The sequence below is a fragment of the Cydia splendana genome, unplaced genomic scaffold (genome assembly GCF_910591565.1).
Source record: "Cydia splendana unplaced genomic scaffold, ilCydSple1.2 scaffold_68_ctg1, whole genome shotgun sequence".
Lineage (NCBI taxonomy): Eukaryota > Metazoa > Arthropoda > Insecta > Lepidoptera > Tortricidae > Cydia > Cydia splendana.
This window is the reverse complement of record NW_026946898.1, coordinates 438529-510617: the sequence shown is the minus strand read 5'-3', so window position 1 is coordinate 510617 and position 72089 is coordinate 438529. Positions and strand designations below refer to the sequence as shown.

General features: G+C 39.0%; 1 long non-coding RNA gene across 1 annotated transcript; it reads right to left on the bottom strand.

The window, feature by feature from the left end:
* Positions 1-42613: 42613 nt before the first annotated feature.
* Positions 42614-44184, bottom strand: LOC134805833 (uncharacterized). The gene is made up of 3 exons (XR_010146403.1): positions 43821-44184; positions 43302-43504; positions 42614-42907 (listed from the first exon to the last, which is right to left on the bottom strand). It is a non-coding gene; the product is annotated as an uncharacterized LOC134805833 (long non-coding RNA).
* Between the last annotated feature and the right edge of the window lie 27905 nt (positions 44185-72089).

Here is a 72089-nt window from a genome sequence, read left to right as displayed (position 1 = left end):
TATAAACTTTTAAATCCTTGAACTTTTTGTTCTGTGTTTCAGTGATCAATAATGCAACTGGATAAATGCTGTTACTGCGTTGGATTGCGCAAAGGATTTATTGTAATCGCAGTCATATACGTTATAACAAGCGTGCCTCTTGGCTACGTTTTCGGAACATTCTTCAAATCAGGTACGTTGTAGTTGTACGTTAACGTTACTATACTCTTTCTTACACACGTACCTACTTAGGTGACATTAACAGTAACAAGTGAGTCATTGAAAAAAAACAATAAAAAGAGAAATAAATAACTTACGAACTAAGTATATCTATGAATAATACTAAATTAAAACTAAGAACCCTAAATATATCTAAAATAAAACAAGGAATATAAAAACTACTGAAAGAGGCCTCCCCGCGCTACCCCCGGCGCAAAGGTGCTCATGCTGCCCATCACACTCGCTGCGTTACCGCGTTGAATTGCGATGGACAGCCTTTGCACCAGGAAAAACCCGGAGCGCGGGTCAATGCCCCTTTCTTGCTGCCGGCGACCTACTTCCCTAAGGAAAGTTTTTGCCTCAGCGCACCAACAACCAGACGTCCCTACGGCTACTGGGACGAACAGATAATTTGTGAGTGCTGAGTACTTTTGACGTGTATGTGGGGCCGCCAGCTCAGCGGCTTTTGCCATCCGACTGGCGAGGCCTGGCGGTTCTAGCATGGAGTGGATGTTTGCCGACACTTAATGCCCTGCAGATGATATCGTTCAGGGCATGGTGTCGTAGGAACCTACCGGCGCAGCGGCAATAGCTCAGTGCGTGATGACACAAATGAGGTTGACATACATCGCAGCCCAAACGAAGAGCAACGGCCACCCGCAGTGAGTCATTGTCGAGCAGGGTGCCAAGATTTGAAGATGGGCGGGCGTGTAACCAAACACCACATTCAGGCCTCGAAGCTGTATTTAGTCTGGCTCTATATCTACACCAACAGCGTTTGTCATCAGGGAACTGAAGATCCACTTGACGCCCACGACGTCCCAACAACGTTGAAGGAAGGGTTTTTCGGGTACGGACGCACCCGAGTTGAGAGCCATCCAGGCCGACTGAGCGTCAGAGGCATAGAGTATGGTAGTCCTGTCTCCATCCAAAGATAAAATTTTAGAGACAAGTTCTACAACCCCTGCCGCCGACGCCAAGAAGGCCGGAAGACTCACGTCACGAGCGCGGTAGTTCTAAGTAGTCCTAGGCCACCATTCCGAATAGGTAACGAACGATGCCACGGAAGGTATTTTTGCCAAAGATATATTTGTATACCTAGTGGATTTATTGGCCTATAATATTGAGCCAAATAGATTTAGTAGTGTTATAGCTAATTTTCAGTCAGCTGACAAAGTCAAGGACCCCATGCCACATTTAAACTAGATTGTAAGACAGCGGAAAAACGCCTGATTATGAATATTATCCACCAGAATATTCAGGGTTTTTCCAGCAAAGAATTAGAAATAGGTTTATTTTTAGGTAATAATAATGTTGAAGTTATGTGTATTACTAAACATTGGCTGAAACATGGACAGTTTTTATTTGATTTTGTTAACTTTAAATTAGTCAGTTTTTTTGATAGAAAGTCTGCTGTTCATGGTGGTTCCCTGATAATTGTTAAAATTGCATGAAATCTAAAGAGCGTAAAGATATTGTAAATTATTCCATAGAAATAATTATAGAAATTTTCTGTGTAGAATTAGAATAATATATTATTGTTTGTGTTTACAGACCTCCAGCAGCTGACTTTAGCACATTTGAAACTACATTGGAAAGTGTGCTGAAGTTAGTATGTAAAGGCCAAAAACATGTTATAGTGTGTGGAGATTTTAATGTTAACTTGCTCGAGTCCTCTAGTAATACTGTTAGAATGCTGTGTTTGTTTAAATCATTCAATTTATTTAACTTGTTTCTTGAACCTACTCGGGTAGGTGTAACTAGTGCAACATGTCTGGATAATATATTTTGTAATTGTGAATGTATAGATAAGCAAATATTTAACTTTTCATTCTTATCATAGCGGTCAAAGGGCTGTTTTCTTAAGCGATATTCATGATACTCCACAAACAATAACATCGGAGAAAAAAATATTTTACAATATTACCAGATTGTATAGTAGTTATGATTCTAGTGTAGGAAAACAGATTTCAGCCATGTTTAATAGACTCGTATTTTGGACAATATTAGAATATTCTAGTTAAAATATTCTAGTACACTAAAACTCTGATATCGTTTTGGTAACAATCTAATAGTAACAGAGTAAAATATGCATTTAGCATACAACACTTTACAATAATTGCGATGTTTACAATATTTATTAATTCGGTTCACCATCATCTAGTTTAACACACCAATAAGAAAAGTGTGTATTACAAAATCTTTGTTTAAGGTCCACCTTATGTAATTCATTTATAGGTACTAGATTTTCTCGTACCTGTTAGCGGATTTTTAATACCTATTACTTACTCGAAATTTCTTGATTACTATGAATATTTTTACACATAACTAGATACGTTCTCTGTTGTCTAACATACTCTTTTTAATGATAACAATAAAGAGTGGTTCCAGCAACAATAAAAATTGTTGGCATTACAATATTATTGCACACTAAACAAAATATTATTTGCCTGTAACGAAAAACTGTCCAGTCCACGATATGAGCTAACTGCGGCCCCCCGCACCCCTGCGCCGCCGCCCGCAGCGCCCAGAACATTCTGACATTTTCACCGAAGTCCGGACAGAGTTCATTTCAAGTGTCGCCAATAATAAATGAATCAGGTTGCATTCCTGTTTAGATCACCGGTTTTAGCAAATAAAAGTGTCTGTGTGTAGTGAACAAAGGCGGACGAAGCGGATAGCGGTTTAATTGAAAATTTATACATATTTTGCTAATAGTGATAAGGTTATATTGGAGTGTTCTGTTTGTGCGTTGTGTTTGCTACCAAAATTATCTCTGTGTTATATTTGCCATACGCTCACTAAAATTGCGGCCGATAATTTATGTTATGTACTACTAAAATTAAAACGAATTTAAAAAAAAAGTTTGTTTTTACTTTACTCATAGTAATTATTTAGGATTGAGATTTTTCTGTTTATGTTTCAGGCCACCACACCTATACCACAAACATCATTATTGCGGACTAAGCCAATGTAGGTACTTACTGCCGAGTTAAACAGAATAATGTTAAACACCTTAGGTAAGTCTTCGTCGCAACAAAAGCATGTTAAAGCGAAGACTCACCTAAGATATTTAACCTAACTCTGTTTCACTCGACAGTATATTACAATTTCAGTCCGCAATAATGATTTACTGAACACAAATATAAAACCCGTTAAACTCTACAATATATATAGTAAACAGAACATACTGTTTATTTCATTCCACAACAATTATATTTAACACAAACATAAATCTGGTATTCTCCAATACTGCATATAGTAAACAGAAATTGTTGATTATTTCAGTCAGCTAAAATTATACTTAAAACTAATAAAAAATCTGGTGAACACTAATGAAATATCTGTTAAACTCTACCCTGTCCTATAATGATGGCTACATATAGGTTTTGTATACTACACAAAATTTATTTTCGACGATACTAGGTAAGTGGGTAATAGGAACTAGAAATGATGTTTTAAAGAACTAGAATTTTCTATTAATGTGTAAAAAAAGTCTAGTTGTCACATATAATACAATAAAATCAAGTTAAATTTACAATATTCTGGTAAAGAACACTAGATTTTTTTCTCCGTGCATATAGACCCATTACTAGTAGGTAGTCGTTTGGAATCATTCAAAAATGAAATTCAAAAAAAATCTCTGTATGTTACTATTTTCACATTACAACTGTAATAGTCTGTATGAAGATGTTTTTAGCGTAATTATTTATAACTTGAATCAAAATTTTAATATGAAAACTAGTAGTGGGTCAAAAACTAGAACAAAGTTTAGTGAATAGGCTACTGCAGGCATTTATAAAAGTAGAAAAAGGCTTTATGAACTTTATAATGAGAGAGAGCTGAACAAAAATACAGATTTCCTGGACTATGTAAGGAACTACTCAAAAATCTTCAAGAGAATGTGTTTAACAGCCAAGGTAAATTACACAAGTTCTAAACTGAAAGTGTCGGTCAACAAAGTGAAGACAACATGGAATATTATAAATAGGGAAGCTGGTAAATGTAAATCACGCGATTGTCAAGTCAACATTGTCTCGGGTAAACAACTGACCATGTCAAACAGCGATGTTGCCTCGGCATTCGAAGATTATTTTTCTAAGATTATTTTGCTAATGTTAAGAAATGTAATATTTACTTTGAGTTTAGTCAAGTAGATTCAGCAAATATTGTTAATACATTCAAGTCACTCAGTTTAAAGAAAACGGAAGACTTATGGGGATCATCAGTTAGAGTCATTAGTCATATCTTAGACGTAATAGCACCTTACTTAGCCGTCATTTATAATATTTCAATTTCACAAGGCGTCTTTCCAGATCTTATGAAATATAGCAAAGTCATACCTATTTTAAATCAGGTGATTCGAGTTATATGGCTAATTTCCGTCCAATATCAATACTTCCTGTACTAATAAGTAAAGTTTTTGAAAAGTTAATGTTAAATGATCTACTGGGTCACTTCACAGACATACTTTACTTACAAGCAATCAGTTTGGTTTCACAAAGGGCCGTTCCACGACCGATGCTGCTTCGGTACTCATTAAACATATTTATGATATTTAAGAAAATTCTTGTGATGCAATTGGCATAATTTTGTGATCTTTCTAAAGCATTTGATGGTGTGTTTAGAGGAACTGGGTTGAGTGAGTAAAGACACCGTTGACTGGTAATCTTAGACTAATTTATTCACCAAATCATAACATAAGCTAGTTATACCTACATCCCAACTGCTAACAAATGCCTAATCTATCGTTCTTTATCTGAATCACTGCCTTTGATACGCCACGGAGAACGCTGTCACTTTATCGGCACGATTCAGATAAGGTTCGGAATAGGGCTGCCCCCTTTAAAAACTGGTTACGCCGCTTGTTGCCTACTGTCCACCACACCCTTCTATCTAGTAGCCTAAGGCCCATCACGATCAACAGTATGACGATCGTCAACATGACCTGAAAGAGGACGAGCTGACGATTGACTCGTATTTAGAGGAACTGGGTTGAGTGAGTAAAGACACCGTTGACCGGTAATCTTAGACTAATTTATTCACTACACTACTTTAATTTGTTTATTTATTCAGATAAGGTCCGGAATAGTGTGGATCATGGAACGCTCATTTTGAAATTAGAACACTATGGTCTGTCAGAAAATGCCCTATACTTTATGTCTTCTTAGCTTAGCAATAGAACACAAACAGTTGTTGTAAACAAAACCCGGTCTAGCGGAACTGTAGTCCAATTAGGAGTGCCACAAGGTTCTATTTTGGGTCCATTCCTGTTTTTGGTTTATATAAATGATTTGCCATGTGTAGTGGAAAATCTTTATGAAATTGGTCTTTTTGCTGATGACACATCATTACTTTTTAAGGTTGAGCGGAAATCTACCGATTACAGTGTAATTAACAGCACAATCGTTGATATAATTAACTGGTTTACTATGAACAATTTGCTTCTTAATGCTAAGAAAACTAAATGCATTAGATTTTCTTTGCCGAATGATAAACCAGTCGATACTAAGATACTTTTGAATAATGAATGCTTAGAGATGGTAGACAAAGCACTGTTTCTTAGTTTAACATTGGACAAAAATCTACAATGGAGTCCTCATATAGTAACACTAGCAAACAAATTAAGTTCGGCCGCTTACGCCGTGAGGAGAATTAGACAATTGACTAATGTTGAAACAGCTCGCCTTGTTTGTTATAGTTATTTTCACAGTGTAATGTCATATGGAGTTTCCTTGTGAATGGTAACGAAACAAGGAAACGAAAGCTTGAGAAACTCACAAAACCAAGACTTAATGGACAAATAATACCGTTCTCGGAAGAGGTCAAGTATCTAGGGGTCACCTTAGACCAAAAGTTAACTTGGAACCCTCACCTGAGAAACATTATACAAAAAGCGAAAATGGCCATGTGGTCATACTGTCGCATGGCAGGAGCAAGATGGGGCTTAAGACCCAAAATTACCATGTGGTTATACACAGCGGTAGTGAGGCCAATTATCACCTACGCCTCCGCAGTCTGGTGTAACAAAACCAGCCAAAAGACAGCAATAGACACTTTAAACAACCTGCAACGCACGGCTTGTTTAACAGCAACAGGCGTTTTCTCCTAGACACCGGGAGCGGCCCTAGATGCACTGCTGGACATCATACCACTCCACTTGCAGGTGCAAAAGGAGGCCAAGCAGTGCGTCTACAGAATATGCAGGCCAAAATGGCGCTCTCAGGCGTTAGCCACTCTAAAGGCCTGGGTTTTTGCAAATAGAACCCTTAGCATGCCCACTGATGACACGCACACCGAATGTCATTTCACCAAACTGTACACAGTAGAAATACCCCCTAGAGACAAATGGATCAACGACCAAATGTACGTCGAAGAGGGTAGCCACATTTAGTATACAGATGGTTCCAAGAAAGACAATGATGTAGGATGTGGGATCTTTGGTGAGAGACCTAAGCTCAGAGCTAGCGTCAGCATGGGCACACAGGCCTCAATCTTCCAGGCAGAAGTCTTCGCCATCAACAAATGTGCGGAGATCAACCTGGATAGAAACCTAAGACACCAGCATATCTACATCAACTCAGACATCCAGCCTGCTCTGCTGGCACTAGAATTCCTTGAGTCGAACTCAAAACTAGTCCAGAACTGTAAAACAAACCTAAATGCACTGGCTAACTCCAACAAAGTCATACTTAGATGGGTACCAGGGCACTCCGATATTAACGGAAACGAAGAAGCGGACGAACTTGCTAGAAAGGGCGCAGACACAACCCTGGTCGGCCCAGAACCGTTCTGTGGAATCACAAAACGGGATGGATATTTTCTGCTCGGCAACTTAGAAAAAACGAGAGCAATCGATCGGTGGAAGTTCGCTAAAGGACAAGAACACTCGAAAGCTCTAATGAAAGGGTTCAACAGCAAAACTGCTAAGGAGCTTTTAGGACTCAAAAGGCACAAAACCGGCGCGGTGACCAGAATACTGACTGGACACTGTAAGTTGAACAAACATAATTATGTTTCAAATTGGCAAGAAATAAGATGCGACATGCAGGTTCTGCCAGGAGTCAGAGGAGACTGCAATGCACATTCTCTGCTCTTGTGGACCACTAATGTCAAAAAGAAGTACCTACCTAGGGCGACACTTAGTGCAACCCTATGAGGTAGAACATTACGGCCCAAAGAATCTGGAACTTTCTGGATGCAACGGGCATTAGTAATGAACTTTAAAGGGCCGTCACAATAGATCAATGATGGTCGATGCGACACTCAAAGGCCCATAACACCACAATAATAATAATTATTATTATTCCGCAGGGCAGCTTGTGGCGAGCTGTTGGGGAGTGACGACCCCACGGACCCGAGTGCTCCAGAGAGTCGATCAGGATCGCCGTCTCCGGCGTGTCTTCGTTGGTCGGAGTGGACCCCAAGGGAACCCGCAGGACTCTCAGCTCTGGCTTGCCTTCATTGGCCGTCCAGAGGGGAGTCGTAAGAGCTATATGCTCCAGGGGTGGAAGTGCTAAAGGGCATAACGCCGCGAGTAACTTCGGAGAAAGCGCAGCACCACCTCTCGACACCCCTGAGCGCTCACGCCGGTGTTGCGCCTGGCCGTCTTTACGATGGCGCATCAGGTGCCCATCTAACGAGTGGTGAGTCATCGCCTGCCTCGATAACTTGTGCAAGCAATGTTATGGCAGGTGTCCGGATTTCTTTGCAATAGCCCAGTCTTTTTTTCAACCAAACTTAAACTATAGACCAGTACTCTGTCCATATTCTCTACAATAGCTTCCAATGCCTGCTGAAACCGGTTTATGGGTATCTATTCATGTACCCGTGAATAGGTTCCAGCAGGCGTTCTACATGACATCAAATCTCTCCAAACGGCCTCTACGTGTTGGATCTATATCCCCACACACGCCTTACAAATGACCGGGCTTGAAAGACCCGAGAGTTTTAAAACGGAGATACAAATAATAATAATGCACCAGTTCTCGAAAATGGTCGTGCCACGCTCTATTGGGATCGATCTGTCATCACTGACAGGACTATTTTCGCCAATTGATAAGCCTGACATCGTGCTGTTAGACCGACCGCAGCGCCGGGCCGTGCTCGCCGACGTCACCATCCCCCATGATGAGAATTTCGTGAAGGCCGAGAAGTCCAGCAAGTACCTAGACTTAGCTCACGAGATTACCGCCATGTGGGATGTTGACTCGACGATCATTGTCCCGATAGTTGTGTCAGCGAACGGTCTCATAGCGAAGAGTCTCGACCAACACCTAGAGAGACTCTCGCTGGGTGTTGGATCTAGGGTCAGATGCAGAAGGCGGTAATTTTGGACACTGCGCGTATAGTACGTCGGTTCCTCACTCTGCGGCCCTGACTACTGGCAGCTTGGGCCAAGCCCCGCTGCCGGCGGCACCCTAGGTTAGGTTTTTTATAATGTGTTTACATGTATTTTTTATTGTTTTGTAAGTGTCTATATATTTTACTTTTATATTCATATTATAAATCACCTAGCCTAAGAATTCAAATAAATAAAGAAAATAATAATAACATGAGGAAACCGAATAATTTTAACAGCGTGTTCCTGATCATATTTAGAAACAATAATGTCCTATAAACTTTTTTGAAATTCGCCTAGTTTCAGAGTTATTACCAATTTAAAAAAACCGGACAAGTGCGAGTCGGACTCGCCCACCGAGGGTTCCGTACTTTTTAGTCTTTGTTGTTATAGCGGCAACAAAAATACATCATCTGTGAAAATTTCAACTGCCTAGCTATCACGGTTCATGAGATACAGCCTGGTGACAGACGGACGGACGGACGGACAGCGGAGTCTTAGTAATAGGGTCCCGTTTTTACCCTTTGGTTACGGAACCCTAAAAACATATTTTTATTGTTACATAGTGCAAAACACCTTTTTAATGGCGATGTTGCTACAATGGGACGTAGTCTAAATGTGACGTACCGTGGAATGGGGTTACTTTGATCAATTTCAAAATTAATATTTATTTATCTCCCCGAATATGGAATCTAAAAATAAATTAAAAATGACAATATCGGTTTTTGCTCCTCTATCGATTTCACCAATAATATTTTTTTTTAATACTAATGTGTCCTTTGAAAAAAAATTCTAAAGTGGTGATCAACTTTAAACTTTATTTGGGGTTACTTTGATACCCCCCTTTTTTTCGACGGAATTCGATAGTAACCCCTGTAGGGACTAAAACTTCACAACATTACAAAAAAATCCGCTCGCAGGTTTAGGATTTATAAGGATTTTATTGCCTTTGGGGTTACTTTGACAAAGAGAAAAAAGGTTAGCTTAGAAAAAATCAACTTTATTGCAAAACAGTCTCATATTTTACTTATTTAAGGTAAGAAGCATAATTGAACAATAAAAACCTATCAAAATTTATGAACAATACGATGATGTACGGATGCTTGGCGTATCGACGGCCTGCCTTCAACCACTTCTGTCACAGCCCGGTTTAAAACTTTTTCAGAGTAATTCCTATATGCTCAGGCATTATTCTAAAACAATAATACAAAAATCAGTTAAAAAAATCTTCAATTTCTAAATAATCTAAAAAAACTATATGTCGTCGATTGCCATTGATCAGTGATCAAAGTAAACCCTTATAGGCGATCAATGACACCCCATGCCACAAAAAACGGAATACTAAAATGGCCGCCATGATTATGATTTGCAACATGAATCGATGTTATAGGCCGATACATGCCTGATTCAATGGATTACATCAAATTTATGTATTTGCTATATAGAACATTGTACATTAGAAGTTATACGGGCTATCAAAAGTACCCAAAACTGATACTTGCATATTTTGATTTTTTTCCCATCGATCGACATGCTTGATCCCACGGACACAAATCACTAACTGACAGTGACGTTCAATCTTGCCAACCATAAAAAAAACAATCCACAGGGTGCGTTCAGAAAGCGTAATATTCGAGTTTGAACACCAAGTAAAGTTTTTATCAAAGTAAACCCAGGATTCAAAGTAACCCCATTCCACGGTACCACGCCAAAATGTACCTTATTGCGGCTGGCGCTTATATCGCATAGCGCCGCAATAATATTGGAGCGGTGTTAATAATAGCGTAAGCGCCAACCGCCATAAGGTACTTTTACCCGTGGGATATCACAAATATCCTTATTGATAGATGTCAAAAGGTGACAAGTAAAACTTTGCAAAAACTAGGTTTTACGAAAAAAAAACCATTTTAAGTGACAAGTTTACCAATAACATTTACTTTTTATGTACAAATACATTTACGTTTTTAGAAATTTACTTTTTTTTCTTCTTTTGACCTCAGAAATGCGTGGTTAAAACCTTTCGCATTCCTCGTGAGCACCTTTTATATGATAGTATTATTTATGTTGTTAAGAATCTAGCTAGACTCCTTCATTAAGAATTCTGATGTCCATAACTATAATACTAGAAATAAAAATAAGCTTGCCATCAGAAAGTTTCGTGTTCGTAAAGTACAAAAGTCATTCGTTGGGCAATGCATTCATTTTTATAACAAGTTACCTCAGGATGCTTTAAGATTACCCTTTCCAGCTCTTAAGAATTACTTAAAGTCATTGATGTTGAAGGCTTATTACAGAGTCGAGGACTACTTGACAGACAAACATCCATGGTCCAAACCAGAAACTGTAATAAGAACCAGTAGCAATTAAAACCATTGTATTATGTGTAGAGTTATAGGTGACTCAGCTCAGGTAAGAAAGCACATCAAATTTTATGAAGGCATCTCATAACAATTAGTCAGATTCATATAATATGTCTCCTCATTTCTTTTATTGACTTTATTTTCTTTTCCTTTTGTAAGAATTTGATGTTTTCTGAAAGAGCTACGTATTTGTATGATTTCATGTACATAAATATATGTTTTTTATTTATCAAATATCTATAAAGTTATATACATACTGAGTATAATTGCATGAATTCTATATAGTATTTTTCTTATTTACTCGTTAGGGGATGTTAATTATAAGATATAATATTGTTTTGAAAAGATGTGTCCCGCTGAGTTTGTTGCTGGTCCCATATTGGGATACCCTCCTCCAATTGAGGGGGGATTTAAATCTTCTCGAGGCAGAGGTGTAGGGTTGGAGCCGGTATAGCTTTATTTGACGTTCATAAGCGCATTGTAATATGCCTACTTGAATAAACTATTTTTTATCTTTATCTTTATTGCCCATTATTATCCCATTGGTCTGTGTTAAGGGATACGTTAAGCAGACACTCTGCCGATTCTTTTAGTGTACGGTCGAAGGAGTCGATATATTCGGGGTATAGCCAGGTTGGTACGGTGCGGAGAAAATATGTTAGTCTGGGAACGGCGAAGCAGGACCGTAGCAGAGTAAGGGACACATGAGCTGATAGGTTTTTAAGCCTTTCTTTGGCGAAATGCAGAAATTGTTCTCTTTTTTTGAAGGCTTCGGGAACGGTTTCAAGAAAAATAGGAGATCCTAGCCATCCTAGGAGCTTGAAGTTTTGGGTGGACAGCTCTAGGTTTTTGGCATAGTCCGGGAAGTATAGCACTGAAGGAAGGAAAACTATCCCGAGAGTCTGCGCTGCAAGAAACTCACATTTACTCGAGTATACCTCAAGACCCAGTTCCTTTAGAAGTGGAAGAAGCGTCAGTAGGTCTTCACGTACTTCTTCCGGCTTGCCCCCAGTATGCCGTCATCTAGGTACCAGACGTTTAGTGGGGATCGAGGTGTTGAGATTTCATTCTGGATACCTAGGCTGAAGATAAGGGGACCAAGTGGATCTCCCTGCTGAGCACCCACCTGAGAGATTATGGGTGACTCACTGAAAAAGAGTTTGGAAGAGATGAATACGCTTGGTACAGAAATACTGGAAGCAGTTATGCATTGCTCCCATACATAACCCAAAAAAAAAATTAAGCTATGAGCTTCATCACATATGTTCCTTGAGCAATTCTAAGCATTTCAAGTCTGGGAGGCAATAAGAAATGTGCGTCTAGTCGGGGAGGGCGGGGTACAAATATGGCCGCCACCCGTCATCTTTAAAAAAAATCTATTCTGCTCCTAGTGGCCACTAGGGCAAGTTTGGTATCATTTTCGTATAAACCCAAGACGTAGAATACATTGTCGATATTAGTTTTTTTCAGTTTTATAGTAATTTTACAAGAAAAACGTCAAAAAGTGAAAATTTTGGTTGGAGATTTTTGCTTTGAGAGCTTAAGATAATAACTTTTGTGTAGTAACCAAAAATATCATACAAAAACCATACATACATATAAATATCATACATAAAGCGCAATTCATGCAGATTCTAAAACTATATACGTCTAATAATATCCTAATGAAAAACGTAAAACTTTTCATTCATTCACTCACTCACTCAATCTGTCATTCGTTCATAATCATTATTCTTGATTCACTTGAATACAGAACGTTGAACAGTCAACACGTATTTTTACTTTGCCGACCCTACCTATACCTATAGGTTATGGGCCCAGGCCACGTGGTTGTTAAAATTACGTTCTAATATAAATACGTAACAATGGATCAACGAGCAAAAATAAATATTCAACCGTTTAATGGCGACCGTTATAGCACGTGGAAGTTTCGAATCAAATCACTTTTAGCTGAACTTCAAGTATCGTCCGTTATCAAAGTACCAGTTCCCGAAAACCCTGACGCCGTGTGGACGCGAAAGAATCTCATCGCTAAAGGTACAATTGTGGAATATTTGGGTGACGCATTTTTAAATTTCGCACAAGATACGGATTCCGCAAAAACCGTTATTGACAATCTCGATAAAATATATGAACGGCGAAGCTTGGCTACACAGTTGGCGTTACGTAAGCTACCGATAAGATAGTATAAGATAAGACCGATAAGATGTATTCATAACCATAACCTCACTCATGTTTTAGAACGTTTGAGCCGCGAATCTTAAACTAAATCCATTATAATGCGTATTTTTCTGTGAAGAGATAATGTATTTACGGCACAAAATAACTTCAAAGGGAGTAGAGCCCGACCCAGCGAAAGCAGATGCATTAACCAAATACCCAACACCAACGAATACAGACGAGGTCAAAAGATTCGTAGCATTTGCCAATTACTATATGTAGACGGTTTATTCCAAATTTCGCGAACATAGCTTATCCTTTAAACCAACTTTCCAAGAAAAACGCAGTTTTTAATTGGTCTACAGAGTGTGAAGCAGCATTGTTAAAATTAAAAAATATTCTTACAAGTCCACAAGTTCTAGACTATCCCGAATTTTCAGAAAGTAACACTTTTACGTTACATACAGATGCATCAAAAATAGGATTAGGTGCTGTATTATCAAATTCCAACGGAAAAGTAGTCGCGTGCGCAAGTTGAAATCTTAAGTCAGCCGAAACGCGATACCCAATAATAGATTTGGAATAACTTGCCATAGTTTGGTCGACAAGATATTTTAGACCCTATCTCTCTGGGAAAAAGCCAGAAAAATAAACCATTGATTTATCTTTTTGGAATGACTGATCCTTTAGGTTGTATCTAGAAGAATTCAATTTTGATATTGAGTACATTCCGGGGCGAAACAATGCATTACCGATGAATAGTGAAGATTTAAAAAACACGTTGTATCAGTCATGACCAGAGCTCAATCACGGAAACTGCGCGCGCAACAAACTTGCGATCAAGGTGACTTAGCGACAGATTTACCCGCAAACGATAGGCTTGATCAACCTAGAGTTGTGGAAATCATCAAATCACCTAAAATTGTATTGAACTCAATTCCAATTACAAGAAGACATGTCAAAATAAAATAATGAGTACGAAAGGAAATTTCGAGTACGTACCAAGAAAATCATGCATATATCTAACATCCCGATCGTTATCTACCGTAGGCGGGCTAGCGAGGGAATTAGAAGAATTTTGCAAGAAGCAATGCATAAATGAAGTTATAATAATAAAAGATAAACAAAATGCGCAAGAAATATATGAATTTTTAGCTAGCAACTAATGTGACCCGGACCCGGGTATGTCCTTAAACTACGTCCAAGACCACCGGTGGACGGGCAGCAGCGTCCCTCAAATTCGGTGTACTCGACTGCGATCGCCAACCCGCCTGCCAAGCGTGGCGATTATGGCATTCACCCCCCATCATGATGAGCACAATAGAACCACGGCCCCGAGGTTCCGGCGACCCCCGGTGCTCTGGCTATGGTAGCGGTCAGGGCATTAGCGGGGTCAGGGGTGCTAAGAATCTCCGGCAAAGATCCGGCTACCCGCCCCGACGACGACTGGCCCTGGTAACACACAACATACGCACTATGAGGACTGACGAAAAGATCTGCGAGCTGGAAGAGGAACTGAGCAGGTTACACTGGGACATTGTAGGGTTATGCGAAGTCCGTAGAGAGGGGGAGGACACGACAACCCTGAAGTCTGGTAACTTGCTCTACCACCGGGAGGGCGACCAACAGTCCCAAGGTGGTGTCGGGTTTCTCGTTCACAAGTCCCTCGTAAACAACATAATAACCATCGACAGTGTGTCGAGCAGGGTGGTATACCTAATACTCAGAATATCCAAAAGATATTCGCTGAAGGTCATTCAGGTATACGCACCGACCTCGTCACACTCCGATGATGAAGTAGAAGCTATGTATGAGGACGTAAGTAGGGCCATACATACTTCTAAAACCTACTTTACTGTTGTTATGGGGGACTTCAACGCAAAGTTGGGCAAGAGAAGCGGGGATGAGTTGAGAGTGGGGCAATTTGGGTATGGGCAACGGAACCCTAGGGGTCAGAGGCTGGCCGACTTTCTGGAGAGAGAGGAACTCTTCATGATGAACTCTTTCTTCCAGAAGCCGCCTCACAGGAAATGGACCTGGATGAGTCCTGACGGTTCCACGAGAAACGAGATAGACTTCATCATGACCGACAAGAAACGGATATTCAGTGATGTCTCTGTGATCAACAGGGTAAAGACCGGTAGTGATCACCGAATCGTAAGAGGCACACTGAATATCAATATTAAACTTGAAAGGTCCAGCCTGATGAAGTCTACGCTCCGACCTACTCGAGCCTATGTTCAAAACCCCGAAAGCTTTCAACTCGAGCTCTCTAACCGCTTTGCTTGCCTAGAGAACTTGGCTTCAGTGGACGAAATCAACGACGGGCTAGTGGAAACTGTCCACACAGTAGGGTCTAAGTTTTTTAGATCCCGCCGTAAAGATAGACCTCAGAAATTGACCGAGCAAACCTTGAACCTCATGGCTGAACGACGCTCGCTACAGTTGCAGTCTCCCGATGACGCGGAGTCATATAGGCAGCTCAATAGACGTATATCTAAGTCCCTGCGACATGATCTGCGTCTCTTTAATACTAACCGTATTAAAGAGACTATTGAGCGAAACCAAGGCTCCAAAGTGTTCGCAAAGGACAAGTCTATTGGGCAAAGCCAGCTGACAAAGCTGAAACGGGAAGATGGCAGCATAGCGTCGAGCAAAGCGGAGGTTTTAGGTGAGATCGAGAGGTTCTATGGACAGTTATACACTTCGATCGCAAAGCCCGTTGACAGCTTGGTAGGAGATCCAAGAGCCAAGCTGTCCCGACATTATACCGAAGATATCCCGGACATCAGTCTGTACGAGATTAGGATGGCCCTGAAGCAGCTTAAGAACAACAAGGCGCCGGGCAAAGACGGAATCACTTCAGAGCTTCTGAGAGCGGGTGGAACACCGGTACTTAAAGTCCTCCAGAAGCTCTTTAATTCCGTCTTGTCCGAGGGCATAACGCCTGAAACATGGAGTAGAGGCGAGGTGGTGCTGTTCTTCAAAAAAGGTGATAACAACCTATTGAAGAACTACAGACCCATCACGCTTCTGAGCCATGTCTATAAGCTGTTTTCAAGGGTCATCACGAACCGTCTCGAACACAGACTTGATGACTTCCAGCCTCCCGAACAAGCCGGTTTCCGAAAAGGCTATAGTACCATAGACCACATCCATACGCTGCGGCAAGTTATACAGAAGACCGAAGAGTATAACTTGCCATTATGCTTAGCGTTTGTGGACTATGAGAAAGCCTTCGATTCGGTGGCAACATGGGCGGTGCTTGAGTCTCTTCAGCGATGCCATATTGACTATCGGTACATCGAAGTGTTGAAGTGTTTGTATAGTAACGCCACCATGTCGGTCCGAGTACAGGAGCAGAGCACGAGGGCGATTCCATTGCGAAGAGGCGTAAGGCAGGGAGACGTTATCTCTCCGAAACTGTTTACTGCCGTAATGGAAGACGCCTTCAAGCTCCTGGAATGGGAAGGACTTGGCATCAACATCAACGGCGAATACATCACTCACCTTCGGTTTGCCGACGATATCGTAGTCATGGCAAAGTCGATGGAGGAACTCAGCATGATGCTCGATGACCTCAACCGAGTTTCACAACGGGTGGGCTTGAAAATGAACATGGACAAGACGAAACTTATGTCAAATGCCAATGTTGTGCCCATCCCAGTCTCTGTTGGGAACTCGGTACTCGAAGTTGTTGACTCGTACATCTACCTAGGACAAGTAGTCCAATTAGGTAGGTCCAACTTCGAGAAAGAGGTCAACCGCCGAATCCAACTCGGTTGGGCAGCGTTCGGGAAACTACGTAATGTCTTTTCGTCCGACATACCTCAGTGCCTCAAGACGAAAGTCTTTAATCAATGTGTGTTACCAGTGATGACTTACGGCTCCGAAACGTGGTCTTTCACTATCGGCCTCATCTCAAAACTCAAAGTCGCTCAACGAGCTATGGAGAGGGCTATGCTCGGAGTTTCTCTACGTGATCGAATCAGAAATGAGGAGATCCGTAGACGAACTAAAGTCACCGACATAGCCCACCGGATTAGCAAGCTGAAGTGGCAATGGGCAGGCCACATTGCACGCAGAGAAGATGGCCGATGGGGTCGAAAAGTGCTCGAGTGGAGACCACGGACTAGCAAGCGCAGCGTAGGACGTCCACCCACAAGATGGACAGACGATCTTGTTAAGGTCGCCGGAAGACGCTGGATGCGGGTCGCTTCCAACCGGCACGTATGGAGGTCCAAGGGGGAGGCCTATGTTCAGCAGTGGACGTCTTATGGCTGAGATGATGATGATGATGATGAACTAATGTGATATTCCTAGGATCCTAGTTACGAAAAGTGTCACGAAAGTATACGATAAAGAGGAAATAAGAGTTATTTTAAACGATTTCCATCTATTACCCACCAGTGGCCACGCGGGGGTTAATAGAATGCTCAATAATATAAAACGACATTACTTCTGGCCAAGAATGAGCCACGATGTATACGAATATGTAAAGAAATGTGCACATTGTCAACACAACAAACTCACTAATCAATACACTAAGGAGCCAATGGTGATAACTACAACACCAAGTTCATCCTTCGAAAGAGTTTCTTTAGATATTCTAGGACCTTTAGAAATAGATAATTTTAACTATAAGTACGTATTAACAATTCAGTGTGAACTGACTAAGTTTGTGGAAGCATATCCTTTAGAGAGGAAAGACATTGAGTCTGTAAGTAAAGCATTTCTAAATAATTTTATTTTAAGATATGACGTACCAAGCGACATCATAACAGATCAAGGTACCGAATTTATGTCTAGTGTTTTTAGCGATATTTGTAGATTATTAGGTATCAATAAGCTACACTCGACTGCTTATCACCACGAAACTATAGGAGCACTCGAGAACACGCACAAGAACCTAGGAGCTTACCTTAGGATGTTAGGATTCAATGTAGTAATAACCGCACGGACTGGGGTACCTGGTACCGAGACGCAATATACGCCATTCGAATTAGTTTTCGGCAAACACTGTCGTTTACCGAATAATTTAATTTCTTCTATCGACCCTCTCTATAATTATGATAGTTATCCTAAAGAGTTTAAGTATAGGTTACAAAGAGCCCAGTCAGAAGCTAGAAATAATTTAATGTCTATTAAAGTAAATATAAAATTAATGTATGATAAGAAAATGAATTCTGTACACTATAAACCAGGAGACTTAATACTTAAAAAAAACAAGTAGGCGATAAATTAGACTTTATTTATAATGGTAAGATCCATCCACCAAGGTCATAGAAGATATGTCACCAAATGTTAAGACATTAAAAAATTATCAGGTTTATATAACTCATAAAAATAACACTAAGATCTATTTTAAAACTAAGTAATAACTAGTAATTATTATATTATTATTCAATTATAATTAGTAAAAAAAAAATGTAAATGCAACTGCGTGTGTCACATTTTTTTTTCTCCTTTGTGGGGGTGAAGAGTAACTTTCCAGGGAGGTGTACTATATGCCTAAGTTAAAATATTAACAGTAACTATACGTTACTGTCTGCAACATAAATATGCGACGCACGTAATTGTATCAATAGCATGTAAGCAATAGCCTATAAATATGTTATGTTTAGATTTACTTGCTCTCTCTATACTTGGATAACGAGAATATAACACATCTTCGGTAATGTCTCGTTTCACTTAATCTCCATTCGACCCTCCAACTACCAACTCATCAGACTATACAAAAGTAATTAGCTCTCAAAGCAAAAATCTCCAACAAAAATTTTCACCTTTTGACGTTTCTCTTGTATAATTACTATGAAACTGAAAAAATAATAATATGGGCAATGAATTTTACGTTTTCGGTTTATACGAAAATGATACCAAACTTGCCCTAGTGGCCACCAGGACCAGAATAGATTTTTTTAAAGATGACGGGTGGCGGCCATCTTTGTACCCCGCCTTCCCCGACTAGACACACATTTCTTATTGCCTTCCAGACTTGAAATGCTTAGAATTACTCAAGGAACGTATGCGATGAAGCTCACAGCTTAATTTTTTTTTGGGTCAACTTCATAACTGCTTCCACTAAAAAGGGTATAGTGCTGGAACTTTCTCCTTAACTTCCAATAACATAGAATCGCGCTCTAGTGAGTTAAAGGCGTTTTTATTATCAAGCTTGATGATCACGCAGTCTGTGTTGCTCCGATTGAGCGTGAAAGTTCTGGTGCCAACTTATTATTTTAGACGCCAACCTATCAATTCAAGTTCCCTATAATTTTTTGAGTGGCTTGATTTTACTGCCAGTTTTAAAAAAAATGATGCTTAAATTTGAGGCTAATATAAATTTATTAGCGCAAAAATATTAATGTCCAGCCAAATTATATTATTATATGCCCAGTGAAAATTCCTGTTTAATATTTTAGCTGCCCGGTTAATAATAAGCCTACAAATATTATTTCTTTTGGATGTTAGGGTGTAACATCAGTTAAAATTTATTCGTAGGTAACGCAAGTTAGAGTTAGATCAAGAAATGTCTGCAACGATTTTGATAGCATACGCAGTGCAAGTCTTATTTGTACGTCATAATTTCATAGAAGCTTGACGTTTAAAATAACATTTTCACTGCTGTGCTATCAAAATCGTTGCAGACTTGTCACGGTCTAACTCTACCAATGTTTTACATCATGAGGAAATATTAAGAGTTTAGTGTAGCTAGAGTATCTTCCCGATGTAGTGTAATACTGCGCAACTTACAAAGTCGATAGAGTTCAAAATTCAAACAATGTAAGAAGGAAATTGGACTAGAACCCGTACCACGAGTCTCTGACAGTGTTAAAACTGACATATTATTAGGTACGCTAACATCTACGAACTTTCTAAGTTTCTATACATTTCACTCGCACTAATATGCGAGTACGAGTACTTGGTAGCCACCATGTAGCCACACTGAATGCATTTGTTAGTTACGTGGTATAGCACTATCCCCGACGTTTGATTCGGTCAAGTTGTGTTCTAATGTATGGGGAAGACAAGTAAATTATAGCCAGCATTCAATTAATGTAGTATGATACCTTTGGGTATGGTGCTTTACGCACACTAGTGTCCCATCCCCCCCCCCCCCTTGGCATGATATATCTCCCGGTTGACGGTTTTTTTTTTACTTTTTGAGAAAAGTATTAGAGTTAGGAATAAAGTGTCAAGTTAATAACTTTTAAACAAAAAAGTTTACATGCAACTTTTTGGTAAGACTCACCATATTCATGTATTAACTTGTTGAAGTTCAATATAACATAGTACGTACTATGTTATATTGTACTACCACGTGTAGTACTGAAAAACATTTTATACGGAGAATAAGCTTGTAAGGTTATTCTCCGTGTAATATTTCTTATACGGAGAATAAGCTTGTAAGGTTATTCTACGTGTAATATTTCTTTCAGTACTATCACGTACTATGTTATATTGAACTTCAACAAGTTTTTCAACGGTAAAATTTTGTCGAAGTTCATCTAGCCATGAACATAACATGAATATGGTGCGTCATATCAAAAAAAATAATATAACCTTTTTTGTTGAGAATTTAATAGGGATTATTTCTTTTATTGACACTATTTTCCTGTATTGTATACTTTCCCCAAAAAATAAAAAAAAAACTGTCAACCCGGACATATTTCATGGTAAAAGGGGGGGTTGCGTCAGGGGGAGGGCATGGGACACTAGTGTGCGTAAAGCACCATACCCAAAGGTATCATACTACATTCATTGAATGCTGGCTATAATTTGTTTTTCAAAAAACATAATTTGACCGAATCAGTTTTGCTACGTTAAAATTATGTCAACTCTTTATTGACAATAATTGATATATTTGTTTGTATCGTAAACTGAAAGTCAAACCCGTCTCTTAGCGCTAGGGTGGGTTAAATTTCCCTACCTTACATTTTAATGTCGAATTACGTTACTAAGGTAATAAATAATAATACTAATATTTCTTTCTATTTCAGCTGGTTTTTCGGCATATCTAACATATATATTCTACGCAATGTTATCATTATGTTTCCTTATTTTTTCATATATGGAAATAGCTCGGGTAATTATCTACTTACTTATTCAACCCTTAAATAGGTCATTCTCTCGTTTTATCGGAGAACTTTTTTTTATTGTATTGTTTTTGATTGACCGGTATACTAAAAGCACTTATAACTACTTATAAGTCCAATACTACTTTACTTTCATGGAACATGTATGAAATGTAATGAATTCATAGATGGAAATGAAAACTCGTGGGAAGGTAATGAAACATGTACAAACAGCAACACTCTTACTGTCCATTCGGTGCGAGCGTGTTTTATGGCGATATGCAATTTGCAAGTTTTATTTGATTCACAATTTCATAATGTAGGTATGTATCTAATGACTTGAGTACAAAAGCGCAATATTAAACCAGTACTACATTGCTCTTTTTTTATACTCATAAAATATCGTAGGAGGGAAATGAAGTATCCGTGTGTTTTTATTTTTAATTACTAAATGATGACTACGTTTATACATGGATGTAAGTAAAGGGTGGAAAGATTATTAAAAAGTCATTGCGTTTATAGCACAATCGAAATAGGACAAACCTGGAAATCTCTAGGACAGTCCTGAAATTTAGTAGTAAGTATGTGTGTAATTAAAGGTCCCTTTATCATGTCCAAACCATTTGATATTTTGGGGGCCTCGAGGAACCGCGGCCATCTTGGAAAATGTGTATACCTTCCTGAAGAAATTCGCGTTTTACTCACAATTTACCAATTTTCAGGACTGTATTAGAGATTTCGAGGTTTGTCTTATTTCGATTGTGATATAAGATGCAAATTTTATGTATTGTTGTAAACATAGGTACCTTTTTAAAATAACCACTTGTTAAATAAAGTAATTTTAACACTTGATTCGGATTCGGAAACGAAATCGGCACGACATGAGAGAATGACCCAAATGTAGTCTTCAGGGCCAATCAAATAATACCTCGAACGCTAGTGGACCCCAGACTCCACAAATACTAATTACCTACCTAAGTGTAAGGCCTGAGTGGACGCTCGAGTTGAGCATGCAGCGGGGCGGGGCGTGTGGCGTGCATGTTAAACAAATGAAAACGTATAGGAGCGGCCTTAGTGCACGCTGCTCAAATCACTTGTGAGCTCGACGCCACGCTGCACGCCCCGCCGAACGCTCCGCTTCGAGCGTCCACTCAGGCCTTACACTAAGCCATGGCTTAATGCTGGGACGACGGTAGGATGATGATGATGATGATTAGCAATAAAATAAATGAGTATGTGAGTGGTATATAATCGTACTTACGCAATTAAGTAAGCCTCGTTTAAGTAAATAATAGTGTGTAAAAACCGGCCAAGTGCGCGTCAGACTCGCGTTCCAAGGGCTCCGTACATTAAGTCCGACTCACGCTTGACTGCACATTTCTAATAGGTTTTCCTGTCATCTACAGAGTATCCCGAGCCATTGGATAAAGCCGAAATGCATTAGAATAATGCATTAAAGTATTTAGAACCAGTATACAAAGTATCATAACAATCGGTGTAGCGGTTACGAAGATTAACAAATTCTGATTTTTTACTTTGGAGCAACCTGTATGTGTTAGTAGCTCCTGAGCTAATGAATAGTATGAAACCTCCTTCGACCGTTTTGATTATCTTTTTAGTGTTCCGTACAAAACTTTGTTCACGGAACACTTATGGGATCACTTCGGTCTTGCAAATCAGTTAAATGCTTTTTTCTCAGAGACCGTTTGACGTAGATACCTAAAATTTGGAACAGTTATAGCAATTACCACCACTCATATTGGAAATTAGTCAAAACTGCTTATTTCTTATTTAAGGGGGAAATTTAGGGGGTTGAGAGGGGTAGGCTGAAATTTTTTTTATTTGTAAGAATCGTGTGGGGTACCATTAGAAAGCTTGCAAAAAATTGAGTCGATGGACTGATTTTGACTTCATTTTAGAGTGCAATAGTTTCGATAAAAATGCATTTAAAGTTGCAAGTTTTCATACAATAATTTTCACCTCTGTCCTGGCGATTTTCGCGAAAACTATAGCTAACAGGCAGCTGACCCGTCAATACCCAACTTAAACAAGCATGGAGACGGCGGGAAAATTATCAGCTTAACTTTATCTTTATTAGTTTTTCAACTGCAGCCTGATCTTTGGTTGCTTAGGGCTAGCTAACTGATGTTTACACTGGTCATTTCATACTAGGATTCGAAGTAGTTTTAGCGAGAAAGATCCTTAGTTAAAACTTTGGAATTTAAATTTATAACTTATGTCTTTGACACAAAGTTTAATTCTGCTTGCTTATTTTTGTGGGATATTTTTTTTTCTGAATAGCCTACTATAAGTATGAGAGAGGTCTACAAAATACAACCTTATTATTATTGCAAATAAGTTTAAATTTCGAACGGGCTTCGAATCTCAATGTGCTCAGTAAGAATCATATTTATTATTGCAGTTTATCTGAAGAAGAATTCCGTTCTTCACTGTCGTTGTGTTTTTTTTTCACAATTAGAGCACATAGAGTTAGTAAGGCGTATAGAGATAATAATAGTACATTATTGTCGAGGCTCGGAAGTAGCTACTTGCAGGCTGAGGATTCGTTTTAAACGGACGACCTTGGGAGTCCGTTTAATTGAATCCGAAGCCAGCAAGTAGCCTTCCAGCCGAGTCATATATAGTGCTTTTCTCAAAAATGGTGCAAGAAATATAAATATCATAGAAATATTTTACAAAAGCAACGTTCTTACGTATATATTTTCACAGAAAAAAGTGGAAACAATTGAAAAAATTAGCTTTGCCGCCTTTTTATTTTTTTAATAAAAAAATAGAAGTGTATTTTTCTGCCGAAAATACGTCAACCTATTTGAGACAGCTAAATAGTCGCGGTACTAATCATCTGTTTGGCTGTTTAATGGGCCTGTGCCTTCATTTGATATGGCCATTTCAAGTTTTAAAAAGTTTGGAACTCGACAAATAATGGAATTTGTATGCAACATTGCAGTCCCAAAATCGAGACTGCAATGTTTTTAACTTTTTAATTTTTGACTGACCATAAACTACGCGCTTCGCGACCTATTTTTTAAACGGCAAAGTCGACTTTGCCGTCCATTTTTGAGAAAAGTAATTTAATATTTATAGCTGGTCAAGCAGATCTTGTCAGTAGAAAAAGGCGGCAAATTTGAAAAATGTAGGCGCGAAGGGAGGGATATCGTCCCATAGAAAATTTGAATTTCGTGCCTTTTTTTACTGACAAGATTAGCTTATATTAACAGCTGTGGCCTCATCTATAGATTTTATTGAGAGTATCTGATTCGTCGAAACAATATACCTACACAATATTCCTTTTCATTAAGTACCATTACATTTATGTATTAATTGTATATGTCGGCGTTATTGATATTAGCGCCATCTGTAATTGATTTATTTCATGTTTTTCTGCGCCATCTAGTGGCGGTCGGTGAAACGAATGGTTAGATGATTTACTTTGACAAGCGGCTTAACTGTTAACCATTCCGTGAATCAGGTGACCGTTGGCAAACCGGTTGGCTTGTTTTTGAACGGAGGCGAACTTTCACTTTCGCTCGAGCCGCCGGCCTGTCTACGCGTCCTACTCCTAAGGGTGAGCTGTATCACACCTGAATCACTTTGTTTATTGTTCTGATTATGTGCTTATTTGTGTTTATGTGTTTCGATTAAATATGTGTATGGTTTGCTTATAAATAAATATACCGTATTAGTAAATTGTCGTGAAATTAATTCGGCTACAACATGGAGGGCCAGGGCGAGACGGACGATGACGGCTCGCTTTCCCCTATAATATCTACCTTTAAATCCGACATCGGAAGTGGAAAAAGATTGCTTTACGCGTCCGCGACTCCGCGAAAACCTGACATAAACAATAGTGACTTGCCAATTTCTACCGGAATAATCAACGAGCGCCTGATAATTTCAACGAGCAATAACAACGTCTTGACACCTGCTGAAACAATTCAAAATAACGTGCCGATTTCTTCTACGATAATGCATAATAATGTGCAATTTCCTATCGGGTCAATTAATAATAACGTGTCAAATCCTGGCGCTATAAATGAGAATATTCTGTCGTCTTTTGCCACAATAAATAATCGTGTACCATTTTCGACCGTGATAAACAATAACGACGTGCAAACTTCTACAGCGACCAACGCTTCCAACAATGAATCCGGTCGAATATTATCATCGTTAGCGGATATATTATAGTAGTTTATGTCACTGCTACATAATGAAAGGCATTAAAATACGAGTGTGGGTTTATGAAACGAATGAAATGAGTTTCATAATAGTATCACACGAGTGTTTTAATGCCTAATTATGTACAGTTACATACACTGCTTTATCTACACACATATTATAAACTTTCTATGATATATTCACTAACCTCATATTACAGCCGAGTTCAGCCGACATTGGGCCATTTTCTTCTCTGGCGGATCTCGCGGATATGAGCTGGCGTCTCCGAAATATCTTTATCGCACATTTTACACGAAACTTTTGTTATAGTTACTTTAAAAACAACAAAACAAATTATTTTTTACTTACAAATTAATTAAAATATTAACTGTACGTCAAATGGCGGCAAACGAAAACTTTTTTCACGCATGTCACGCATCCATAGTTTTTTTTTTTTAATTCAGAGACAAACTAGAGTCGGGGTCGATTACCATATCGTCCGATACCAACTTACATGCGGGATTTGTCAATATTGTATGCAATTAAAAAAAAATTAAAATTAAAATTATTTATTCAATAAAAACACGTACAAATGATCAAAGGGATGGAGTCTCCCTGTAAGCAAAATAAATGCTTGTGTTGGGAGACACCGCTCTTCCTTACATAGGTAACTAACTACAACTACATAGTAAACTATTCTTATAGTAAACTAAACTTAACTAACTAAAGTAAGCGATAATACCTTTTCTGCATACAAATAAAGTGCCTTACTCTACTAACAAAAAACCATCTTAGAGATATTCTGTCTGTGTCTGTGTGTGTGTGTGTGTGTGTGTGTGTGTGTGTGTGTGTGTGTGTGTGTGTGTGTGTGTGTGTGTGTGTGTGTGTGTGTGTGTGTGTGTGTGTGTGTGTGTGTGTGTGTGTGTGTGTGTGTGTGTGTGTGTGTGTGTGTGTGCGTGTGTGAGTGTGCGTGTGTGAGCGTGTGTTTCTGTTCTCGCGTGTGTCTGAAGGATTACCGAATTACATTCTCTGTCTCATCGTATGTTTTTGTTTTTAGCCAGTTTATTATGAGCTTTTTACACTCATGATGTGGTTTTGAGTGAATGTCTAGAAGCAATTGTCATTTGATTTCGAATAAAACGTCATCGACTGATATTAGAATAGGGGTCAAATCAAATTGCTTTTTTTTTCAGAGATGTTCGAAATTTGAATTACCAAATCGATTTCGATATAGTAATGAAGCTATTACCACATTTTCACAGATAAGAAATTTGTTGTAACAAAACAGTTTATCGTAATGTGGGCCATTATTTACGGATTTTGAATGCGTCATAGAGAGTTTATGATATGACTGTAGATAAAATAGGTTAACAAACCAACAACAAGCAAATATGAATACAAAGCAATCAACTGTTAGCTGGAATTTTGTCAAAAGCTGTTGCTACATCACAACGCCCAAGGCTAAGCGATATTTATATCGCGCCTTTCAATCCGGATGGTGAAGTTCCAGTTAGAGACTGGTGCGAGCACGTAAATAGGGCTAAACAGCATTGGAATCTAACGGATTACGAGATCTCTACTAAAATTGCGGGCTTATTACAAGGTCGAGCGAAGACCCTCGGAGATACGTGGCTTGTAAAATCCCCACTTTGGAGTGACATGCAAAATGCTTTAGTGCGACAACGAAACGATATAGTGAAATTACGTAACTTCAAATTCGATGCGTCAAATCCATCAGAATCTATTACACGAGCATGGACTATTTGGAAGAGAATTATGAGCGGTGATAGGGAAACAGATGCTGTTGAAGCAATTATAGGTTGTAGGTATTGATAATGAATACTTGCGATTACCACTGATATCTAGTAAATGCACAACCGTACCTGAATTGATCTCGGTTGTGTCTACTACAAAACCCCGCGAATCCAAGAGTGTTGAACCACCAGCAAAACGACCTAGGCTTCGCAGCAGTCGAGACGAATCGCTTCTGTCTTGTTTCAAATGTGGCAAGGTTGGTCACGTGCAATCAAATTGTCTCAGTAGTAAAGTTGCAGAACCTATTAAGCCTCTGTTAACCATGGATGACTCAACAGTGAGCACAAAACCGTTAGAAAGGCAACCATCAAAGTGTAGTTATTGTGGGAAATTGGGTCACACCGAAACTTAGGTTACATTTCAATCGAACGTATCCCGTTGATTATATTGCATAGAAACTATTGAGTGACAAAATATCAGATAGATAGATCAGCTGATGCCTCTTGTTTCATTTATCAAGAGTGAATCTCAAAAATAGTTTATATTATCCCAGACGATTTATATGAGTATATTTGATGCAATTTGGGTGTGCACAAGCGGTGTTCATTTTCGCAATTACATACTAAATTATAAGAATTATGTCCTTATAAAATGTCAAACTTCTAAAAAGGGACTTCAAATATTGGAACAAGGGCTAACTGGTTTTCATGAGGCTGGCTTCTGCGACAGTCCTAAGATATGCTTATTTTTCAATAACTGTGTAAAATACCTATTTGAATAGCATCATTTCAAAACCTGGCTACTTTAGTTAAGATGGTTTGTCCCATCTTACTTAGAATGCATGAATCCTTTATGTAGTTTGACAAAAACGGTGCAAGGTACCAAGGGATTGTTGAATGTGAGAGTGAAAGACTCGCTGTGACTAAACGTCTGACTTGAGTCTCTGTGTTAACAATCTTCAGAGATGATTTACCAACGGGACTTCATACTAGTTCTAGCAGTTCTGGCTTAGGTACTCCTAACGGGTTGAAAAAATATGGCCACCACGCATTAGCATATATAAACAATTGAATCGTCTCGTCATTCTCGTTACTCGAATGTCGTCAATGAAGCACACAGGCTTCTTCAGTCGCGAGTTTATTAATTGTTGAGTGTCGTAGAGCTGAGACGTAACCCTGACTTAGCCGCAATAACAAAGAAGTCAGAACACGGTAAAGAAGTGAACAAATACAGCTAATGTGCCACCACACCCTGCTTATGGCCCTGAAGCATTGTGGAAAGGAGAAGGAAGACGCTTGAAAAATTATGTGAGGTTGACTGGTTTGCCGCGATGTCCAATACTGTTAAGAAACTTGTGAATAACTGTGTCGTCTGGAAAACAAGGATCTTCATGTGCAAAACACGTACATGTAAATGTATCTAAATCAACGTGGCAATGCGGCCAGCCTTCTGGGCACACTGCCCATCGGCAGTGACTTGGGGGACGTTTTTTATTTATAGGTGTTTTATTTTAAGTTTATTTAGTTTAGAGATAGTTTGTATTATTATTTTTAAGCTAATTTAATGTTTTATATTTATTTAATAGTGTTGTAATAAATCTTTACTTTATTTTAAATCAACGCCAATCCAAACAATCCATATTCACATGAATATGTTGTGGCATCTAATTATTCGCGCATATAAGAAATTCACGTCAATTACAATTATAACAAGTAAGACTTCGATATCTAAGCTTAATGCTCTCAAACACCTCATCAAAATAAAAGAAGTGATTAGGACACTGCTTTCACAACTGAATTTGAGGCATACTGTAAGGAGAACGGTATTCAACAACATTTCATAGCAGCGAGAGTTAGAAGATCCAACAGTCAAGTAGAGCAAATGATGGCAGTTTCGAAATGGCAATACGTAATTCATAATTCTGAGTGTAATGATTGGAAAGAAGGCCTTGATGCTCTTCGATTGCCGTAAACTGCACTAAAAATAAGACTACTTTACTTCTTCGAAAACCCTAACCGATGGGACATGTGCTGATTGTGTTGTACCCGCTAAGCCCGTTGATCGCAAGTTACTGAATAAAACGATTCAAGATCGTGGTTTTAAGGACAAACAGAGATTTGCCAAAGGAAAACACGAAAATAGTAACGGCTGTCAGGAACCCATGTCGGCGATAAGTACAACAAAAGAATCTTATTGAGCCTGAGATTATGTTCGATTTTACAAAAAAAAATAGTACTCTTGAAAATAACTCTTTTGAATTGAATTCAACGTTAAGTGGATGTGTAATTATTAATACCTTATTCAACGCTAAGTGAATGTGTAATCATTGATAATTATTGAACATTAAGTCGATGTCTAATCATTAATAATGACAATAATTTCTGATTAAATAAAAGTTAATCGTTAATTCTAATGCATGGCAATAAGTATAATGTACAAATCACTATTTTATGTACGCTAAGTTAATGTACTTAAAATCACATGTAAACAAGTTTTTGCTTGTATTTGTCGAGTTGCTGTACCTAGCAAGACTTATTTTTGATGAAACAGTTTATTCTAACATGTTCACTGGAATTTATTTATTTATTTATTTTATTTTATTTATTTGGCTCACAAAACAAGTTACAGACATTTACAGGAATTTCATTAATAAGCTTACAGTTCAGATCTGGACTATAACTCCAAACATGTGTGAATTTGAATCTCAAGTAACTTTAACTGATACCTACTGTGTTACCGTTATTAACTTATTACATAGTTGTCGAGGACAGGGGCCTCCATCTATGATAGTTGTCAGTGGAACATAGTTGTTGAGGACAGGGGCCTCCATCTATGAGCTCGAATGCTTGAAGTTGTAGAGGACAGGGGCCTCCATCTTTAAGACTTGATGCTATCGCATAGTTGTTGAGGACAGGGGCCCCCATCTATGAGATTTCTTACTGATACATAGTTGTTGAGGACAGGGGCCTCCTTCTATGAGATTTTTGTTGTTGCATAGTCGTTGAGGACAGGGGCCTCCTTCTATGAGATTTTTGATGATGCATAGTTGTCGAGGACAGGGGCCTCTTTCTATGAGATCTCTTGTTGCATAGTCGTTGAGGACAGGGGCCTCCTTCTATGAGATGTTTGATGATGCATAGTTGTCGAGGACAGGGGCCTCCTTCTATGAGATCTCTTGTTGTTGCATAGTCGTTGAGGACAGGGGCCTCCTTCTATGAGATGTTTGATGATGCATAGTTGTCGAGGACAGGGGCCTCCTTCTATGAGATCTCTTGTTGTTGCATAGTCGTTGAGGACAGGGGCCTCCTTCTATGAGATTTTCTTACTGTTGCATAGTCGTTGAAGACCCCCTCCTTCTATGAACATTATAGCTTGCAATGTCGAATTGGCCGAGTGGCTGATAATTGGTTTTGTGTGATGGTTGCTGTATAGCATGTCGAGCGCGACCTGCAGCAGGATGGTCGTGTCGGCGTTATTGATATTAGCGCCATCTGTAATTGATTTATTTCATGTTTTTCTGTGCCATCTAGTGGCGGTCGGTGAAACGAATGGTTAGATGATTTACTTTGACAAGCGGCTTAACTGATTACATGGCGTTTGCGCGCCATCTGTTGGCGACTTTATTAACCATTCCGTGAATCAGGTGACCGTTGGCAAACCGGTTGGCTTGTTTTTGAACGGAGGCGAACTTCACTTTCGCTCGAGCCGCCGGCCTGTCTACGCGTCCTACTCCTAAGGGTGAGCTGTATCACACCTGAATCACTTTGTTTATTGTTCTGATTATGTGCTTATTTGTGTTTATGTGTTTCGATTAAATATGTGTATGGTTTGCTTATAAATAAATATACCGTATTAGTAAATTGTCGTGAAATTAATTCGGCTACAACATGGAGGGCTAGGGCGAGACGGACGATGACGGCTCGCTTTCCCCTATAATATCTACCTTTAAATCCGACATATATAATTATCAGGGATGGTGCGGATGCAGATTTTTTGACATCCACGGATGCGGACGCGGATGCGGATATTTAAAGCCTCACATCCGCGGATGCGGATGCGGATGTCAAGATTTGGTGCTTAAAAAACGTCAAATATTACATTTTTAGTAATTTTTATTAAAAAAAAATGAAACGTTTAGTATTTGAGCAAGAATATAGGTGCGTTTTATTTAATAAACAGTAACTTGGCCGACTTTTCGGTATCTAGACGATTTCGTTATATATAATGACGAAATTACCTAGCACTTACGCCGCCGCTAAGACGTTCCTGTTACCGACTTGGTAGACATCCGGACTGTGTCATCATTAATGTCAATTTTCTATGAAAATATGACGTTTATCTCTCTCTTACACACTCTCACTTTGTTAGCTTAGACGAACTCTACATTTTTTAGCAGTTCTGAATAATATTACAGTCTATATATATGGCATGGAACTAGAAACAAAATCAAATAAAAGAAATAAATAAGTTCTAAATTGAAATTGAAGGAGTATTGAATACCGAGCTATAATGGTGAACCGTAAAATACTAAGGACCTATAGAGTCTGAGCGCTTGGATGTAACGTTGCCCTTGCTGTTTTGACTGCACGACTCCTATAATTCCTATAAATTATCTTCTAGGTTGTTGTCGAATACAATGGCTCGCTTTTCGTATATACTTGCGAATGATTACATCGAGGATGAATGTGTCACTGAGTTTCATAGGATACTTTCCCAACTTAAACAAGAATAGTAACCTAACAAATTATTTTAATAAGATTGGTTTTACTCAAATAATAAATAAATAACACATATACGACTAGAGACAGAACTTTGATTGATAATGTTTTTAGTAAGTATAATATTCCGAATTCCATATTTACATATGTTGTTGAAAGTTTTTTCAGCCACCACAAACAAATTTGTCTCAGAATTAATGATATATTAAATATGTAGTCGTGTTAAGGTCGCGGGAGTCCGCTGCATGCGGGTGGCGCAAGACCGGTCATTGTGGCACTCTTTGGGGGAGGCCTATGTCCAGCAGTGGTCGTCCTCTGGCTGATATGATGATGATGATGATGAAATATGTAGTAAAAACTACAAGGGTTGCGAAACTATAAGGGTTCCTATAGGGTAGATGAATACGGAATCCTAAAAACAGGCAAACAACCTCTGTAAAATATAACGATGCGAACGGAACACTAAATGCCTCGAGCTATCTCGGGCTTGGCCAAATTATTTTACAACTTTTATTTAGTTTCTCCTGTCCCGTTGTCTGTAATCAAATCTTGCAAGTTAAATTTGATCCACTTCCCGGCTTCCGATTGAGCTGAAATTTTGCATGCATGTATAAATCGGATGACAATGCAATATTACCATCGAGCTGATCAGATGATGGAGACAGGAGGTGGCCATAGCAACTCTGTGATGAAACAACGCAACCTAATTGTGTTACGGGTTTTTAGAATTGTCTCGATAAGTATTAGTTGTCCGTCGTAAGAAAAGTACAGTCAGCGATAAAAGCTTGTACCAAAAATGAAATTTTTGTCAAAAACTTTTGTTTATGACATTAATAAGATTCTGACTTTTGACGAATGTCATCATTGCCGCACATTTTCAAACAAATTGTCAAAATCACTGCCAATGATTAATACAGTATGTTTCTTTTTGTTGTCGATTATTGGAAATAACTTTTGTTTGATAATTTATTTTTTTATCTTTTGTTCTAATTAAAAATATATTACCGTTAGAGCATTTCTGAGAAGTCACCCTACGTGGGATTTTAGGGTTTGTCCAATGGCTAAGGTCACCCTGTATAGACTATAGGCAGGCCTATGGAACTCTCCGCGCGAGCTCGGATTTATACCTACGATTCTGCTACCGTTCACGGTAGAAAATCAAGCCAGTTGGTTGCCACACGCGCTCACGCACGCACGCTCGTCATCGCGCGCCGCACTGTCAATTTTTACGATAGTTACTAGCTACGTAGGTACTATTGAATTTCTTTAATTAAACATGTAGTGTTTATTACGACAAATGTATAGTTAGATATCTATCTATTTGAAATAGGTAGTACATTTTTAATTTATTTTGGTACTTAAATGTTTATTTTAACTAAAATAATAAATTATAAATATCGTTGTCTGAGTACCCACAACACAAGCCTTCTTGAGCTTACCGTGGGGCTTCAGTCGATTTGTGTAAAAAATGTCCTATAATATTTATTATTATTTATTTATTATTATAAGTTAATTTTACACCGGAAAGTACCTAATCATTTATGCTCTGGTTAAGTTATAAATCTTATAATTAATTACCTGTATTCATGTGTTATCTATTATTTTTCTTTATTGTAGAACATTAATCTCTTTCTGGTTTTAAATTACACGAAGTTTTAAAACTAATTCTTGCTGGGATCATTGCGCGGTTTATAAAACGGCGTAAACACTGCGGTTACTGCAGGGACATATGACCTTTTAAAATGAGTATTTCGCAAACTTTAACGCATAAACGGAATATTAGGTATAATTTAAGATTTAGATTTCCGCTGTTTAAAAGTAGGTATTTATTTATAATTTCTAAGCGTCAGCAACCCTAGCGTTGTGCCGGTGCGCGCGGTGCGGTGAGCGGCGCGCTGAAGGTCACTCCATTGTATTTTTGTGTAGGTATCAAAACGGTAGCTATTTGCGTTTTCTTTGAGAGATAAGTATCTGTTTGTAAGAACTATTATATAATCTGTGCTATAGGTAAAGAACTATTTCGTGTGTTTTGTAGTTTTGGAGATAAATAACTTCTAACCTATTTATTTAAAAAAATATATATTTTTGAAATTCTCAAAATAAGCTTTTTCATTTGATATAATTATAACACGATATAGTTCGAAACACTTTATTTTATAACTTTCTCAATGAACCCCCAAAAGTGGCCCCCATGTTTAAAATTCATTTGTTTACGTTACATGTCCGTCTTTGGGTCACTAATTTACATATGTGTACCAAATTTCAAATTAATTGGTCCCGTAGATTCCAAGAAAATAGGTTGTGACAGGCGGATAGACAGACAGACGCACGAGTGATCCTATAAGGGTTCCGTTTTTCCTTTTGAGGTACGGAACCCTAAAAATCGTGAAAACGAAATAAAAATATATTTGTATATGTTTTACAGGTTAAAACCAACTCCAGCTCAGATAAAAAAGGGTATATATTTGTGATTGCGGTAGCACTTTTCTGGCATTTATGGGACGGCATTATGGCAATTGTTCGCGAAGGAAATTACGCTTACACTGTACCTATAACAGTTGTCCCAGCAAGTAAGTGTAAATATTTTTTTTATTACACACTACCATCGTTACAGGCTATCCTGTTCGTTCTATACATTCGGACACGGTCCCCGCCAGATTCAGACTATTGCAGTGCAGCATTTGTGTGCTATGGGATCTAAGGTCACATGCTATCGATTTGCATTAAAACCAAAATATTACTTTGCTAATCCGCGTAAAAGATAACTGCTAGTCAATCAGTGCTAACCCGTTATACTTACTTGCGTATTTTTTACATGCACGGAAACGGTTTCCGTTGTCGGGCGTCAGACCGTCAACAACTCCTGAGGATGCCTCGTAGAGACACGAAACAGGTGTCGAGTATTATTCTTTTGGTGGTAGTTTGTTATATTTATTTGCGTATTTATTTTTTGCATTAACATTAATTGCATGTAAAAAATACGCAAGTAAGTATTTTTTATTTATTTATTCAATTATTTATTCAATTCCAATTATAAGCTTACAGTAATACCAAAGCGCCTATAATGCTAACAACAGTATTTAACAATACATTTAATGTAACATTAGATCTAATGCATATTTAAATTTTAAATGAATTCATTACATAATGAGTGTATTTTACTAATCATAGTGTGCCAGCCATCGGCGAACACGTCGGCATCCTGGCTTAAAACGAGTTGGTTGAGCAGCGCTGGCGCACGAGCGCCGGGCGCGTTGCCGGCACGGCGCGTGCGAGGCCCCGTCGTCGGCGCCACGAACAGCGGCCGGCGGCGGGGTCCCGCTCGTCCGTATTGCTCGGGCACAAAGAGACGGATACCTTCCAACGCCACAGGGTTGTAGTAGTAGTAGTAGTAATCACTTTATTGTACACAACACAGGTTTACAAAAATAAATTACAGTAATGGAAGTACAAAGGCGAACTTATCCCTATAAGGGATCTCTTCCAGCTAACCTTCGATTAGATGAGAGGAACAGGAGAGGATGAGGTTGTCTATTTTCCCTCTTATCAGAAGGCTGTAGTGAACGGCAAGATGCAGCTTGCGTCTAAAACTGAGGGTCTCGAGTCCGACCATACCTCCTACAAAAAGTGACGGATATAGGAAAGGATAATATCCGTAATGCCTTTTGTAGAGATGTCGAGCATATTTTTTCTGAACCCGTTCAAGTAGGAGCTTATAATTCAGTTCAACAGGGTCCCATATTATAGAACTGAATTCGAGCTTACTACGTACGTAGGCATTGTACAAAAGTATTGGTACGGTCGTGCTAGGAAACTGCGGTGCCGTACGCATTACAAATCCCAGCATTTTATTTGCACTCTTTACCACTGAATTTATATGGCCGTGAAAATCTAACCTAGTATCCAGCTCAAGGCCTAGGTCACGGATGGTTTGGACGCGGACAATATCCCCTCCACCAAGCTGGTAGTTGTAAGCCAGTGCGGATTTGCTTCTACTAAAAGTGATTGTCTTACACTTCTTACCATTAAAAAGCAAGCGGTTTGCTTGGCTCCACTCCATAACCGCATCAATGTCACGCTGCAAAGTCTCGCAATCAGAGACGGAGTTAATCACATGGAACAATTTCAGGTCGTCAGCAAACATCAAGCATCTGACATTGCTGAAGACCGAAGGCAGGTCGTTGATCATCACCAGGAATAGAGTAGGCGTAGGCCCCAGCGTGCTACCTTGACTCACTCCAGACCTGGTGAAATATTCCTCAGATTGGTGGCCTGAAAGCTGCACGTACTGCCTGCGATCCCTCAAATAGCTTGCGAATAGAGTTAACAAATTCGGTGAAAAACCAATGGCAGAAAGCTTACTCAGGAGTATATCATTATCAACAAGATCAAACGCTTTCTGGAAGTCGAAGTAGGTGGCATCGACTTGTCGTGCTTGATCCATATGGTACAGGGCGTAATCGACGAAATTGACGATGTTAGTTGATGTTGACCTACCCCTACGGAAACCGTGTTGTTCGTCTGCCAATCGAGATGCTATAAGTGGCGCAATACACATGTTAATAGCGCCCTCAAAAATTTTGCCGAAAACCGACAGAATGGGTCCCATAGCCATGTCGGAAGGCAGTAATATCTGTGGCGGCAGCTTCCTTTGGTACCGGTGTAACTCTGGATACCTTCCATAGAGATGGATAAACTCCATTCCGAACTGCAAGATTGAAAATAAAAAGCAGAGGCTGCTTCAGCACCGAGATGCAGTCTTTGACCAGGAATGCTGGGATACCGTCAGGGCCAGGCGCAGAAGCAGCCTTTAATTTTCTAACAATGCGAATTAGCTCCTGAGGAGAAATATTGTTAAGTCTTATACAAGTAGAATCTTTCCCCTCTAATGCGTTTCCAGTAGCCACGCTAACGTCCAGTGTAGGAGTGTTTGCGTGAAAAATAGAACTAAAACGCGCAGCGAACGCTTGTACGGCATCATGTTCTGTTAACTTAACTTCGCCAGCCATATAGGAGGTCGGTCGCCGATGGCTGCGTCTATCTTTGATATGCCTCCAAAAGGCTGCAGGGTCGTTTCTGATTGCATGCTCAGTTCTTAGCATGTACTGCCTATGCGCTGTATTAATTAATTATTTGACAAGTGTCCGATAGTATTTAAACATTTCCTTATTAAAATCGAGCCCTTTGGTTTTGAACTTAACTAGGTGAAAATGTTTAAGCTTAATATATTTAATGATTTCAGCTGTAAACCAGACAGGGTACTCGTAGCGCTGTTGTGGACCTTCTACTGGGTTCTTATAAACCGAAACATTTCGATCAAATACAGCATGTAGATTACGATACAAAATATTAACAGCAGTATCGACATCTATAGAATATAGGGATGACCAGTTGATGCTAGGAACATCCGTATACACAGATGACAAGTCTGCCTTTTGAAAGTTCCAACGTGGGTGTTTCAACGCACACGAATGTGGTGCATGGATCGTTGGACTCGGGTCCACGCTTGAGGTGTGTGCGTCATTATTAAACAATAAACGAATACTAAGTGGTGGATGGAAGGCATCTTCGGGAACCAAAGAGTTGCCGCAGCGTCGTACGCCAGTGTCATCAGCGTTCATATTTGTTAGGACAAGGTCCAGGATGCCTCCGTGTTCATTAATTACATTGTTACATTGCTCTAGTTTGCAAAACCGAATAAAACAATCGAATTGATTTTTAACATTTAGATTAAAGGAGTTAAGGTTAAAATCACCTAATACAACATTATTTAACGAACCGAACTGACACATAGCATTTTCGATACAATCTAAGACGTTAAGATATTGTTCAGTATTATAGTTTGGTGGTAAGTAAACAACACATAAATTGAACTTAACGCCTTTTTTTGAAACACTAACAAATAAAACTTCCTTGTCGTCCGTTAAGCCATCGATATCTTCAATAAGTAATTCGTGCTTTATAAACATCCCTTACAGCTATCAAAACACCTCCCCATCCGACATCACCAATGCGGTCCTTTCGAATAACCACGTAACCCGGAGGAAATAACTCCCCGCTATTAACAGAACTGGTTAGAAATGTTTCAGTAAGAGCTACGATGTCCGGGCGGTATATTTCCACGTTCTTCCTAAATATCGCAGTTTTAGATCGGAGCCCTCTGACGTTCTGGTAGTAAAGTTTTAGTGGTCGTTTAGGTTTGCTTTTTCGCTTGGGAGCGAAATGCCTGCCGCCAAGGGCCTAATACAAATACCCTTTGCCCAATTGCTAGGGTCCATTACTCTAAATAAAACTTCCTTGTCGTCCGTTAAGCCGTCGATATCTTCAATAAGTAATTCGTGCTTTATAAACATCCCTTACAGCTATCAAAACACCTCCCCATCCGACATCACCAATGCGGTCCTTTCGAATAACCACGTAACCCGGAGGAAATAACTCCCCGCTATTAACAGAACTGGTTAGAAATGTTTCAGTAAGAGCTACGATGTCCGGGCGGTATATTTCCACGTTCTTCCTAAATATCGCAGTTTTAGATCGGAGCCCTCTGACGTTCTGGTAGTAAAGTTTTAGTGGTCGTTTAGGTTTGCTTTTTCGCTTGGGAGCGAAATGCCTGCCACCAAGGCCTAATACAAATACCCTTTGCCCAATTGCTAGGGTCCATTACTCTCTCGACGGAATTTGCTGAAACACTAATTTTAAATGATGCGTAGTCGCCTCGGGCCTTTAGGGCTTCGGCCGTGCAGATATCCACACCCAAAATTGTCCTCAAGTGGGAATTGATTTGGTCTACTGTGGTCCCTATCTTAAGGTAATATACATGAACATAGTGACGACGCTCAGAGGCTTCCAGTTGGGTGACGCCTGGAGCCGCAGACCCGCGCGTTACGCCATACACCGTTCGTCGACGGTCTTGGTCTGCGGCCTGGATCTTTGGTGCAGTCTATATATAAGATAAGTTCCGTTGTCTGGGTGCTGGTGTTTCCTCTTGTTGTGCGGGCACTAACGCGGGGGCTGATGCAGACGTTAAAGCTGACGCCGATGTGGACCCTGACGCGGAGGCTGATGCAGACATTAAAGCTGATGCCGACGTTGAGGCTAACACTTGTGCTGCCGCTGGCTTAGACCATTTAGGTGCAATGCTTTCCTCGGAAGCTATTACCTGCATCATGCCGCTTTCCATCAGCTGTTGCTGGAACTTTGTAGAAGCTGATGGGGTCAGGCCGTTTGTGGACAGAGGATCCTCAATTTGCGACATTTTATTTTCTAATTCCGTAACGCGGGCCTGAAGTTTAGAGACTGTTTCTAATATAGATCCAAGTTGTGTCGTGATGGCATTAATGCTAATCATTGATTCCGATCGGTCGGTTATGACCTGGTTCATCTCAGACCTTATCACTTCACGTATATTGTCCAAATAATCGGTGTCATCCATTATTTCACGTTGAATTTTCGGCTAACGTCGCGTCAGACGGTCTATACTGTCTGGAATCGACTGATTTAGGAAAGTAGAGTTAATAGATTCATCGCAGGACATGAGAGAATCCGTATTTGCCGGTGAGAGTATCCTTATAGGAGTATTTGTGTTGTCACCCTTCCTTTTCTGCTGACAGACACACTGCTGACATTTCCATGCACTCTTTTGTTCGGTAGTCATGGCACCGAAAATACTTTCATCCTGTATATTCGTGCATTTCAAATCATAAAAATCTTTACAGAATCCGCATCGCAAAAACTGCTGTTTACCAATACTGGCGAAACATCCAGCACTAGCAATTATTTCCGACTTCGAAGTCATCATTGTTTAAGAAAAAAAAACAAACAAAATGTCTCATAGAGGCAAGCAAAAGTTCAAAGTTTGAGTGTCGCGTCTGGAGTTCGCTAATCCGCACGCAGCAAGTATAACGGGTTAGCACTGATTGAATAGCACGTTATCTTTTACGCGGATTAGCAAAGTAATATTTTAGTTTTAATTTATATGGATTTCCGCAAAGTAACGCCTGATTCTATTCACTATCAATTTGCATGTTGGATGGACTGGATAATGGGGTGTGGGAGGTAACTATTGACGATCAGTCTCGGAATTGTGAAAGGTAGGACGCCAACTCTGTAGGCTCCACTACGCGCGGCCGCACGCGCAACACTTTGAATTGGCTGTGAATGGCTGTGAGATTGTCAAGAGGTGAGTCGGCGGTAGCCAGATCCCGGTAATCCGGTCAGTAGCCCGCCGGCGTTATGACATTTTACACTTCCAACCTGGAGAATAGGTTCCGCACTTGCGACTCTACTCTGGCCGGCATGTTAAGGTAAGCAGTAGTAAGCACAGAGGCGAGGGCCAGATAAAAGTGCCCTCTGGAATAGGGATCCGAGGTATCGCCTCACTGTCAGCTAGCCACAAGCTGCCCCCGCGAACTTATCTTATCTTATACCTTTAAACGAGCAATTCTTGTATATTTATGTAGGAAGTGGATGCGAAACTAAAACTCACTTTTTACTGAACTTTATATATTTAAAAGAAGTATTTAAAGAAATATCAAAATTTAACATAGCGGCACGTCTTGTGTGTTAGCTTTCCCAAACATCTCCCAATGGCGGACGGCCTGCACCTTATAACTAAAACGACTTAACTCACTCATGCTATCCCTTTCATACTTGTTGACATGATCTTCATTCTGTCTCACTCATACACAAAACGTTCCATTTCACTCAATCCTACAGTCGGCCGTTCCTGAAATATAGACTGGTCTCTCAGTCTCACATTACAGTATTACAGTTAGTACACAAACATAACATGTAGGTTCTGAAGTAAGCATAGCTGAATTAATGAATTTAACATCTTAGAATAGGGTTGATTTACTAAACATAACTAAACATCTTTTAGAACAGTTGGTAACAACTTACATAATCTAGTCACAGCTATTTTCAGACCATATGTTTAATGACAACAAAATCTTAATTAGGTAAATAAGTCTTATTATTAGCATATCTAAAATAACATCTTTAGGAGTATAACATTGTATGGTTACACAACATGACTTAGGGAAAGGACAAATGTGATTCTCACCTAACAAACAACAAAAAATAAATAAAATAAAATAGAAAAGCAGTTTCATTACCTGCCTCATCAATCCGTGTTCACAGGCCATCTTTTCATATGATCACAGGAGGTGGTGGTGTTCCTGGACCCTTCGGTGGAATCATCGACCTTCTGTACTTGGTACCGATCTCGTCCTGTAACTTTCGTGACTCGGTACGGACCTAGGTATTTAGGCTTCAACTTCATTCCGACTCCAAATTGGGTTCTTTTTATTGCAACCAGATCACCTTCCTTATACTTGGTACTTTCCTTCCTTTTCCTGTTAAACGTACGCCTGTTCTCTTCTTGTACCTTTAGTATTTGTTCTTTCGCCTTCCTTCTGTTCTCTTCTCTAGCTATAACATAGCAGTCTCTGTTTTCTTGTTCTAGTAACTCATAAATCTCCATGTCTTCTTTAAGCTTCATTTTAGCGCCTATAAGTAGCTCGAATGGTGACGTATTTATACTGCGCTGGTAGGTACTATTTATACATCTTTGTACTTGACTGACATGTCGATACCACTGTGTCGGATTTTCTATGCATAGTTTGGTCAGTATTGAGGTCAGCGTCTTATGAATAATCTCGCATTGACCGTTTGACCTGGGAACCCCTGTGGTTATCTTTATATGCTCTATGCCTTCTTCCGTGCAGTAGTCTTCAAACTCTTTGCTTGTGAAAGCAGTACCTCGGTCAGTTATTATTCTTGCTGGATTTCCAAAACATTGCTGGTGAATCCTCAACTTGTCAATAGTCTCTCGGCTTGTAGTGCTTTTTACTGGAAACAACCATACAAATTTGGTGAAAGCGTCCACAATAGTCAGTATGTGGTTGTATAGCTTTTTAGTCTCCGTCATGGGTCCAATGTGGTCAGCGTGCAGTGTAAAAAGGGGTATCTCATCTTTCTCAATGCTGTGTAGGAAACCTTCTTGTTTACCACTTTTCTTGTCAGCGAGTAGACAAGGGACACATGACACAATGTGTTTTTCAATCTTGTTTTCTAAGTTTTCAATATAGTAATCCTTACTTATTAATTCCATCATCTTCTTTTTAGAGAAATGACCTTGATCATGAGCCCTCTTGATTATCTCTCTTTCCATCTCAGCCGGGACAATGAGACGTCTGTCCTCTCCTTTATAGAGCAACCCTTGGTCCAAATAGTAGTCTTTGAAAGGCACACTCTTCTGTAGCAATTCCATAATAGCTTTCAAGCCTTCATCGTTCCCTTGAGCCACCCTCAACTGCTCATGAATGGGGCCACTCTTCAAAAATGCCACATATGGATTTCTGCTCAGGGCATCAACATGTTGCATTCTACTGCCTTCTCTATGTTCTATTTCAAAGTCATATTCTTGGAGGATTAAAATCCATCTTGCCACTTGAGCTGACATAACTAAATCTTTTTTGTTCAGGGTCATCTGAAACGCCTTACAATCAGTTACAATCTTGAAATGCGTACCATAGAGGTAACACCTGAACTTCTTCACTCCTTCTATTATAGCTAGCGCCTCCAGCTGATAGCTACTATAATTACTTTCTGCCGGCGTTGTTTTTCTACTCATGTAGTATACTGGGTGTAACTGTGCGTCTACACCTTTCTGTAATAAAATGGCTGATATGGCCACTTTGGAGGCATCCGTGTGCATCTCTGAACTCAGCTTGGGGTTGAACAGCCGTAGCACTGGTTGGCTGGTTAACCTCTTCTTTAATTCTTCAAATGCAGCTCTACACTCTACATTAAACTCAAATGTACTGTCTTTTCTTAACAGATCTGTCAGCGGCTTGGCAATCATTGCAAAATCTTGTATGTACTTCCTAAAATAGGATGTGAGGCCTATGAAGCTTTGTAGTTGTTTGGTATTGGTAGGCTCCGGGAATCTAGCGACCGCATCCGTCTTTTCAGGTGAAGGCCGCACCTGCCCATCTTGGATCACATGTCCAAGGTACTCCACTTGTCGTTGGACAAGCTGCGACTTTTTCCAATTAATCTCGAGGCCATATTGCGAAGCCACCTCCAATACTTCACCCAGTCGAACCACAGCATCATCCTCAGTCTCTGCTGGAATAATTAAGTCGTCAATAAAGATCAATACTACACCTCTAGCAATGAGGTCTCTAAAGATTGCAGTGATGAATCTAGTAAACACTTTAGGACACAGGGAGAGACCAAAAGGTGCCCTAAGAAACTCGTACTGTCCTGTCATTGTGACAAATGAAGTGAACTTAACCGATTCCTCGTCTACAGGTAAATGAAAATATCCATTTTTCAGATCCAGTGTGCTGAAAACTCTTGCATCCACCAATTTGTCTATATGATCTTCAATTACAGGCATTGGATATTCATCCTTCACAATCTTCTGATTAAGTCGTCTGTAATCAATGCATACCCTAATGCTACCGTCTTTTTTCTTTACAAGAACCAAAGGACTAGCATACTCTGAGTAGCTTACCCTTACCACGCCGTCTTCAAGCCACTTATTCACTTGTCGGTCAACCTCCTCTTGTTCCGCTGGAGCCAGTCTTCGGGGTCGTTGTGCAACAGGGATGTCATCTTTTAGCACAATTTTCAACTTGACAGGCGCTTCCTTCGTCTTACGCGGTACGTATGACTCCACCAGGTCGTTCACCCGTTTTTCAATGTCTGCACTAGAACCTGTAACAAGAGAATCACACACCCTTATCTCGCATACCCACCTATCAAGCGGTATTAACCACACATTGTTAGACTCCATAACAAGTCTGACACGCAACAAGAAATCTTCACCGAGAATCATACTGTACGGCACGGTACGGTTAGGAACTATACGAAACTTAACGTCCTTATACCACAACTCGTCTATTTCAATATCCAAACAAATTTGTCCATAACAATCCACCTGGTTCTCGCCTAAACCCGTTAAGAAATCGTCACTTTTGTCAAACTCTGGCGCACCTAAATTGTTGTAGCACTCGATTGTCATCAAACTTACTTCGCACCCAGAGTCAACCAACGCTATAACATCTTTTCCCAACACATGAACTCGTTTCACAGGCTTCTTTTTCGGTGTAATCGTCCGCTGTGTTTTGTTTACCTCGCCGGCCATGACAGCTAGTAGACAATGCTTCGCCGCCATTGCGCTCGATTCGCCAATCACGTCTTCGCTACTAGGGATGTGACCATCACTCGTCGAACCGTAAAAAGCACGTTTCGTTGCGACACTAGCGCCATTCGTCCCGGTCGGCCATTTCTTCCCAGTGCTGCCACCTTCACCACTCGTTGCTGACTTCACGTCACTCTTTGAAGTACTTGCAGTTGAAGATGATACAGCCGTTTTGCATTGAGATGCAATATGCCCAAAATCGTCGCATCTGAAGCATTTCAGGCCCTTCTCCTTGTGGGGACAGTCTGCTGATGAATGATTCTTTTCTCCACAGCTGTAGCAACGTACGAATCGCCCGTGCGTCTTCGCATTTTTCTCAGTTTGCTTCGAACGACTTGAATCTCGGCTTGAACTCGAACTCGCCATGTTTGATTTCAATTGTTCATAAATCTTTAGCTTCTCTTTTAGGTCACTGTATGTCGTAACGCCGTATAACATTATCTTATTTACTTCTTGATCCTTGATTCCTTCTACTATGTATTTAATGGCTACATAGTCTGGCATTTTCCCTCGTTTACCCAACTCTTTCATGGTAAATAAGTACTCTAAACACGATTCACTTGATTTTTTATGTCTGGAACTCATCAGCTCGTGTATAGCCTTCGCGTCGATGTTATCAGGGAACTCCTTGAGGATAGCGGCTTTAAACTCGTCCCACGTCTTAAAAATGCGCTCTGCCCGGTACCACAATAACGCCGTTCCTGTTAACGACCGCCTCGCCATCAACAGCTGTTGCAACGGAGTCCACCCACAGAGCTCGGAGCTGTCCTCGACGTCTTGAACCCATCTGGTCGCAGGATACGTCTTATCTTGACCAGTGAACTTGGGGATCAGCCCTTCCGTGAGATGCAACATCGTCATGCCATCTCGCGATGTTTCAGCATTTGCGTCGTTGTAGTCTTGCTGTCTGCCGTTACGTTTGTTTGGAGACATGTTTACGCCTTGCCTTCACGTAGTTCGACGTCGTAATTCGTCTTGAAATTTTCGAACCACGCGGTCACAACGGCAAATCTCGGTACGTCTTTTTCTTTGTTCGTTTGTCACTCCCACATCTGACACCACTGTAGGAAGTGGATGCGAAACTAAAACTCACTTTTTACTGAACTTTATATATTTAAAAGAAGTATTTAAAGAAATATCAAAATTTAACATAGCGGCACGTCTTGTGTGTTAGCTTTCCCAAACATCTCCCAATGGCGGACGGCCTGCACCTTATAACTAAAACGACTTAACTCACTCATGCTATCCCTTTCATACTTGTTGACATGATCTTCATTCTGTCTCACTCATACACAAAACGTTCCATTTCACTCAATCCTACATTTATTTATATATATATATATATTTCGGGGATCTCGAAAACGGCTCTAACGATTTAGATGAAATTTGGTATAAAGGGGTTTTCGGGGTCGATAAATCGATCTAGATAGGTCTTTTCTCTGGGAAAACGCGCATTGTTGATTTTGTATATGTCTCCCAGATATTTATTATTATTGTATGTCTTTTCTATATCTCAGGACCAAGGGGTCCTCGACCTTTGGGAGGCGTGCGTGGCGCCGAAGGCAACAGCGCAGAGGCCCTTTAAGAGCCAACGGGAGTAGTCATTTCTCCATACAAACGTACTCCTCGTTTTCCTCCGTGGTTTTTGAAGCTAGAGCAATGATTTTTTCAACACAGATTAATATTGTCAATATCTGTGTCGGATCGTTTTGCTTTTTTTGATATTTTTGTTTTTTACGGCGCTAGAGCCCTTCAAAAATGGCCAAAATGGCCTAATTGACTATGCCGCAATGAGAGGCGTGGCATTCAAAACTGATATCAATTATCCAAAAAAGCAAAACGGTCCGACACAGATAATTTCATAATCATTTAGATTTCCAAATTTGGTTACGATTGGTTAAGTTTTGGAGGAGGGAACAGAGGAGTACGAAACCTCAATTTTTGAGATTTTTACGCAGGATTTTTCGCCTTGTCCTTAACGCACTACTTTTAGGTGCCGCTTCCGTTAGCGAGACGGGTATATTTACCTAAAATATTTAAAACTCAGCTCCTGTTTCGTATTAAGACGATTTGATCTTTAAAAGCACGGGATATACTTGGTGGTTACCATCCTCGAGTGCACAGTATAATACGAGTAGGTACATCCAGAGATGGTCCCCGCCAGGTGCAAAGACTATTGCAATGCAGGACTTTTGAGATGCAATGGGATCTAAGGTCATAGGCTATTGATTTGCATGTTGGATGGACTGGATAATGGGCTATGGGAGGAGACTACCAGTGCAGTGACAATCAGTCTCGGAATTGTGAAAGGCAGGTGGTGACTCCCCAAGTCATTGAGTGGGCCCCACACAGGCCGCACGCATAGTGCGACAATATAGCAAGACTTTGTAGCGGCTTTGACTGTGAGTCTCGTAAGCCAAAGCGCCGTAATACTTTTCGATTGATCCGACCCCTTCTACTGGTTTTTAAAGACGTTTCACGTTAAAAGTTTTTTCTACATAATACATATCATCATTTCCTTTTTTTACCGCTAATACACAATGTAAAGAATAATTCGAATGCGAATTTTGTAGCCAAATAAGCGATTTAGGACCAATGTGTGCCACTTAACTGCTGTTTGGCATCATGGTGGCACTACTTGAAAGCCTAAAGGTAGAACAAACAATGATTATTTCTTTTTACTGCCACGCCAACAAAAATGTTTTATTAGCTGATACTGCCAAATCGTGATGTATTCTGTGCCTCCAGTATAAAAAAATTAAACTCAAAAAATGATATTTTTCAGTATGGCCGAAAAACGTTTCAAACCGGGTTTTCTCTGCATTCTTTATAAAAAAAATTAGGTTGTCGTATTTATTTTAGATAGTTTAAGTAATGACTCCTCCTCCTTAGTCGTAGGGTAGACCGAGGCGAATCGGGTAATTTTTTGTTTGACGGTCAATAAATACAATTTTTAAGGTGATACTATTTTTATTAATATTCAGTTGGATAAATTATTTATTAATGAACAGAACCCAAGGTTCAGACATAAAATCAAACTTAAATATGATTTATGAAAAATAAAATACAAAACCTCTTAAAAAATCCGATTCGCCCCATTTTAAGGGGTAAAACGGATCAAAAAAACTCTGTAATAAAATCTTAATTAATAATGGTTAACAATGTTAATCATATGATTAAGAATCACAAAGGTCAAATAATTGACATCTGGTATCTTTAGTGTTGCATTTAAGCATTATTTTTATTCCTCCTCTCTAGTTCATTTTTTTATCACGCCACCTACAGAAATCGCAACATAATATCACTCCTATATGCTACTATATATTTTAACAATAAATCCAAAACATGCTAATGGCCATTTAGCAACAAAATCGAATAACTTAAATGAAAATAAACAAAAACTGTAAACTTTTGCAAACCAAAACATGAAAAATCACACATATCCGATTCACCCCATATGAGAAAATTAGTTGTTGGTAACAAAAGACTCTACGTAGGGACAGCGGTTTCGTTAAAACCTTATTAGCAGCTGTAGTCATATTTTCTCCCGACCATTCCCCCTGATAACTCTTCTTTTTATACGTATCTAAAACATGCGAACATAAAATAAGCCAAAAATAAACGTCCGAAAACCTTGTTTTATAATGTGATCCTAATCGCCCCCAATCAGATGATCCGAATAACCCCATATTAGACCAGCGGTGGAACAAAAATGGGTTTTGATAACATTAAAGTTTTTTCTTTTTTGATATGTTATTGCATGCATGTTAAATAACATTTATGTAAAATATTAGAAAATTATAGGTGGAGCGTTCGGCCATATTTAAATATTTCAATTTTGCTAAATAACTATGTAAATATAAAATTAAAGTTACAAAAACTGTAACATGTTCAATAACACTTTAATTTATTCACAATATTCGGTTTTTAGAAATCTGGAACAGCTGCTTTCTGGTGAACGTAAAAACACGAATTACTTTGTCAATAAAGAATTAAAGTAGCTGATATTGTAAAATTACGATATTATCTATGAACTTAGTATACTCGTAAAAAGTTAGAAATGTAGACAATGTGCTTGTCTAGATATTGATTTCTGGTTAAGCAGTATAGCCAATATTGAATTAAAGTTTGTAGAGTTAATATTACACGGTCATAATAAAGATCTTAGTTCCCACACAAAATATTAGAAATATAAAATCACGGCGACACTAAATACTGATACGTAAGTATGCATTCCGCGCTTATATTGAGTTACATTTCAAACGCGCGGCGTTTTCGCGCGCCGCGCTGTGCGCCGTGGCAGGAGGCAGCGATCGACGGTGGCGGGCTAGCGATTAGCGCGGTGTCCGTAAAAAATACGCAAAACGTTTATACAATTATTATCAATGGTAAATAGTTATATTGTTAATAGTAGGTACACTAATGGAAACTTACCTACACTTATTTATTTCTATATGTACTAGGGATTGCCCGCGGTTTGGTTTACGTAGAATTCGTTATCGTGTTAAGTATAGAAATAATAGATACATTTGAAAATTATTTTAGGTGCATTGTCATACAGATAACCACCCTTGTTAAAGTATTCTTCAAATTCAATAGACAGGTGTCATTTCAATATAATTTTGCGTAATTTGGCGCTTTTAGGTTATAAATGACTAGCGACATATATTTTTTGTTTAAGAGCGATATCCGATATATATATATCTCCGATAATATTTACTTTATCATTTAAATCAATTTCAAACTAACGTTATTCAATATTTATCATTTTAAAGTCAATTTTACCAACCAACTGAGCTTTACGAGTATACCTACGGAAACAACTCAAAATTTGCATCAAATTAAATGCCACTCTTCTTATCCGTTTCGAACAATCAAGAGGGCCTTTACGAGCTGATGTAGTGAACATTTTATTTAACCCTCGTCCCTTGAAACCTTCACTACGCTCGAGGTTTAACTTTACGAACCACTCGCTACGCTTGTGGTTCAATTTTAGAATGTTTCGCTTGTTTGGGTATCAATATTAGCACGATTAATCAACAAATTTTCCCCTTGTAAAACAAATAAATAAGGTAGGTGAGGTGCAGGCATATGAGGCCCGGCGGGTAACAAGGCCCAGCATTCAAAAATAGCAGTTGCTCCCTATTATTCTGAATTTGTACTTGTTGCTAAGAAGATCCACTGTCAGTGCAGGTAAAAAGGTCCAGTCCCGGGCCTTATTGAACGTATGAGATGAAATAATAGATTAAAATATTTTAAGATAATTTTGAATATGTTTAATCTCTCATTAATAAGGCCGATTTGAAGAAACTTCTATGAAATTATGACTTATAAATAACACCTTCACTGCGTGGGCTGTCCAAATCGCTGCAGACTTTTCTTGGTCTAACTCTAATAATTTTTCACTTGCTTTATTGACCTAAAGACGTTTTAAAGAATCAAAAAGTCTAATAACATTTAGACACATATACTTTTTAAAGGCAGTAACTACTTACTTATATAGGTAACTTTTTTTATTAATACATAGATAGTTATTTACGATAGAAGTGCGAAAAATAGAAATTTTGCAACGAATGACGAATTTTAAAACACGGCCAAAGGGAGTGTTTTAATGTGCTTATTATAGCACCGGTGTCGTAATGTAGCACCAGGGCCCTATTTCACCAACGTGACAGGTGCGACAATTCGACAAGTCTCATTGTTGCTGACGTCACAGGCATCCATGGGCTACGGTTATAGCTTACCATCGGACGGGCCTTATTCCTGTTTGTCACTATCATTGTATTATTAAAAAAAAAAACTTTATTATATCGGCAAAAAACAGGTATCTTTCTTGTGATGTTTATGATGATAATGATCACAATTGACACAAGATTTCAAAGAACTTTCGGTAATTCTTGACAGTAAATGAGTTCTGTGTCGGAATTTCGTGACAACTGTCGTATTTCTTGTGACAATTGTCCAAGTCCCAGCCCCCCCTTTGCTACAGTCCAACCCGAAAGGCACCTTAGGTCGGCGCTTACGTCATTATTACCGGCGCCCCAATACTAATGCGGTGCTACGCGACGTAAGCGCCGACCGCCATATTCAACGTGGTTTGTCACATAGTACCCTGTAAAGGTATGATTCCAGGGATAAAAAATATGTTATAACGTTATCCAGCGTATAATGGAATTCATAAAAGTTTTTCTTTATAATTACTACAAGTAAATTTGTTCATATTTGCATACTATTAAAAAGGTAAATGAAAAGTAATTGAGTAATTTAATTACTAATTAATGTAATCACAATTGCAAATTACACAGAAAAATTAATAACATGTAATTAAATTTTATGTAATTAAATTACAAACATTTTAATTACATGTAATTAAATTAGTAATTAAATTACAAGAGTAATTAATTACGCCCAACACTGGTTGGTGGCAAACAACCACACCGCTCGTCTGATGGTAAGCGGTTACCGTAGCCTATAAAGGCCTGTGACGTCAGTAACAGTGATGTCGACAAATGTCGCACCTGTCACGTTGGTGAAATAGGGCCCAGATGTACAGTAAAAATCATGTTAAAAGATAATACTAACTGTTACGAATAAATATTTATACTGTAAAAAATTATCCCACCAAAAACATTTTCATGTAAAATGTTGCTAAGACGAAACCATAAGCCTAAGACTCGCACTGTTAAAAAGTTATCAGATATCTTGTCGAGCCAAGCTTCAAACTCTACAAGCCCCTTCACTAACTCTACACCTTAGTCAAAATATGTGGCTTGGCTGTTTTGCTACCGCCACATGGGCATAAGGTGAAAAACTTATTATAATCATTATTTTTAGGGTTCCGTACCTCAAAAGGAATAAAACTGAACCCTTATAGGATCACTCGTGTGTCTGGCTGTCCGTCTGTCACAGCCTATTTGCTCCGAAACTACTGGATAAGTTGAAATTTGTCTATAACCCAAAGACATACATGTAAAGTAAATATGTAATATAAATTTAAATAAAGGGGTCACTTTTGAGATGAATGATAAATAGAAGAAAAAAAACTATATCTTTGTTATATATCAAATGAAGGGGCTCATTTTAGAATTAGAATCTCAAATATATTTTTTTCATAATTTTAAAATAAATAGTTTAGAAGTTATTTAAGAAAACAGGCAAAAAATTTACATTACCCTTATCTCCGAAACTACTGGGTCTTTTTATTATGAAAAAAATACACATATTAGCTCTTTACCTATAGATGACAGGAAAACCTATTAGAAATGTGGAGCTAAGCGTGAGCAGGCCTATGGAACTCTCTGCACGAGCTCGGATTAATACCTACGAATCTGCTCCCGTTCACGGTAGAAAAGCAAGCCAGTTGGTTGCCACACGCGCTCACGTACGCACGTCACCGCGCGCCGCACTGTCAATTTTTACGATAGTTACACGTACGGCGGGATTCGGGAAATGAATTAGAGATGCACTAGATAAGAAATAGTAAAGATATGTGACGTTCCACGGCAAAAGGTACCATTGCCCCGACTGAATATTGGAGTGGCGATAATAATAAGCGTAAGCGCCAGCCGCCATAAGGTACCTTTTCACTAACTCTACACCTTAGTCAAAATATGTGGCTTGGCTGTTTTGCTACCGCCACATGGGCATAAGGTGAAAAACTTATTATAATCATTATTTTTAGGGTTCCGTACCTCAAAAGGAATAAAACTGAACCCTTATAGGATCACTCGTGTGTCTGGCTGTCCGTCTGTCACAGCCTATTTGCTCCGAAACTACTGGATAAGTTGAAATTTGTCTATAACCCAAAGACATACATGTAAAGTAAATATGTAATATAAATTTAAATTAAGGGGTCACTTTTGAGATGAATGATAAATAGAAGAAAAAAAACTATATCTTTGTTATATATCAAATGAAGGGGCTCATTTTAGAATTAGAATCTCAAATATATTTTTTTCATAATTTTAAAATAAATAGTTTAGAAGTTATTTAAGAAAACAGGCAAAAAATTTACATTACCCTTATCTCCGAAACTACTGGGTCTTTTTATTATGAAAAAAATACACATATTAGCTCTTTACCTATAGATGACAGGAAAACCTATTAGAAATGTGGAGCTAAGCGTGAGCAGGCCTATGGAACTCTCTGCACGAGCTCGGATTAATACCTACGAATCTGCTCCCGTTCACGGTAGAAAAGCAAGCCAGTTGGTTGCCACACGCGCTCACGTACGCACGTCACCGCGCGCCGCACTGTCAATTTTTACGATAGTTACACGTACGGCGGGATTCGGGAAATGAATTAGAGATGCACTAGATAAGAAATAGTAAAGATATGTGACGTTCCACGGCAAAAGGTACCATTGCCCCGACTGAATATTGGAGTGGCGATAATAATAAGCGTAAGCGCCAGCCGCCATAAGGTACTTTTTGCCGTGGAACGTCACATATCTTTACTATTTCATATCTAGTGAATGTCTAACGGCGCGATATCTTAAAGTTCGAATCGCGCGGGTAGTAGGTACCTACCTACTATTGAATTTCTTTAATTAAACATGTAATGTTTAATATGTGTGACAAATGTATAGATTTAGATATCTATCTATTTGAAATAGGTAGTAATTTTTTAATTTATTTTGGTAAATGTTTATTTTAACGACAGTAAGTTTACACCGGAAAGTGCCTACTCATTTTTGCTCTGGTTAACTTATAATTAATTACTTTTATTCATGGGGTTTCTATTATTTTTCTATACTATGTAACATTAATCTCTGTCTGGTTTTAAATTACACGAAGTTTTAAAACTAATTCTTGCTGGGATTATTGCGCGGTTTATAAAACGGCGTAAACACTGCGGTTACTGCAGGGACATATGACCTTTTAAAATGACTATTTCGCAAACACTAAAGCATAATCGGAATATTAGGTATAATTTAAGATTTAGCTTTCCTTTTATTTCACTCCTCTGTTTAAGTGGGTATTTATTTATCATTTCTAAGCGTCAGCAACCCTAGCGTTGTGCCGGTGCGCGCGGTGCGGGGAGCGGCGCGTTGAAGGTCACTCCATTGTATTTTTGTGTAGGTATCAAAACGGTAGGTATTTGCGTTTTGTTTGAGAGATAAGTATCTGTTCGTAAGAACTATTGTATAATCTGTGGCGTGAGTCGGACTTAGTACTTAGTTTTTGATCCGATCCCTACGGGTTTTTAAAAGACCATTTTACTCACTTTTCACTAAAAAAACATATTGTTAAAAATTGTGTAATGTACGGAACCCTTGGAACGCGAGTCCGACTTGCACTTGGGCGGTTTTTTTATTATACATACAATAGTTCTTGTAGAAACGAAACGGCCGAGCCACATACTTTGACTAAGGTGTAGAGCTAGTGAAGTTAGGGCTTGTAGAGTTAGAAGCTTGGCAAGAGATCTGATAACTTTTTGACAGTGCAACATTTTACATCGAAATGTTTTTGGTGGGATTTCACTTCTTTTTGTAAGTTGCTTATGACAATCTTCCATCCCCTAATTTAAAGGGTTGGGGGTGATTTACTATTAAAAATCCTGAAATAAGTATCTGGGGGCATCTGTTACACAATGTACTTCTTACTGATTCCCCATATAAACCCTTCACCCCGTAAGGGTAAACTTTGGGGTTGAAATCTGCCTTCACCCCGTAAGGGTAAACTTTGAGGTTGAAATCTATTCTATATCCTTCCCCATAACAATACCTATCTACATACCAAATTTCAACTAAATCGGTTCAGCGATTATTGATTCCCCATACAAGATTAAACCCCCTCATCATCCCCTTAGGGCAGGGACCGTATAACCGGTTTTATTAAATACCTGTATAAAAACTGTCAAACGAATACCGGTTAAAATGTTATACCTATATTCGCATTAGAGGTATTGCTGTCATTCCGTTTTTGTCTTTATCGCTACTTGTACACTAATTGACATAATGAAATACCGGTATTCATTAATACCTCAATAATAACAGGTATTCAGTATACCGGTAATGGTTTTCGTATTTAATACCGGTATTCATTGCACTTGATCAAAGAGTAACCAAAAACTTTGCGACAAGAGGTTAAAGTTGTTGTTAAGTCCTCATGCCAAAGACATTCGCTCCTTGAGAAACACAGTGTCATTAAGCGAAAAACGTGTTTTTTGGGTACAGAGCTTTAAAATTTTTGAAATCTTCAAACGTTTAAAACTGCCGTACTAGAGATAAAAGAAAGAGTTTTTTGCTATATTTTGTTAGATTTTAAACTAATCTTGTGAGTCATTTGTGTAAACTGTGTTTTTTTTGTTTAATTTCTAAGATAATTCAATTAAAAGAAAATTGTAATGTCACTATTCCGTTTAGTTTTGCTTAATGTCACATGACGACTTCGCAATATTGATTCAATTTATGGAACAGTGACACTATATCCAGTTATTTGATATAACTTAACGTTTATTTCAAAGAAAAAGCGCAAATAGAATCATTTTACATGGATGTTAATTAATATTTACTAAAGTAAGCGACTTTCAGTCTTAAAAAATTAGCAAATAAGACTAGTTTTTCTTTAAAACTAGAGTATTCTTAGCTTGTTTTGTTTGGCTATATTTTTACGATCAAAAATTACCAAAGTAAATAAACAAAGGGGAGGATAATAATTGGGGGATGCGATGTAAGGGGCCCGAATGTCATGTAACGGACCCCAGACCAGCCTCTCCTGCACGTGGTCACCCTGTGGAATACCAAACAAGCCTCTGGCGATCCACCAACCCGCACTGAACCAGCATGATGGGCTTATGGCCCAATCTCATTTGACATGTACGACTCCTCGTTACGGCGCTAAGTACCCTGTAAAAGTGGTGCTAAGAATCCCTGGGCGGAAGATACCCACGTCATCATCATCCTGCTAGGCCTTGTTCTCATTTACTTGGGGTCGGCCTTCCCTGTTCTTTACCTCCATTCCGCACGATTGAGTGCAACGTCGGCGTCTATATTGAGGTCTTTCAGGTTTCGCTGAACCGTCGTCAGCCAGGTGGCAGGTGGTCTTCGACGTCCTCGCTTCGTCGTTGAAATATCGAGCGCTACCTTAACCATGTAGTCTACAGGACGCCTCTGTACATGACCGTACCACCTCAGACGTTTTTCCGTTAGCTTTTCTGTTATTGGCGCTACTTTTAAACTACCCGCAGGAAGATACCCTCACGATTTGTCGTCAAAAAGAAGTGGCAGGACAACATTGTCGGATTATCAAATTACTCCGACAAGGTGGCTGTGTTGACGTTAAGCATATCCCAAATCCCAAAGCTATATACCTACCTTAACCGCAATCAAAGCCTACGCATCAACATCTACACATTGCGATGATATGATTGAAGAGTATTACGAGATTATGACCCTCTAAATAAATCTACTGATGAAAAGCAGAAAACATGGACCATTGTCCTTGGTGAAGTCAGATCAAGCACACATACATAGTTGGACCACATATGGCCTTGGCAGCAGAAACGACCGTAGTTCTAGGTCTATTCCATTTGCCTTTGGTCGAAACATGAACGTAGATAAGTAATTCCTTCTTTCTCAAAAAAACTTCAAAGTCGCTGGACCTGGACTTCGCCTGGCGGAATATCACACACGAAATTGACTACTTATATAATAATATTTTCATCTGACAAAAGTTTAATTAGATATTTATTTATGTAGGTATTAGGTACATCAATAGGTTTAAATTTAGTTCCGATCACAGACCCGTGAGAGCAAAAATAAAGTTTAAGACTTAAATCCACCGTAAGCAATTACTTCATAAATAGGCAAAACACCTAAACAGAAACACACTCTTATTTGTAACCACGATCAGTTTAACTTAGAATTACGAAGTAATTTTGACACCTTACAAGAAGAGATACCACAAATACACATTCAGAAGTTCAAATTCAAAATAACAACATTATAAATACTTTAGAAACAGCCAGTAGCAAAATTAAACCAACCCGGAAAAACAACAAAAAACTCACAAGCGACACATTACGTTATTAGAACTAGCTCTTCTGAAGGAGGTACGAATTCTTCATCATCATAAGTATTAACTTTATTAACAGGTTCAACTAAAACAGTAGTATTAACTTTATTAAAATAGCTTTAAACTTTTTTGTCATTCAAGACACATTGAGACATTTTCTACTGTAAGAGAACAATAGTTTTATGGGTAATTAATAGGTAAGTACCTACCTAGTGATAATAATAATTAATGTGTGTTTTGTGTCACCTTGTCAGAAATAAAATTGGAACATAACAGACATCACAAAAATAACTTGCTAATTTTGATGAATGAAAAAGTATCACACAACACATAAATAATATTATATTATAATTAATAAATATGGGAATCTTACACATACCAACCTAGTTCCACAGTTAGATCAATAGGGGTCGTAATGTGGCTATATCTATCTAATTATAAATAGTCGTCTAGTAGGTACCCATAATACAACTCTATTATGAACCTTATAGAAAAAATACAACACAGTGACATTAAACAACGAGTGACATTCATTAACCACACCGTTATAAGCGTTCTGTACCAGTTGTAGTGGCTTTAAGCTTAAAACAACATTTTTCACTTAAGCATGCCAACTGTCGCTATGGTAAACTAAGCTAGCATATTGACACTACACAGATAATGACGATCGACCTGCTTAAACTTCTGTCAGCTTCTTAAAATCACAATGTCACTTAAAGTAAAAGAACAGTACGTTTTTATTTTTAGTCAGCATTATGGCTTTAAGTTTTAAGCAAAACCGTCATTATAGGTATAATGTCACTTTACTTATTTCAAAACGTTATTCTATTCTACTAAATTCAAAAGTACAAGTGTCCTTAAAGGGAAAAGTACGATATTGCTTTAAATTGAGTTTTGATTTTGATACCATATTATAAGTTTAAAGTGACATAGTACGTATAGATACACTATTTCTTATGTAAATTGTCGTACTTACCATTGAATCTCATAGAAAACCGTCACTAAGCAAAAAAATACAATTTACTTCCCTTTAATGACATTGTTCCTATGAGACAGGCACCTATTCCCTCTATTCGCCATAACGACATTAGCGCCTTCTGGCGGTTCTAATAGAGCTAGGGCGATACGTGTCTTCGTATTGCGTGCGTTACGATCATACGAGCTAGATGGCGTTATTAACTCAAAAACCCCATTTTTTGGATAATGACGTTATGTTTCTCAAGGAGCGATATGTAACTTACTATCTATTATTTTTGCTCATGCTTATAAATTGATCGCTGTACAAGCGAAAGATTTCATGATTTAACCACGAGCGTAGCAAGTAACCACTTCTACTCTGTAAAATTGAGCGTTGCGACCGTTTCAAGGCACGAGGTTAATGAATGAATTAATGAAAATAATTAATCCCAGAAAACATTTCCATATGAAATATGAGCGCCGCGCCGCCAAACTTTTCGCGCCGCCGCCGCCGCCAAAATTCTGCGCTATCGATGTGGCATCGGCGTGACCTTGTTAGATACTAGAGTCTGTCTAAGCTAACTTTGCACCGATTTGAACAGAACAAAGTGAGGGAGTGTTATTATAATATAAACGTCATATTTTCATAGAACTTTGACATTAACGATGATATTTACACACGTTGTCGTTGCAAATGCTATGCAGATTAGTTTGATCGGGAATTTATTGCTTTTATATAACGTGCTAACAAATTAGGTACCGATATTTTAAGAGATGGTACTTTATATAAAAACAATTAACTTTAAATAGAAATCAAGAAAACTTTTCTTATCATATGTTTGTTTTATTTACCGAACAAAAATATAAATTAAAATTATATCTAAAAATAATCATTACGTGCATTTAACCACATAAAGAAAAAAATACATAGAGTGCTCACTCAGAAAAGTCTAATGCTCAACAACTTTCAGCGAATATTAAACAAGGATTAACTGGAACTTTATTTTCAACTCCTTCTGCTTTAATATAGTTGTAGTAGTAGTAGTAAAACACTTTATTGTACAAAAATCAAAACAAAACAGGAAAAATAACATTCGTCATTAGTACAAAGGCGAACTTATTCCTTTAAGGGATCTCTTCCAGTTAACCTTTGAGCAATATTAGTTGTAAATAGTTGTTCAATACAATTTTTGAGACATTTTTGAAATTAATATTCTTTTTAGGGTTCCGTATTTCGTACCAATATCAAGTTGATATCAACTGCAAAAAAGTTTCTTGAAGGGGTTTTTATAGGCTTTTAATATCGTACATTTAAGTCACATTCACTCATTGATTCATTCATACTATTTTTGCGATTAGTAGGTGGTCTGTGCGAGCAGTGTGTGTAATCATTCACCTCTCCTGGCGATACGTACATATAATAACTATTATATTTGACTATAGCTACCCGCACTGACTTCGCACGGATTACACAAAACCTTAACAAATTGTACACCTAAACTAAAGCTTCCTCAAAAATCTTTCTATTGATAGCTGAAATCCGCATGAAAATCAGTTGAGTAGGTTTTGATTTGAGTTCATCGTGAACATACATTCATATAGTTACAGACAGACGCGGCGGGGGACTTTGTTTTATAAAGTGTAGTGAATTAGTGATAGATTCAATTAACAGTAACCTCACAATATAAAGAGATGTTCATTATGCTGCTTATCTACAGTTAATGCCATGAAAAACTTTTTTCCTACCATAATTCAATAAATTAAATGAAATGAAATTAAATTAAGTAAGGTTTGAATTCTCTTCGCATAAACCAAGTTTCCAAGGCTACCAATTTTGACCGGCGAACCGCCGCCGGCTAAATGCCTATTGGGCGGCGCTAGACGTGCGCGCCGGTCGAAAAAAATTGGGTGGCGGCGCGCCACAAAAAGATCCACGGCGGCGGCGTGGAATTTTTCAACTTTTCAATATTAAGACGTATAATGAAAAGCCATGCTTAACCCTTAAATCGACAAGGGAAAAAAATCTTAAAAAACTGTGTTAGTATAATTTTTTTGGTGTTATAATCTTATTATGTGGTTGTTTATTGTAGAAAAATCATGAAAAAAATATATTTATAATAGTTTCGAAAAAAACATAGGTATGTCAAATATGTTGGATGTTGCCAGGTTCGGTGTAAATAAAAAGATACGTCGCATAATGAAAAGACGTCTAGTATTTTGGACGTTGCCTAGTTAGTATACAGTACTTTATATCCATAAGGTTTTTTTTGTCAAATTCATGTTTTTTTTTAAATAAATATAGAATAATTGCATTTTTAATTACAAATACACTTACTGATAATGTCAACTTATGTTATGAACTAAAGTAAAACCTATTATTTTTATATTTTTCCAAAAGCTTTATAGCTCGTAGGTGGTAAAATTTTACCAGTCATTGGCGTCATTTTATTAACATTAAATCAAACTTAGCGGGGTATCGTAGGATGCAGCAACATCTGAGCAATGGTATACAACAATGCATGCAATTTTATCAATATTTTCGTAAGAAATTTCTCAAATGAAATCGGGTCTGTCTCTTGATGTCTTGATGAACGCACAGGAAAAAAAACCGTAATAATATTTTTTTATCTATTTGGTTCATTACGTTGCAATACGACAAGTAATGACTTTTTAAAAGGTTTTTAACACCTAAAATCCCTCTGTTTAATTCATATTCATAAAAACTACCAGAAAACGTGATAATTTTACTCTTCGCATACTTGGCACAAGTGCCCTGTAATCGACAACGGTTAAAAAACTGGACATTATACTTTGTAAATTTGTTTTACCCATAGGTACATGGTACATACAACACATTTTTATGTAAATCGTACTGCCACATAATAAATAGTTAGTATGGTGTTGGTGCGACATAAAATAGTAGAAATTAATTTAATGACCAAAAAATTTCCGTAAGTACGTAATTATTGCCATGTTTAAGTAAGTATTTTACGTCAAAAATGTGAGAGTTACGTAGGAAGTGGCGCCTATTTCAACTATTTCTTATCGGACTATAACCTATTACATATTTTAACGCTGCATAATACTGTCTTATAAAAAATATTCGGCGCGAATTTTAATCTACCGGCGGCGGCGGCGGCGCGCGGACTCCTTATAGCGGCGGCGCGCACGTCTAATCGGCGCTCATATATTTGAGATTATAAACTACATACATAATAAAATACAATTAAATCAACAAAAAAAACAATGAAATGAATCAAATGAACGCTATTAAATATTTATCATTCAAAATCATCACCTAACAGCTAATTTTACCAGCCAACATGAAAACGGGCATTCTAAGATCCGGATCTTAAGTATTTACAACTTTACAAGCGGGCCGGACAACGTCCTTGACGAGTAGCGAAGGAACGAATCGTGGTACTACTACAACCGGTATTGGCACTTACTTATTACCGGTAATAGCTTTAGGAGTATACTATCAAATAGTGGTATTTTTTGTCAATTGGCTAAACCGATAACACTATTGAATACCGGTATTCGAATACCTCTATTCGGAGCTTAAGTGATATAAATACCCAAATTCAAATTTCACCGGTTATACCTCAATAATAACCTGTAGTCAGAATACCGGTAACGGTCCCTGCCTTAGGGATTAAAAAATTCAAGTTTTTGAATTTATTTGTTGTTTGTGTACTAAAACTATCTTACATATCAAATTTCAGCTTCTTAGAGGACTTGCTAGTATGTATTTTATGTATTTTTATTCTATAATATTATTTATGTATTTTATGAGTTGACAATACGTTAGTTTACTTTTTCTAAATATTACTGTACATCCCGTAAGTTTGTCTATCTGACCTGACTGTAGTTTTCCTCTCATCTAATCGAAGGTTAGCTGGAAGAGATCCCTTATAGGGATAAGTTCGCCTTTGTACTTCCATTACTGTAATTTATTTTTGTAAACCTGTGTTGTGTACAATAAAGTGATTACTACTACTACTACTACTACTTCAGGAAGTACCCTAAAGGTATTAATAATCATCAAGTGAGTGAGTCAGTGACGAAATCGAAGGTTTTAGATATGAATAAAATCTAAAGTATAAGAGCTATGCAATTGATATGCTTAATAATTCCGAGAACTTTGTTTATCTAGTATAATCCAACCCCAAGTTATGAGGGTTCCAAAAAACGACGAAGCGCTTCGAGAAAAGGTAGATAGTGCCCTTGCGCTTTGCTCGTCTTGGCGGGGGCACTGCTGTGCCCCCAGATGTTAAAGCATAATAATAATAAAGATTTATGTTTAGTGACTTTAGTTACCTACTATTTTCGCGTAAACTAGACAATTTTTATATCTTTAGTTAATAAGGCCCAAAAGAATTATTTTTAACTTATTATAAATATCCTCTTGTTGTGAAATACCAAATATTGTTATTTGTATATGTATAACTCTTAAGTTAAAAACAATAAAATCTGTTATTGTCTACTGTCAAAGTGATTATTTTTTGCGGGATTAAGTAATACCCTGCTAGTGTTCAATAAGGCCCACAATAGGACTTTTATAAAAGGTATATTTTCCAAGAGTATCGTAATATTTTTATAACTATTTTGGTATAATGAAGAAACTTCAATAAATAAGACACCTATTTGAGTGAGTTTTTCATACTTAATATCCTGTTTATTAAAAAAAAAAACATTTTAATTTAAGGTGGGCCGTATATAGGCATATACGGCCGACACGGAATATACAATAAGGTGAGGTCACTTACCTTATTGTATATTCAATATGTATACGTGTAATATTGAGCAGTTGGTTTATAATATACATAATATGATATTGACGTTGAATAGGACAGTACATGACAATAGGAACCAGAAATAGGTATAGTCGGTCAAACCAATTTGTCAGTAAATAAAAACAAAAAACTATATTCATCCTTTTCTTTTGGGTGCTAGTACTAGTGTAAGTCAAAGATAGTATGATGATTCTCTCTATGTTTGAAATGAGACAGTCCTTTGACAAACTATGGTAAAAAATAGTTGTGAATATCATGTACATTTTTATTACAATTTCGAAATTCAAATGTTCTTCCTAATCAACTCGGCCACTAAACTAACTGATAACTTGGTATCCGATCCGCTAACTCGGCTAATGAATCGCCAATTCGCCAACTCTCCGAGCCGAGTCAACGCTATCACACTGCTACTAAGGCCATTCAAAAATAAACCTTAATTCGAGAGCCCGAAGGTTCTTATATGACAAACAATACATTATGACTTAAAACTTTATGGGAAACAAAGGGACCCCTTTAATTTCACGTAATGTCCGCATCTAATTTATATATGTCCACAGTAAACAAACAAATGAATGATAAGAAAAGACAGACAGTGCTGTGAGCGGGAGGTGGGGCGAGGCGAGGGGCGAGGTATAGGCAGGCTATGATAGGCTCTCGGGCGGCGCGCCGGCGACACTGACGGACCAGCGCGGCGTATGTATGAATTTCGCGCCTTTTTAAATATATTTTACTATTACAATGCAAGCTACACACCGAAATTTCTTATTTTCTATAATATGGCTGCGTATATTATTTTATAGTAATAGACTTATTTTTACAGACTCTAATTCAATATTAGATATTATAGGACAAAAAACGCATATTAATTCTAAAGCATATATCTTATTCTTCTAAATTTTTAGCTTGCCTATTAACTTAAGAATTTAGATATGTTGTTGTGGATTTATTAAACTTTAATTCAATATCGACAAAATAATAAGCTAATTTGTAGTTTGACTAAGAAGCACGTTAAAAAAATTTCTAATAATTTTACATTATAAAGCGTCATACATATTATAAACGATGGAACTTAAACATTGCACTTTAATTCAATATTAAAAAATCATTACTAAAAATATATAAAATACCTAATTTATATCTAACGCTCGTTCTAACTTTTCGTCATATTTTACAAATATGCTTAAAAATATGTCCCATGTCAGATAAGTATCACTTTTTCATCTTTAGAATTATCAAAACTTTTAGTGTAAAAATCCGGTCCCACTATTGGTCTAATATCATATGTTTGAATTATTTTCGCGTAACGGAAATATACCTTTAAATACAATAAAAACAAAATCAAATCAGGAAACACTATGCGCCATTAACAATAAGTAACAACAATTACAAACCTTTAGCCTTTTGCGTTTACTTTTATCACGGACTGTATTTGCACATTTTTTACATCGGCGGTAAAATCACAATACACCTGTACGAGCGACTCATCGGGAAGTGTCACCGTGACCGACGCGTGAGTCTTTTCCAATGGCAGTAACTGTGGCGACATGCGTTAGGAACAGAGCGAACGCAGGACGTTGATTGACTGGCTGTAACTAACCGCGATCTTTCAAATTTTACAGAAATGCTTATTTTGATCCGATTTCCCCAGTGATCCAAATCGCCTCGGTCTACCCTACACTCTTGTCAGGGTGGTCGTGGTTATGGGTTGTCCTTTCCTATGTTTATTCCGGCTGTTGCGATACTCCTCCATCTCTCTCTGTGTGTGGCACTCTGAGCACACCCAGTCAGGGAACATTTCGTCGTGGACTTTATGAGATCCGTCCACCTTGTTGGAGATCGGCCGCGAGAACGTTGACCTTCCACTCTACCTTGCACTACAAACCGCTCCATCGACTTTTCGTTGCGGATGATATGTCCAAACATTTTCAGTATTCGCACTATGACTAATGAAAGTAATGACTAATGAATTAAAACTTGTCATTTAAATTGACCTGACTTTTGTAAAAGTAACAGAAATATTGGCTTAGCCTTTTTTACAATACAAATAAATAATGACTGTTTCACACATGCAATACAAATAATGAATGTGTGAACTGCACTTTCGCTGGTGTTGCTCCTTCCGTTGAATCCTTTTGAATTTTTGTACTATGTAAAGAAACCATTTAGCGAACTAAATGTAGATTTTTTTTAGGATGATGGTAAAAAAACCACACAAAATAGAATAATATCAATGTAATAGAGCTAATCCAGATGATGCCATCATAAAAATTACCTATAAAAGATACCGTAACCTTTGTAACTGCTTAATAAAGAAACTTAAACATAAATATGAAAAAGATCAATTAATTAAGGCAAAAGGCAATCCTAAAGCTCTCTGGAAAACAATTAACAATGTAACAAATCGTAAAATAGACAAAAATCAAAATAGCGTAGGTACTACTAGACATTAGAAACTCACCTACTGAATCGGTTAATGCCATAAATCAGTACTTTTCTGACATGGGAAAATCCCTAGCAGTACGGATTTTGGCATAGGATGGATCTCATATTGTTACTCCATGTGTTGTTGCGAATACGAATACAAATTCTAATACGTTTGTACTTCTAGAGACAGACCCTGGCGAGGTACTTACTTGTTATATTATTGTCGTGAATAGCTAGGAGTCTTGTTATGTTTCAGTTTAATCTTTTAGTATTTTAAGTTTTAATCATTTTACTTGTGTGCGTTTTATCATGTTTTTACTTGTGTTCGTATATTATGTTAACGAATTGCGTGGAATGTATGTATCTAGTTATAAGTCTAGGATCCATGTTCCCATGTTCTTTTCATACGTGTTAATTATTAATGAGATTGGCAAAAATATACATAACTGACTCTGCATGATACACCCACTAGTTGAAAAAGGTACCTAACGGCCTCGTATTTTCCTATATAAACCGGAGCTGTTTGTAGCTTATTCAGAGATATCAGAGACATCAAGAGAGCTTCACTCACACCAGCCTGAACACTCTCCAGTAAATAAATCAAATATATGTGTTTTCATTTCACACAACACATATACCGGTAAATGGAGGTATAGCGGACTTCGAGGCAGCAGCGACCGGCGCGTTCCAGATTGCCAGTTTCTACGCTTCACCCAACGAACATCTCATCACTTCAAAGCTACAGTCTACACTCCACAGTTTGGTCCTTCTGAAGCCGAATGAAGATAGAAACACGTACGCGCTGAGTTTCAAGCAAACATAGCTTAACTCAGACAGCAAGAAAGAAACACGTACGCGCTGAGTTTCAAGCGAACGTTGCTTAACTCAGACGGCAAGACAGAATAAAGGACGCGCTGAGCCTAGAAGTTCGCTTCGGTTTAGACCCAAACCCAATACCTTTCCGTAACCCATTTACCGGCTGTCCTGGCAACTTTCGTTGCATGTGTCACATGGTTGATACCCACACACTGCTTTCGAACGTTCTAGGCATTGCACTTTGCCATTGCGGGAGATTCAGTACCACGAGGGATCCACGCTTAGGGCACTGTCGTTGCGCTCGGTAACGTCAGACATAGGCGTAAGCAGGTATAGATAGGGACCCGCCGCGTGTGTAAAGTGAAGTGGTTCCAGCCAGAAAGATGTCCGAAAAGGAAGCAAGGAGCCTTCGACGCCCACGCACCAGGGGCCCGCCGGCACCTGTGTCCGCACCGAACATGGACACCCCTACCCCCTCGTCCGGTAAGACTACGTCCGGCGAGACCCATACGTGGAGCAAGGGCACCAGTGGCAACCCGAATACTACCGGTGGAAACGAGTCGGTACACTCGGAAGCGTTAGATGACACGGTAGTAGTTCGTAGTTGGTCGAATACGCTAGTGAATAAAGACACCGATGCGCCGCCGCCGCCGTCGCGGGCGCCGTCTAATTGCGAATCACATAGGAGTCGCAAATCGGTTAGGGAACGCGACAATAAATTGTCCGTGCTAATGGCCGAGCTCGAGGTTCATAAAGCCCGTTTAGCCGTTGCTAAGACTGAGTCCGACACTGCAAATTTACGGCTGCAGGTTGCGCAACTGAAGGCGCAGTCTGTCGGCAGCAGTGACGCGACCGTCGAAAAACGTACTAGAAGTTGGGTAGAACGACAAGCTAGGTTACAGCGCGAGGTCGCGAAAGAAAACGTTAAATTCCCGCCGCCGAAAGAGACTGCGCAGCCGCCGCCGCGTGCAGCCGCCGACCGGGCTAGCAGACTGCCCCCGCGCGTTTTAGAGGTACCGCACGGTACCTACGCGCCAATGTACCATAAACCGCCGGAATTACCTACATTCAGCGGAGATATCACCGAGTGAATATCATTTAGGGCAGAATTCGAGGATACGGCGCCCATGTTTAGTGCCGTCAATAACGTGAGTCGGATTAGACGCGCACTTAAGGGCGAGGCTCGGACAGCCGTAAAATCAATAATGTACTCGGTGCAGGATCCGTACGAAATAATGGAAGCGCTAGAACGGCAGTTCGGCGACCCTGAGGAAATTGTACTTACGGAAAGTCATAATGTCAAACACATGCCGCGTTTGTCCGAAGACAATTCGAATATAACCTCATTCGCCGCGCACGTTGCGAATGCCGTCGCCACCATTCGATCGTTGGCGTCAAGAACAGTATTTGCACGCGCCTGAGCTTGTGAACAAAATCGTGGATAAGTTAAATCTGATAGTGCGCTATGAATGGGCCAAATACAGGCAGTCTAACGTAGAATCACCCGGGTTAGTTGCGATATCCGAGTTTCTTAACGAAATTAGCACTGCGGCCAAGCGCGTAAACCGACATAAGCCGTCTAACCGATCACGGAATGCAGTGAATGCGGTGTCCTCTGTGCACGAACCGAGAAGATCGAGCCAAGCTCTCTCTGGGTCTCGTGCCCCCGTGTTCTACCGTGATACGTCTAGTAGATCGCGAAACGCGGTAAACGCTGTGCGCGAACCCGGTCGATTGAGCAACGCTCTCGCTAGGTCCGGCGCCCCCGCGTCCTCTCGCGACGTTAGTTCGGATTCGGAGTCAGATTACCACGAAACGTACACGCGTGATACGGGAAATAGATCGCGTACTAGTAAATCAACTATAGCTCAAGTAAAGCGCCGCGATGGTAATTTAAAAAAAAGCCAGCGTCAACCGGAGCTAAGCCCAAGCGACAGATATCGTCTGTCTCTGTCTCGCGCGATGCGTGCGCCATATGTAAGAACGGCAAAGAACACAAAGTTAGTGAGTGTTCGAAATTTTTGGCCGCGACTATATCTGAGCGATGGGACTTGGCAAAGGGTGCTAAATTGTGCTTTAGATGTTTAGGCGCGAATCACCCTGTGCGTTTTAAATGTAAATATGTCGCGTGTGGCATGACTCAGTGCGAAGCCGGACATAATAAACTATTACACGGATTAAGCGCGGCCGCGTCCGCGAACGGTAATAGTGCGCCGGCAGCACGCAATGCAGTACTCAATGTTAAACTGCCGCAGACGTATCTCAAAATCATGCCCGTGGAGGTGTCGGGACCGTTAGGTACCGTCCAAACCCTCGCGCTACTCGATGAAGGCGCGGCAATGACGCGCTAATAAACTCGTGTGCTCAGTAGGTGTCGCGAAAGATAAGTTTGAGTACCTGCCGGAGGTATGTAAATTCTCAAAGTTCGTACGGTTAGTTCGCGCCACCGCTAGTGTTCTGGTTGCCGCCGAGGTTTTCAAAGCCACATTGCTATGTAAGAAAACAGATATAGAGATAAATAAGGGGCATTTAGATTTAGCAGAGATATTGCTAATCCGATGGAGTCAACATGCTGCATTTCCAGAGGAAATCAAGCTTCTAGAAACTGGGCGGCCACTCTCGAAGAAATCTCCGCTATACAAAATAGATGTACAACTTGACAAAAACGAAATCATCGTACTAAATGTTAGAATCGATAAAGACACGCACATGCCTGTCTTGCATGCGAAAGAAGATTTCGTCAAGTTACTAGTACACCATTTTCATGCTCTTTTTAATCACGGCAACCACGCAACCGTCATCTACGAGTTGAAACAAAGGTACTACATTATCGGGCTGCGCGGTAGCATTCGCTACATAACGAATAAATGCCAATGGTGCAGAACCTATAGGGGAACGCCAATCAAGGTTCCCATAGGCGACCTGCCGCCCGAAAGGCTAAAAGCGAATCAACCGCCATTTACCGCTGCAGCCGTAGACCTGTTTAGCCCTATGCATATAAGTATAGGCCGCCGCCGCGAGAAAAGATGGAGTGTATTATACACATGCCTCACGACTCGCGCTGTACATCTGGAGCTTGCCGCCTCACTTTCGGCATCCTCCATGATACTGTCGCTACGCCGAATGATAGCGCGACGCGGCACGCCTACAGTTCTCTATTCCGACAACGCCACCAACTTCCACGGCGCGGAACGAGAACTGGCAGAGGCCAAAAAGACGCTGCCCAACAGTCTCAAGCCCTTTTTGACCGAGCGAGCCATACAATGGAAGAAAATTCCACCCGGCAACCCCTCCGCTGGCGGTGCCTGGGAACGGCTCGTGGGCAGCGTAAAAACCGCACTAAAAGTAGTACTGAAAGAAAGAGCACCCCACGAAGAAGTTCTACATACTTTATTGTTAGAATCAGAGCACATAGTTAATTCCAGACCACTGACACCAGTGAATCCAGACTAAGACATCGAAGCCCTGACGCCGAATCACTTTCTTATCGGTCGATCAAGCTCCATGTCGCCACTGGGCGTCTTCACAGACGCAACTAGGTCACTCTCTTCGTGGAAAACAGCGCAAACGCTAGCCGACAAATTTTGGAGGCGCTGGCAGCGTGAATACCGACCCAGCCTCCTCCCTAGGCCCGGTGCTCATCAAGATATAAAGAAACTGCATGAAGGTGACGTAGTCATCGTAGCGGATAGCTCCATGCCACGAGGAACGTGGCCCAGAGGCGTAATCGCCCAGCTATTTCCTGGCCCAGATGGCCATGTGAGAGTGGCCATTGTTCGCACACGCGCAGGTGACGTCCGCCGTCCAGTTTCTAGGCTCAGTTCCAGCTCCAGTTTCTACTCATACACTCCTCCCATGCAGACGGTGTTGATACACGTGGGGGAGACTGTCGTGAATAGCTAGGAGTCTTGTTATGTTTCAGTTTAATCTTTTAGTATTTTAAGTTTTAATCATTTTACTTGTGTGCGTTTTATCATGTTTTTACTTGTGTTCGTATATTATGTTAATGAATTGCGTGGAATGTATGTATCTAGTTATAAGTCTAGGATCCATGTTCTTTTCATACGTGTTAATTATTAATGAGATTGGCAAAAATATACATAACTGACTCTGCATGATACACCCACTAGTTGAAAAAGGTACCTAACGGCCTCGTATTTTCCTATATAAACCGGAACCGTGTAACATGGCAAACCTGCATGTACAGCCACCGCGCGCACTGGCCGGTTGGAAATAAAAAACTAAGGGTTTCGCCGTCTTTTGTTTTTTCTTCGTAAAATTTTCCTTTGGAAATGTTGTCGGATATAGCACAATTCTGTAATTATTATTTTAATGCGACTGTATGGTTATAATTAGTGATAAAGTTTAATACTAGGGCTGCTACTAATGCAGGTAAAGTTTGTATAATTGTATATATAGCATTAAGTTTAGGTTTATGTTGAAATTAAACCTAATCCAAGTCTTATTTGTACGAAATGTACGTCACTGGTTCTCGTAACGAAATAAGGCTTGGGTTAGGTTTCGACTACAAGTCTAAGAACGTACGATTGTTCCAGCCCTTCCTTCTACCTTTAAATTGAAGAGCTACTTATTACTGTTGCTGCTTATTGTTTGGACGTTTGCTGCTGAAGCTTTTCTTTACCCACGGACCTCGCTGAGCCTGCGTTGCCAAAGCTGATTCCCGCACCCGCGGCCTAAGTTGATCGTACGGTTCGACAAAGAATGGGATTCAAGAACGTTAAGGCCAGTGACGATATTTTATTGGTTTAGATTCAAGTACTGACAGAAATTAGTTTATTTTATTGTACATATATTCATATTATATTATTTACTATAAAGAACCTAGTTTTCATTTACCGCTCTAGCTAGCCGGTTACATTGGCGCCCAAAGGGTTTTCTGTCAGTACGTGGGTCTTTAAGTACTTGGATTGGGTTATGTACATACTTGTAAATACTATGCGTGTTTGTACATTCCTTATTTTTTATTATGTGGACAATTTTTCTTAGTTATGTGAATGTATTAAGCATATAGGTACTAGATTTATAGCGTTACCTATATTTGCAGTTTGCATTTTGCCGTTTAGCATATAGATTATAAGCACATATTATAACATAGTATATAGTACGCTATGTACTATCTATTTGTATGAGTGTCTGTATGTTTTTTCTTTTAAATAGTGTGTTTTATTTGTACATGCGTTGTGTCATAGGGATTTAAAATGGATTTGTCTAGTGTAAATGTAAATATGTTAAATAAGTCTGAACTTATTTACGAAATAAGTATCAGGCAAGAAAAGCCTCTCGACACGGTTGTAGAACTGAGACAACAGTTGAGTAACTTGTTGATTAAATATGCGGCTGAGGACTTGCCCTCTACTTTTTCAGTCGCCGATGACTTGACAGGCGCTGAAAAATCAGTTTCCTTCATTGAGGATAAAATAATTCTATACGAAAGTACCGGTGATTCAAAACTTGTAAATAAAATTCAGGCCTATCTTGTGCATATATATATGCGCCTTCAGCGTATTGATATTTCGGACACTGAGGGGCATTGTAATACTTATAAAAGTCTCGTATCGAAATTCAGCGCCTTGAAAATGCGTTTTGATACAAAAAATGGCAACATCAGCGATTCTTCGTCTTCATTTGTTACCGCGAGCTCTGATAAAAGTTCAGAGGATAAAGTAATTGTTCATTGTGACAGGACGGTAACTAGCGAGTTTCGGAAATTTACATACGCGGGTAAAGGTTGTCCGCGTAGTTTTGTGCAGAAGGTTGAGGAATTTGCGATGTCTAGGAACTTGCCTACTGGTACCTTATTAAAACATTCCTATGAAATGTTTACGGATGCAGCACTTCACTGGTTCCGTGCTTACAGGGACAGTTTTTCCACCTGGGAAAGCTTAAAAGTAAAACTGTTTGATGATTTTGGTATTCTGGATTATGACTATAAACTAATGCGTGAAATTCAGGACCGTACTCAGGGTAAAGATGAGTCGGTCGTTGCGTATTTTGCCGTTATGTCTGGTTTATTTGGCCGACTCAGCTATACTATGTCGGAGACGGATAGGTTGAAAATTTTACTTAGAAATATCCGTCCTGAATACGATTGTATGGTAGCTCAATCTGATATTAAAACTATTGAGCACTTGAAGGCTGTATGTAGGAAGTATGAGGCGTGCCTTGATCGCTCGAGGAACTTTAAGGAGCCTCCTACTGCCAGTCAGTCCTCTTTGACTGATGATTTTGTATATAAACCTGTAAATAGTAAGTCAGTAAATATAGTTAGTTCAAGTAAGCAGTTTTGTGTGCGCTGTAGAGTGAATGGCCATTCTTTGCGTTCATGTAAGGAACCACGCAAGATAGTGTGCTTTAAATGCGGCCAAGATGGCTACCGCAGCACTGAATGTCCTCAGTGTAACAAGTCTACTCGTACTACTAGTATACCAAAAAACGAGTAAACGAGGATCAAAGATTGGATGTAAATAATAGTGATAAGTTTTCACGTCGCGAGTGGGAAGATTGGCTATCAGTTGTTCGTCTTTTCATGTTGTCATGTAAAACATCTTTGATCCTCTTTGATGATCAAAATGATCACGATCGGCCTTATGTAAATATTAATGTAAATAATTTGTCTCTTTGCGGTCTCTTGGACAGTGGGAGTTCTCTTACTATACTTGGTAATAATTCTCACCATGTTTTACTAGAACAAGGTTTTGTTCTTAACACATCACACAAACTCTCTGTGCGAGTTGCTAAAAAACAGAACGCTTCCGCTGACTCTATTGGTTACATTGACTTACCAGTATGTTTTGATAATAAATGTCTTAACATTACTGCACACGTTATCCCTGATATTTCTTCACATTTAATACTTGGTGTTGATTTCTGGAAAGGATTTGACCTTTTACCTAAATGTGTTACACACGCTAAATTGATGCGAGCTTCTAATTGCTCTACTTTAATTGCGAATAATGATAATAATACTACTAATGATAAACAAGTTTTTCCTTTCGAAGACTTGTCTCAAGAACAACAGGTTCAAGCGAATGATATTATATCGCGATTTCGTGAGACGTCGACGGAAT